This window comes from Watersipora subatra, chromosome 3, assembly GCF_963576615.1.
Source record: "Watersipora subatra chromosome 3, tzWatSuba1.1, whole genome shotgun sequence".
NCBI classification, from domain to species: domain Eukaryota; kingdom Metazoa; phylum Bryozoa; class Gymnolaemata; order Cheilostomatida; family Watersiporidae; genus Watersipora; species Watersipora subatra.
The window spans coordinates 50,614,265-50,686,137 of record NC_088710.1 but is presented as its reverse complement, the minus strand read 5'-3'; the positions used below and the strand labels follow the sequence as shown (position 1 = coordinate 50,686,137).

General features: G+C 36.1%; 6 protein-coding genes across 7 annotated transcripts in view; 4 read left to right on the top strand and 2 right to left on the bottom strand.

Annotated features, from left to right (window-relative positions):
- Positions 1-11,268, bottom strand: part of LOC137391179 (tRNA (adenine(58)-N(1))-methyltransferase non-catalytic subunit TRM6-like) — a 26,749-nt gene extending 15,481 nt beyond the window's left edge. The window contains exons 1-7 of the mRNA XM_068077560.1: positions 11,183-11,268; positions 9,696-9,826; positions 9,103-9,224; positions 7,584-7,675; positions 7,332-7,415; positions 5,283-5,407; positions 2,661-2,818 (exon numbers count right to left, since the gene is read on the bottom strand). Of these exons, the coding sequence (XP_067933661.1) occupies positions 2,661-2,818; positions 5,283-5,407; positions 7,332-7,415; positions 7,584-7,675; positions 9,103-9,224; positions 9,696-9,826; positions 11,183-11,256 (786 nt within the window). The 5' untranslated portion in view covers positions 11,257-11,268. The remainder of the gene's footprint in view (positions 1-2,660; positions 2,819-5,282; positions 5,408-7,331; positions 7,416-7,583; positions 7,676-9,102; positions 9,225-9,695; positions 9,827-11,182) is intronic.
- Positions 11,269-18,408: 7,140 nt separating this feature from the next.
- Positions 18,409-23,896, top strand: LOC137391638 (protein ARV1-like). 2 transcript variants are annotated; one of them, XM_068078154.1, is made up of 6 exons: positions 18,409-18,532; positions 19,649-19,760; positions 19,861-20,010; positions 20,821-20,884; positions 22,348-22,508; positions 23,728-23,896. In XM_068078154.1, the coding sequence occupies exons 1-6, from the start codon at positions 18,431-18,433 to the stop codon at positions 23,808-23,810; spliced, it is 672 nt and encodes a 223-aa protein (XP_067934255.1). In that variant the 5' UTR covers positions 18,409-18,430; the 3' UTR covers positions 23,811-23,896. The 2 variants fall into 2 exon arrangements, with proteins under 2 accessions (XP_067934255.1, XP_067934257.1); XM_068078156.1 differs by having other exon boundaries at positions 18,433-18,532; positions 19,653-19,760.
- Positions 23,897-26,224: 2,328 nt separating this feature from the next.
- On the top strand, positions 26,225-44,971 carry LOC137391373 (constitutive coactivator of PPAR-gamma-like protein 1 homolog). Its single transcript, XM_068077827.1, has 16 exons — positions 26,225-26,883; positions 27,194-27,439; positions 27,594-27,697; positions 27,840-28,035; positions 29,558-29,700; positions 29,825-29,926; positions 30,267-30,383; positions 33,717-33,888; positions 37,931-38,177; positions 38,869-38,980; positions 39,180-39,389; positions 40,442-40,610; positions 40,794-40,864; positions 40,949-41,116; positions 41,676-41,843; positions 43,708-44,971. The coding sequence occupies exons 1-16, from the start codon at positions 26,370-26,372 to the stop codon at positions 43,774-43,776; spliced, it is 2,808 nt and encodes a 935-aa protein (XP_067933928.1). The 5' UTR covers positions 26,225-26,369; the 3' UTR covers positions 43,777-44,971.
- A 24-nt stretch (positions 44,972-44,995) lies between these two features.
- LOC137391372 (peptidyl-prolyl cis-trans isomerase-like 1) lies at positions 44,996-50,450 on the bottom strand. Its single transcript, XM_068077826.1, has 4 exons — positions 50,301-50,450; positions 46,836-46,990; positions 46,684-46,752; positions 44,996-45,417 (listed from the first exon to the last, which is right to left on the bottom strand). The coding sequence occupies exons 1-4, from the start codon at positions 50,354-50,356 to the stop codon at positions 45,197-45,199; spliced, it is 501 nt and encodes a 166-aa protein (XP_067933927.1). The 5' UTR covers positions 50,357-50,450; the 3' UTR covers positions 44,996-45,196.
- Positions 50,451-50,595: 145 nt separating this feature from the next.
- Positions 50,596-62,886, top strand: LOC137391371 (phosducin-like protein). Its single transcript, XM_068077825.1, has 8 exons — positions 50,596-50,664; positions 53,251-53,421; positions 55,059-55,184; positions 56,165-56,287; positions 57,318-57,428; positions 59,905-60,018; positions 60,873-60,997; positions 62,335-62,886. Exons 2-8 carry the CDS (start codon positions 53,254-53,256, stop codon positions 62,384-62,386), a joined length of 819 nt encoding a protein of 272 aa, XP_067933926.1. The 5' UTR covers positions 50,596-50,664; positions 53,251-53,253; the 3' UTR covers positions 62,387-62,886.
- Positions 62,887-64,400: 1,514 nt separating this feature from the next.
- LOC137390698 (LIM/homeobox protein Awh-like) lies at positions 64,401-70,100 on the top strand. Its single transcript, XM_068077021.1, has 4 exons — positions 64,401-64,579; positions 66,443-66,642; positions 67,240-67,304; positions 69,815-70,100. The coding sequence occupies exons 1-4, from the start codon at positions 64,401-64,403 to the stop codon at positions 70,040-70,042; spliced, it is 672 nt and encodes a 223-aa protein (XP_067933122.1). The 3' UTR covers positions 70,043-70,100.
- The last annotated feature ends 1,773 nt before the right edge of the window (positions 70,101-71,873 follow it).

Genomic DNA, 71,873 nt, shown 5'->3' with positions numbered 1-71,873 from the left:
GATTCAATATGAAAAAATTAAAAACTGATTTTTTAAAAATAAGATGTTAGCTTTTTATGCAAATCATATTTTCTGACTGATAAAACATCATCAGGGATCAGTATGCTAATCACATCCGAGCAAAACCTGGCATTCAACATTGAGATGTTGTGACATATCCAAACACTATATACAAATACATGTATGTTGGCTTGGTTCTGCTAGCCTCATAAATGTACAGCACGTGTATACATTATGGCATATGAAAATGCATCTGAGTTGGCTTGTCTCTATCAGCTTCCTAAACGTATAGCGTATATATATATATATATATATATATATATAGTATATATATCTAGTATATATATATATATATATACATATACTAGATGAATGCCCTGCATTGCACGAGTAATACAAAAATTTTGGATAAAAAAGTTATTTTTAATTGGCTGAGATTCTTTACCCAATGAATTTGAGTAACTAAATCTTTACTAAGACAACCTATGAAGACAACCTTAGGAAAGAAGACTATCCTGATCTCTCACGAAATCATGACCTTCAAGCATGCTAGCTGAAGCGTATTATTTTAACAAATCGGCATTAAAGATTGGCATGTGCATAAATATGTGCATAAATGTGTGCACAATTATTCCATAGTAATGCCAGTTTGATGCTTAGTGTAATGAATAGTACGTCTGTCTTCGGCAGAACTAGAAGCTCAGAGTTCAATTCTCGTGCAAAGCAGATTTTTCGTTTCTATAAGTTTATTGCTATAACTGGACACACAAGTGACAGACCAACAAACACTAAGATTTATATAGATAAGAACACTTAACTGTCAGTCAATAACTACTAATTTCTTTCAATCATATATAGATCTGCTCTTATTTGGTGACAACTTGATAAGAGCAGATCTCGCTACATACATATACAGTCAAACATGGATAACTCGCCCACGGATAGCTCGAACACATGGTTAACCCTTTCGTAAGTGATGCGACATTAATGTCCTGCGGAGTTTTGAGCAAAGAGACATTTATGTCGTTTGGGAAATCCCAAAAGCCGTTATTCGTCAGCCATTTGTTATTGGCTCTTTTTGTTTAGTTCTTCAAATATTCTTTCAGTTTTATACTACTAAACATAATATTATTGTGTTCGCTATAATAGTCAGTCAAACCTAACAAAAGAACAGAGTTCTTATGGTCACTACGGCAATCAACTACCACCGAAACATCTTCTATCGCGAACTACTATTACGCCTAAAACTACTATCGAAACGAAACAATGGCAAGTCAAACGAACAACTGCATCGAAAAGTTGCTACTAGAACCAACTACGAGGAAGATATTGCTGATTATTATAACTGATGAATCTTGTTCCAGTGGAAGCGATATTGATGCAAATGATTTCGATGTAGAGTCAGAAACCGGTAGCGATAGTGATGAATCTGAACGTGCCGACGGTCATGATCCACGACGACGGTGGGGTTATGCAAAGGTGACTGCTTCAAGAAATATTAAATGTAGTGACTTGTATGTGTGTGAGTTCCATGTATTTTAAATTTCATGTAGTTATTCCTGTAAATAAAAAAGTTATGACGTTTTATGTATCCCTATGTACAAATTGCTAGTCGTTTTGCAAATATATTCACTCTGTACACAAAGGTTTAAATAATTAATATACTTGCGAAAGGGTTAACTCGAACGGTTTCTTTGGTCCGTTCCCACGTAATGATAAATTGCTATAGATAGCTCGACCTCAACTCTGTTAACTCGAACTGTTTTTTGCCCAACGGCTACCGAAACGGTTGTTATTGCTTTAGAAAATCACTTTATTCCAAGCCATAGAGGTAAACCTCAACTTTTCGTAATTCATAAGCGTCGTTATTACCACCGTCGACAAAATATTTTTGTCAACGACTTTTCTAAAGGTTTGGTGAAATTTGATTTTTACCAAACATCCGCTTAGCGATCGCCTTTCGGAAGCATGGAAAAGTGAGGTGACCTTCGCGTAAACTTCAAGAAAAATCGGCAAAATTGATCTCGGTTAAAACGCTCAAAGGGAAAAGATGTCTTTTCTTCTGAGCATTTCAACAACGATCAAGTTTTGCCAATTTTAATCTAAAAAACGTCCTGGCAATAACATCACCTCAAACAACAAAACAATCTCAAGTGATAGAAAAATCTCCTATACTTTTTGATAAAAAAGTTTTAAACTTTACATTAGAAGCATTTAATTTGAAACAAGCCATTTATGCTTTCGATTTCTATTATAGTTTGTGTATGTGCATGTATATACTAATAAATAAATAAATACATGGACTTGTAACAAAGCTCTGATAACTTAAACGCTCTGATAACTTGAACACTTTCGCTCGGTCCCGTGAAGTTCGAGTTATCCATGTTTGACTGTATGTAGATCACAACAGGAAACATGACAAAAATTCATTTCAAGCAAAGTCTCCTGACGTTTTAAATTTTAGTTTGTATATGTATATATGTAGCTACGTGTAGATCACTTTTAGTAGTTTCTTGATATTTAAAGGTGGACACAACTCCAACGTTGGTACATTTCCAAGCTGCAGGTGTTATGCATTAAAACCTTAAGAATATCACGGATGCAATTAGTGAAGAAATTCAGCCCACTTCCATGGCATTCTTGTTACTGTTTATACAAACCTTGGACTTGGCGAACATAGATAGTTCATGCAACTGATTCAACGGATACAGTTTCATTCTGGATCTGGCTAATTGCTTAGGAAAGCCAAAGTCATCAAACGCCGCTCGACCCTTCATAGGGTTGGGGCCAGTGAAGAACTGGGTGAGACAGCCTTTATCTACAACATTGCAGAAAAGCAAGGCTGTCGATGATCAGTTTACTCAATTGTCTGAGGGAGACTGAAGGCTACAGTAAAAACTGAAGATGTAGAACTTGCCTGTTTAACACAAACCTATCAAACCTAAAGTGGTATGTTTATCACGAACCTATCAAACCTAAAGTTGTATGCAAAATCATGGCAACCCCCAGGTTCATTGTTGAGTGAAAAGATCTTCGTATCTTATATCACATGTCAGCTCTAAATGCATAAATAAATATATATATATCATTTTAAAGCTAAAAGTGTACTCTTTTCATCTAATTAAATATAAATCTTTTGTTTTTTACTACAAAGAGTTAGAAGCTAAACTGAGCTATAATTCCAAAGCTCAGAATGAACTTGCTGATCACTGCATATCTGGACAACGTCTTGTTGTGCGACAGAGAAGGCGGATAACATCTGATTAATTTAGCAACAATGCAAAGATATCTCAAAGCAAAAACCTGGCTAGAAATTTGGGCTCAAACCACTGCGGAGGCCTTCTAAAATTTTTTGCGACGTGAGATGTTTCAAGTTTTTGTTGAATGAACCCGAAAGGGTTGAAATATATATAGTTTCTGTGTCATAGTCAACTGTTCACATACTCTAGATAAAAATTATACAAAAAGTAGCTTAATTCTGATGATTTTCAGCCCAGCAAACTTAAATGAAACAGTATCATGTCATATTTTGAGGTGGCTGCCATAATGTCACATTCTACAGTAGAACAGACATATAAGGAAGGACTGGATGAAGGTAGAGCAAATCAACCAACGCGCAAGGAGTTAGGGATAATGAGACACGAATAACCAAATTAGACCAATCTGAGACACCAACGTAATTTCATCAGACCAAACGTGCTGAGAGATGTCAACACTAATGAGACAGAGAACACCACTCACGATCCCACATGGTTCATGCCTTTAGTTAGATATGTATATCGGCTAAACAAATAATTAGATTATGACAGGCAAGGTCCACCACACGTTATAAACTTAATTATAACAATGATGGCGAAACTAAATGGCAAATTTGATTAACCCGTGTAAATTTATGTTTGTTCGGAGAAATTTTACACACGCTACCTGTATAGATAAGCTTCCTTGCATCTACATGTATTATATTACTAAGTGCAATGGTTGGTTAAGATGCAGAACTGCAAACGAAAAAGAGTAGAAAACTTCAAACAAAACAATTGGTATTGGCAATACTATTATCTAGATTTTAGAGGATGCTAGAAATATACAGAAATATACATATTTAACTTATTTTATTTGGGTGACAGTAACTTACAGTTTGACTGCCAGCTGCCGACTATCCAGGTAATTTTTATGATCTTCTGGCAAATCTTTTTAGGCAATATATATATATATATATATATATATATATATATATATATATGTATATATATATGACGATTTGAATTACCACCACAATCCACGCTGAACTTTCATTGCTTATCTTGTATCATATAAGGCCACAGAAGCTGCAGGAACGGCAAACAGCAAACTAATTTCAACAAAATTGAATTGAAGGACGCTGCGAAGGAGCTTTCAATAATAATAATATTACATTTACAAGGGGCACTGGTGAGAGTTCAACAGACTGACATAACAACATTAGTCTCGTGTGAGCAACTCGTGTGCCAATTCATGCTTATGTAACTACTGCTCATTATCATGAGTTACACTTGTTATTGTGAGAAGCTAAACCATAAAATGACAATGCTGACAGGCTAATACAGTTTGACATTGGATTGCCTTGGGTCGATATGACAGTTAGAATACCCCTGAGGAATAGATATGTGAATTATTAATGAATGCCTTTCCTACGGATAACACATGTTTATAGCAATAGAGATGTGCATTTTTTGTTAGCGTAAACCGAGAGGATGTAAGAATTAGGCCGCTGATGCTTGGAACTTAACTTTTAAGCGTTCCTGCATATATTTATAACATAAAGGATTTCATGCAATTAATAAGCAAAGTAAACCATTCCTCATCGCAAATAGCCTAAAACACAGTTGGACGGGCCCGTGTTTTAGGTCACTAACGTTCGAAAAGGGTACACACAAAAACCTTACACAAAATATGTATTTTTCAATAACCCCTGCACTCGTATATCGATCAATGACGTTACATTTTCGATGCTATTTCATTGACTTTTTTCTATTTTATTACTTTCGCAAAGAACTACTGCAATGGCATCCTTATAATTATTTGTAAAACTTCAAAACGCAAAAGGTATGGTCATCGACAATAAAATTAGACATAAATGACGGAAAAGAGCCAAACCAAGTGTCAATTCTATCAATTGTACATCAATAGTGCATGTATGTGCTAAATATAGATTTTTCGAAGTGCTGAGAAACATCAGCCTGAATAGTAATTGAGGATTTTTATAGCAACTGATTGGTTCAAGCGCAAACTCATGAATACCTTACCATTTAGCCTATCAAGGATAGCACCGGCAAGGAGGCCCTGACAAGCTTCCACCAATAAAACCTTAGACGTTGATTGAACATTGCCAATAGTCAGCACTTGGGCGAGGGTATCCATGCGAAGAAAGCTGAAAGTGGACAACTCCTAATCAGCTCCAAAGTGCAATAAACAAGACAGCAGTGTCAACATATTTTATAGAATCATCGCAATCCATTTAAATAGAGTTGTTACGTATGATTAGGAGTTACCTTCACAATCTATTTTGGGCTCAACCCCTATCTGCACAATTCGTATCAAATGATCAAAACTTTATTTATTAAAAGTAATCAGTTTGCTCCCATTTACAGTCATAATTGAATTAAATGATGTTTTGGATTCAAATTGAAGTTCAAAGCACCCCAATTAGAGGCAAAAACCCTGATATAGAAGTATATAAAAATTATATATAAAATTCTGCACTCACAAAACAAGTCATGCAAACTCTGCAGTATTTTAAAAACACATTTTGAGAAAAGACATGAGGTAAAGTCATTCGCTGAAACACTATGCATATTTAGTTTAACAAAAGCCGCTTATCTGCGCTGAAATTGATCAAACTTATCAATAAGTTGATATTAGTTTATAAAGTGAAATATGTATTCATTTCCCATGATACATTTTATTATGCTGGCAGATAAAATGTCTTGTATTGTTCTTCCAAAGTTAATCAAGCTGTACTCATTATAATTAAGATACTGCTAACTTGCGACTCAACTTCAATTATCATGAAATTTGTGATGCGACTCGCAAGAGCATCATCTTTGGGAATTGTTTCCCCTACAATAACTTCGTATTTTAGTGTTAGGAAACCTGCTATAAGCCCAGTTTATCTGCAGAAGAGCCTTGTACACTAATTTATCTTCAAGTTTAATGTTCATTATTTCACATTAAAAGATCACAATGGAGAGATAAACCACATGGAACCAGAGATATTTTAGGTAATGGACCTAATAAACAAGCTCGTTGTTTTGGGCTATACATAAACTAGTCTACTGAGAAAGACAATTCAAAGTACACCGAGTAAAATTGTTTATATTTAACTTGAAATCTTAAATAATAAAATTTTCAACAATTTTAGATTTGGTAAACAGAACAATATACATGTTAACTAATATGGTGAAACGAATGATATAAAAACAGTTGCCTTACACAGCTGTGTCTCACTTAAAGTTAGAAGCCAATAACTCCTATAGCATAACCATCAGCAAGGTTAATTTAAGCAGAATTCTACAATTTCACGTATATTGGATAATCACTCGAAGGATTCATTAAAGCGATTCCATCAGAAAGGAGGACTGACATCAGAGCAGGCAATGTATTTAACTTATTAAATACATTGTGCTGACTCTTTGTAGATGTTAAAAGAGTCATCCTCCTAAGCGGCTCAGAAAAGAAGTCTGTCCGGCAAAGGGCTTGGATAATCCTAGATACTAGCCTTATCGTTTACCAATTTGTATATTAAACATTACCAGCTGATTCTAGCCATGGGTCAACCAATTCTCTGACGACGAGCGTGTAAAACAGTGGCAGTGAGTGCTTAAAGATAAACTTACACAACCATTTTAGTAGAGTTTATCGGCAAGTATCCGTGTTTTTCTATCATTTGTGATTGTTTTTGATGTTTGAGGTGATCTGACTGCCAGGTTGTTTCAGGATTAATATTGACAAAACTTGATCGCGGTTAAAACAACCAGAAGAAACACGCACGAAATGACATCACAAGTTGTTATCGTTGCTATAGTTGATATCGGCTACTGCGTTCAAATTGCAGCGTTACCCGTCTATATTCTGCCAGTCTCCGTGCAACTATATACGCATAGTTGCACTTTCGCTTGATCAGAGCCTTTTAACCGTGATCAAGTTTTGTCGATTTTAGCCTTAAAACATTCTGGCAGTCAGACCACCTCAAACATCAAAAACAATCGAAAATGCCAAATACTTTCTGTAAAGTCTACTAACATTTTATGCAAGTTCATCTTTATCTACCGACAAGCGTAGTTCTTACTGCATACCAAATCTTTGCAGGATCCTTTTGGTAGTGCATGTCTGCTACGAGCCTCACAGACGGTCTGAGAACTGTGTAAACATTCATATGCCTGTAATATAGAAAGCCTGCCCGTGACAACATGGAGATTATTTGGTGACTGTCAGCCTAGTAGCAACTCTTGATGTTTCTGAAAAATTTTTGCAAAGTAAAACAGTCCAAAATTGCCAGCGGTCAATGATTTACAACCACATAGATGGTTCATAATTCTTAGACATACCTCTTCTTCTTTTTCTTTATCCATTTCTCTTGAGAGAATTTAGTCTTTTGCGTAAATGTGGCACTATTTTTTATTAGCTCAGTCATCACTTCCTGAACAAACCAGTGATAACAAACCAGATATAACAAACCATGAATACATTCAAGATGTAAGTAATACCAAAATGTAATGTGTACTGGATTATGAGATGTCTATAACATGTACAGTTGGCCCATCAGCAGATCAACAAATCATTAATCGGCTTTTGAATACTACTGACAATATATGCGCCTATCGAGATCATACCCATATGCTCCTACTCTTAAAACAACTTGGAAAATCCATATTGATGACCTTCTTTTCTAATACTTTCATTTTATTGCTAAATTTTTTTTATACAACACATTTTAAGAACAAACAATTAGTCTATTTCTTGCGTTTTGGAATTTTGCGGTTACTAATAACATGTAAGGTAATTCAGTTTTTTTACCGTATAAGCAAAGTTAATGTTTCTTGCCAAGTTGAACGGGGAGAATTATGTAAAAAAGTTGTTTAAGTACTCCGAACAGGACGGCCTTCACTGTCAGATGAGTCAGTGTCTGGGGAGTTATTTTATGTTTATTGATACGCTATATCAATAAAAAATATTGCATGGGCGATTCAAGGTGAGTAATAAACGAAGTCAAGTGTCATGTCATAAACAGCTTGAAGCATATTTTACTTATGGTTGAATATAGTACTCACTCATAGCGAATATGCGGCTGAAAGTTACTTTTTCTAGAACTAGCAACCCTATTGGCTGTTTCGGTTGTTTCTTAAAGCTAGACACCAATGAGAAGAGATCTACAATGCTCTTGGCCATGCGAGACTAAGCGTTAAATCATAATCCGAAGGCCAATTTAACACAGCGTGGAAATATTAAAAAATTCTTGAAAAGTTGTGCGACAAACTATTTCAAACTGTTTACAAACTGTAACGCATGCATAAGGTTCTATATAAACCACGCTGCAGGCAGACTATCTAATAATGAGTATTCATCCAAGGAGAATAACCGTCACTCTTCACCCAGTGAAAGCATATTATCTTTCAAATACCGAATCATTACCCTTCAAGCGATAGTAGCAAAATTTTAAACTTGTAAACTGATACAGGATGATTAGCCAAAGGCTACAATTTGTTCATTTCTGTTTAGAATTAATATAATAGTATTGTATGATATAAGCGTTAAAATCAGCAGATGTTTTGTACAAGCATTTTATGTCTCTGCATGATCCCATTCCTATTTACAGTGATATCAGCACATGGCTCTTTTGCGCATCTTCTCAGCTGCCTATGGTCACACTAGGTATGTGAAAATACTGCAAGTATACATTGCAATGAAGTTAAATCTTGATATCCTAGACAATGGCTACGATATATTTAAAAAATAGCAAATACTAAGCATGCTAATGAGAGAAGGGAGAGGGGGAGAAAGTACTTCATTCATAACTTCATCTACACAACAACGCTCCGTGTTCACAATACCAAATGAGAAACGTACATCTCCAGTAAGTCCGTCGTTACGTAGGGCGTGAATCTCATCTTTTCCTAGGTTTTGATTTTCTTCGTTGGCGCTAACTAAATTTCGATTGTCCAAGCCACTGCTGGTCTCTGGAAGAGCATCTAAATACAATATTCACAATCACTGTAAATGGTCAATGAAGTTAGAAGAGGCAACTACTGACTTGTAAAAAGAAAAGCGAGCTGTTGAGATTACTAATAAAATTAGTAAAACATTTATAACATATTATAAAATATATAATTATATTATATATATAGTACTTATACATAGAATTACGATTAGGTTTCTACTACATTATATTATAAGCTAATATATATATTATATAATACATATATGTACATATATATATAATATAAAATAAATCATAAAGTAACCTATACATATAAATATATGTGTAGGTTACTTTATTGCCAATAATTTCATTTCAAATAGAATTTTTAGGTTATAAGAATTTTTAAGTTATAAGAATTTTTAAGTTTTAAGAAATTCAAAGTTAGAATTTTCAAGCACCGAAATTAATAAATATCTTTATAAAGAATTATAAATGCAATGTAAACAGCAATCGTAGTCACCTGTTATAGAGAAATCATCCTCCCTGAGAACCAACTGACTAGATTTCTTATCTATTTCAAACTGTGTCCCATATGGCTTACCAAATATATTGTCTAGCCGAAACTTGGTCCTTTCAAATATAAATGGTCGGCTACAAAAAAGAAAACTCATACAAAGAAACTACAATGAGAGTTGTCTTACTTACAAACGGCAAAGACAAACAACTCCTAGTCATGATTTCAATTGAGACGTGTGATGCTTAATGATGTGTTTGATGCCATAAACTTTGTGGAAAGCAACAAAAACAATATTCTATATTTTTTTAAAATAAACTAATTTCAAAATCAAATTAATATCGTTATACCATGTATCAGCCTGAACTAAGGTGACGCGATTAGTGAACAAATACTCAAAGAAATATTGGATCTTAGCTGGTTCATATAGCCTGGGCATGACTCTCGTGGGGGATTGGGAGAGAGAGCCTGGGACACATAGCGAAAAAAAAGGTAAGATAACTTCGGCAAAACGAGCGACATATGTTACATATGACGCTCAGACTGATACTAATGAAAGCGTGTCGATCTCACGATGTATTAGATGTGGCGCGTTTAAAAGCCTATCGTCACGGTAACGTGACTTGATCTAGTGAAAGGCCCTATGTTTTTGATAGACTGGGCAGTTATGCAATACCCCGTTTAATAACAAAACGATAAGAACCATAGGTTACTATTCTCTTGCGTTTTCACGTTTGCGGTTTCATTTCATTTACTGATAAAAATGGAGCGATTCAAAATCATCTATCAAAGCTAGGCATAGTCACGTTGAGACCAAAACAGTCTCAAGCTTTACAACATATTATCGTAGGTTTTGACTAATTTATAGCTCTTATTACTGGCTTCGGAAAGAGTATTTGCTTTCAGATGGCACTGTTTTGCAGTGGTAGGTCCTAGTTGTTCATAATAACTGTCGCGAGTAATCACAATACTCGCGAGTAAAATAAAACTGAGATTACTTTTTACTAGATAAACTTTTCTTTACTAGCAGCGTGTAATTCATTTTTGTTGTTCTATTGCTATTCGTTTGTATTGTTATTGTGAAAATGTTTTATTCAATTGATTTAATTTTTGATTATAATTAAATCAAAACCTAATTAATTAAACATTTGAAATAATATAACTCCCGTGATTGATTTATTATGCAACCAACATTTCATACTTACCAACCAGCGTTTGTTTGCTGCCAATTCAGATTAAAAATAATACATCATACTCGCGGAGATCATAAAAAAGACCATCACATGATACTCCTTCGGAAATAACGATTGTGATATTAGCGACTGCAGAAGTCGACTTTTAGAGTTGTCTTCCTCGCGTGTTGCTATGTGTCCCAGGCTCTCTCTCCCAATCCCCCACGAGAGCCATGCCCAGGCTATGGTTCATACATCTGATAAAATAAATGCTTACACTATACATTAAAATAGTTAACATGAATAACATATTTTTCTTACCCATTTTTCTTGGCCTGTACAACCCGCATAGATGACTCTTTTTTCAAAATCACAAAGTCACCATCTTCGATCATATTGAAATCAGTTCTTCTACAAGATCAGTTAGCTATGTAAAAGAAAGAACTCAAAAAATAGCTAAGCGCACTCTATAGCTAAACAGATGCAAAAAAACAGCATGCTTTAATAGCTGTACTAATCACTAGTCCATTTAACCCTGACAACTTGTCATTTGGACCAAAACTATTGGCCGCTCCTTGGTTAAGCAATGAGCCTTCATGGCGCACCGATTGGGTTTTAACAATGCGTATATAACCAGCTTGTTAGTCAGTTAATTATAAAAAAGTGCCAATATTTGGGGAGTTTTGTGTAGCTTATCATAAATACGAGGGGCGATCGTAAAGTTCCAGGAATTGTCTCAGTACACAAAAACCGTTAATCGTAATCACTTAATTTAAACTGTCCCCTTCAAAGTAATCGCCTGAGCTTGCTATGCACTTGTCCCATCTGTGTTTCCACTGATCCATGCAATGCTGGAAATCACTTTCCGTGAGGCTTCGGAGTTGTCTCGTCACATTTTCTTGAATAGTTGGTATGTCGTCAAATCTTTCACCTTTCATTGTCAATTTGACTTTGGGGAATAGGTAGAAGTCACATGGTGCTAAATCAGGTGAATAAGGGGGATGGTTAAGCAGTCACCTTATTTTTTGCCAAATACTGACGTACCATCAATGAGGTGTGAGCCGGAGCATTGTCATGGTGTAGGTACCAGTCACCTGAGAGCCACAAATCTCGACGTTTCCTTCTGATACTGTCTCTAAGTCTTATCAGAATGTCTTTGTACACATGCTGATTCACAGTTTGACCATGTGGCAAAAATTCAGAGTGTACCACACCTCTAATGTCGAAAAATGTTATCAGCAGCGTTTTTACATTTGAGCGAGACATTCTAGCTTTTTTAGGCCTAGGAGAGCCAGGGGATTTCCATTGAGAACTTTGTGATTTGGTCTCTGGGTCATAACCATAGACCCAACTTTCATCCCCAGTCACAACTTTTGAAATAAAGTCAGGATCTTGTGTTAAAGCATCTTTTAGTTCGATACAACAGCTAACTCTTTTTTCTTTCTGGTCGACAGTGAGCAGTTTGGGTACCATCTTTGCAGAGATCCTTCTCATGCCTAAATCTTCAGTGAGAATAAGATGACATGTACCATAAGAAAGCCCACTTTCTGCTGATATTTCCCGTATACCCTAGGACACTTATGTATTCGCGGCATCTAACTTTCGCGTTTTCGCGGCAACAGCCTCTCGCGAAAATTTCATGAGCGAAACTAAACTATCATAACGAACGAGCGAAAACGCGAAAATAAATGGCTTTCTTCATTGATATTCACAATAAAATCGTCATATTAGAAATGCAGGCAAATTTCGTGTGTGGTTGGCTCATTGGGCAAGTTTTGCTAAACTCATTATAGCTAATACACCGACTGAGCAGCTTGGCAAAACAAATTAAGATAATAATTTTTTTTTGGAAAAGCCTAGACAAATGAAGAAGATGATGATATTAGTTTAGTCATTGAATTTGTAACTGATGAGGATGACAGTCTGGTAGGAAAAGTCATAAAATTGAATAATAATTATTGTGGTGATGAATTTTATTACCAACCAAAAGCAATAACAACCCGGTGCCATGGCCACCGCGGCACCGCGTGCTATAAATACTTGAATTTTAATATTGGTACCAATCAGTCACTGCGGCTTTGACATCATTGATAGTCTAGGAAACAAATGGCAGCAAGCGATCAAATTACATTATTGATCTAGCCTACACATTTCTACCTGCGGTTCACAAATACAAACTACCGTACTTTTCGGACAATTAGCAGCTACTTTTTTCTGATGATTTGAGCCATGCGGCTTATAGGTAGGCCTACAAGGGTGCGGCTAATCACTGTGGCTTATTCTGTGGCTTTTTCTTTCACCGCTAGGGCGCACTAACGGGAATCTCCAATTAGTGCACTTTTAGCTGTGAAAGAAAATACGAAACAATGCCTCACGGTACTGTCCCGTTAGGCACTAAGTTAAAAAGCGTCGGATAATACGAAACTGTGCCGTTCTGCACTGTTCCGTTTTAAATGGCGTTAAAAAGCACAGTCCTTAGTTCTGCGGCCTATAATAAGGTGCGGCTTATGTATTGTTTTATAATCGTTTTTGGAAAATAAAGCACATGTAGCTTATATAGAGGTGCGGTTTATAGTCCAAACAGTACGGTAGTCCCAAATTGAAAAATATTTCGTACCAGCGAACTGGACCTGAGGAATCTAATGTTTGTTCCACTGCATTTATTTTCACATCACTATATTTTCGCACTCATCAGAGCTGCGAAATTAAGTTCCAGCGAAATTTTACTCTGTATGCTACTCACGAAACTAAATACTAGCGAAATATAAGTGTCCTAGGGTAGTCAATCGCCTATCTCCCATCACCTGCTGCCTCACAAGGTCTGTGGCAGTTGTGGTCCTTGAAGTTGCCGGTCGGCCCATGCGGTCATCATCTTTAGTACTTGTTCTTCCCTCTCTAAATCTTTTGTGCCATTCATAACAGGCTGTTTTCTTAAGGGCAGAGTCTCCATAAGCTGTCCGTAACATTTGGAGCGTCTCAGCACCGGACTTTCCAAGTTTCACACAAAATTTTACACAAACGCGTTGCTCTTCTACTTCATTCATTTTCGAAAAATCCGACGAACGATAAAAAATGACCTTGACATTACCTACTATAACTTTATTGCGGGTGCTCTGACAAGCGTAAAACTTTGGCTATGGGGAAATCCCGTGCTGCTTAGCAACATGGAACAATCAAAACAACTGCACATGGTCTTATATTTGACTAGGAAAACGATTCCGGGAACTTTATGATCACCCCTCGTATGTTATAAACCAAACAGTTTTTGTGTGTTGAATAAAGATTCTGCTCAGCGAGTGAGGTGGCCTCATTAGGCTCAGTAAATATTGCACATTTATGTTATCAGGCTAACAAAGCAGATTATAAATGAGGTTTCCGCTGAATAAATAACATTTAAAATGCTACTTGAAACAATCTAAAATTTTTTAATTTGAATTCTCGTTCATAAAACTTTTGGATTTTCTGGAGATAGTCTCACTTGAATGAGCAATGTGATTAGGATCCTACCACAGAGAAAGCATGCTATGCAGGACATAAAATTAGTAAACAGGTAAAAAATACTGGTACAATTGCTTGTAAATCAAGTGGCTTCAACGTAATTTCATGGGTTTATTTCATATTTTCAGTGATGATCATTGTTTGTTGTCTTGTACAGCCATACTTCGACTTACGAGCTTAATGTGTTCTGAGACTGAGCTCGTATGTCAATTTACTCGCATATTGGTGCAATTTATTTATATATAGAACAATTAAATATATCTTGATTGGTTTCCATACTCTAAAAATGCAAATAAAATACTCAAAACAAGATATTGTAACAGAAAGAACATGTTGGTTATTGTCCTAACTTACCACATGCTTTCAAAAAGCAACAAATAAAAAATAATGCAAGGAAATGTGATTAATTGAAATGTAAAATTAAATACATACAATAGCAGCTAACGCTCGCATTTGCCAGAGAGGGAGATATAAGTTATTCTTCATTACAACAGTTGACTTTGATAAATTTGGAGTTTATCAAAGTCTTAAAAGACAAACTTAGACGCAAACCTAAAAACAAACTTTCGTTTTTAACGTAACGTAATTAAAATTTCTTCGGCGTTCATAGTTTGAAGTTTCTCACTGGTTAGCTAATTTTTCCTTTGCTTCGCTTTCACGACTAGCCGGCCGTTTTAAAATAAACCTATCTAAGGACGTTTGCCTTTGTCGCCCTTTCAGCATGTTGCGATTGGGACGAACACAGGTGTCGTCACAAAGGGTTAATGCACGATGATTAGCCAACTTGTCCGAATGTCTATTTTTATAGTTTTGATAAATAGCCCCGGCCTTTTCACATAACATCGTTTTAGTTACGCTGTTACCAGCCAATTGTTTATCTTTTATCCGATGCCTGAGCAATCTCTCCATCAGCGGTCGTGAAGATCGCTGCACCGTTTAAAAACTATGGTTAGTCCTTTTGCAAACTAAATGCCTTGAATATAATCCTTCTGTTTGATAATTGTGGATGTATTTCTGTCATATTCCTGAGCTAGCTCAACCACGCATACACATTTCGCATATTTTTCAATAGTTTTCCGTTTAATATCAATTGTTATCATTCGCTTTTTCTTTGCATTATTTTTCATTTACTGGCAAACTTTCAGTCTATGCACAATACTTTTAATTCACATAATTCTGCACTAAAAATTGCGCACAAAAAAACACGGTACAAAAGCATAACCTGAGCAGTTGAAAAATACAGAGTGATGCTGTTCTCATAAAACACCTCCGACATACTTGGCAACTGACTCACGTGCTCGTATCTCAAACAAGGCTCGTATTTTAGTGCTAAAACTTGCTTAAAAGCTGGCTTGTATCTCAAGTTTCTCGTACAATGGGGCACTCGTAAGTTGAAGTATTACTGTATATCTGCAGCCAATTAATACACATGTAACCCAACATTTGAACCTTTTATGCTATGCTGTTATTTTCATTTGCTGCTTTTTACAATGTTATATAAATTTACTGACAATAGTGCCCTTGCCACTGTAGTAGACAAAGAGTAAGATTTTTCCAAGATTAACTCCCAAAATATTTTAAAATCAGTGTTTTTTTTAAAGAAACAGATGAACTTTTTACATTTGTAAACCACGATGTGCCATTTACTTAGTTTGCAATAATACTTTGCTTTGTCCGATTAGCTGGTGGTTTTACCACTGTTGGAGACATTTTAGATGATGTTGTCAAATTTATATACAAACTACATATGTCAGTTTTTACCACTACCATAAGCTATTTTATTTTGAATATCGAGCAGGGTTGGCTCGGTTTAAACCCTGGGTCAAACTCGAGCTATGCGATTAGGACCAAGGTTTAACCAGGGTTTATGTGATTTAAACCAGCCAAAAACTCGGTTTTTATGGTTGCTTCATTATTTTTTGTGTGAAAAACATAATATTTTAAACTCCTAGTGGTTTCTGTGCGGTAGAAATGCAATTCTAAGGAATTATCAGCTGTGGAAGTTCATTTAGCACATAGTAGTAAGGTGGTAGTAGAGCTCAAGTTGCAGCTACATAAAATCCTAGCACAACAATGAATTAGTGAATTTCACCTTCAATTGCTTTTATCAAGTGATATGATGATCCCTTTACTCATGAAATATGGAACCGTGTAAAATATATCCATCATTCCAGAAATAATCCCATCAACGTCTCTAATAATGAATGAAAACTTTCCCAAGTCTGGCCAGTGAGAGAGGATTGCTTATAATAAGAAATTAAAACAATAAAATCTTTTTGGGCAAAAGCTTTAGGTTTGCCAACTAATATTTCATTTAGTGGGCGCAAGCCAAAGTAGTTGGATTGTTAGAATTCAGTTTATCAAATTTTTTGTGTTTTGAAAAGTTAAAATTGTGCCTTGAATTTCTAACATGCCTCAAAAACAGGATCCCGTTTGACAGTGTTTTACTCGAACTGTTGAAGGCAAAGGTTTTAAGGTAATAAGTATATTGTCGTAATGCAAGCTCACACAGATAGGTTTAAAGCACACGTAGCAAAATGTCAAGCTGCTTTTCACTACCACACAATTAATCACAAGGATTAAAATTCTTTCTTATACACAGAGCTGTATGTAATATATTCACTTTATGTGTTAAGATTTCTGCTCAGTATTTCTTCATTCATATTTGATTAAAGGTTTATTTTGAAAATCCATACATTTTTTCTCCTTTTTCTCATAACAACTCCCACAGTACCATCTTTAACAGATGATTTTACATATGTATGTTCAATATTTTAGCATGCAGCTATAGTAAGTTATGTTAATTAGACTTGAAACTGTAAAAAACTTGGTCAAATTATATATACCATAAAAATCATTTCAAACCACGAAAACCTGGTTTTTTCGGTTTCAAACCTCGTTTAAAAAAAAACTGGTTTATTCGGTCTTTTCATAAAAACCGTGGTTTTTCCAACCCTGATATCCAGATTTGCATTATTGGTTTTGCTCATTTATTTAAACAACATAATTGAAACTTTTCAAGCTTAGAGAGCAAAATATTTCTGGCTAGCGAGTCCTCAGTCTTTTTTTTCTTGAAAGATGCTAATGCTAAATAGCATAGGACAAGCATACAACTACGTGCGATTTCGTGAACGATACTTATGCCACAATGGGAGATTTTATGCATGTTTCTAAGCTTTTGTTTGTTTCATGCGTTCGTTTGCTGTAGAGAAAGTTATGACTCGAGTTAAATTTACAAAACTCTTCAATTTCAATAAATTTTGGTAGGATAATATGAAAATGCTTTTTCTTGTTAGTTCAACCCAGGCCTGCCAACAGACCTGCCAACCCAAAAGTGGGGCAATGCGTGAGATTTGGTTTTGGGGCAATTGATGTATCAATGATAGTATATATAAAATTGTGGAAAATGGGGCAAAAATCTCACGCGTCTCTCACGCATTTTCATTTTTTCTTTGGGGTGATTGCGTGAGTCTCACGCCCAATGCGTGAGAGTTGGCAGGTATGCCTGCCAACCCAAGAGTGGGGCAATGCTTGAGATTCGCTTTTGTGGCAATTGATGTATCAATGATATTATATATAAATTGTGGAAATTGAGGCAAAAATCTTACGCGTTTTCATTTTTTCTTTGGGGTGATTGCTTGAGTCTCACGCCCAACGCGTGAGAGTCGGCAGGTATGATTCAACCTTACCTATGTACATTTTTTAAATACATGTATAGCATATTAAGACATCTCGACTTATAAGGGCATGATAGATAGCATCACTATGACCAACCATTTCTATAGGTAACCACTCTGAAATTATAGCGTTACACCAAAAGATACTATCCACCCAATTATCAAGACTTTCACCACTAGCTTTAACGACGCGGATAAAAAAATTCCAAAAATACACGCTGGTTTTCAAACGCTTAAACCTGAAATGTAAAAAGTAGTTTGTATTGAATCGCTACTATCGCTCTTTTTTCTTTTACAGCATATTAACGGTCCCTCTACACACGCCGATAAGAATGTGTTAAGAAATTTGATAGGCGTAATCTGTAAATTGACAGATTACAAATAACTAATAATCATGGAACAGCAGAATGCTAACTATGTTTGCGTTTGCTGTGGAAAAGCAGCAGAAAATTTATTTAGACGTTACTCTCCTGAACTCATAGAGGTTTCTAAATGTGTAAGTATTACTGGTATTTTCTCAGGGCTATGAATATCCATATCATAGCACGTTGATTTAAAATATCTGCCAAAAGTTATTGCTATGTACTCACTATTCACTAAGTCTTTATCGGAAATCTTTTTAGTATTGCGTAGTTTGAAAGAACAAAATTGTTATTCATTGAATATTTGTTGGGCTGGTAGGTAGAATACATTATTGTAGATAGTATTGTTGTCTCTGCCATGTTTGACAGTCATGTTTATGTAAACACGGTAGACAATATACGATTTTAACGCTCAATCTGATATGGCTTCTTTAGCCGCTATAAATGTTGTTCTTCACATTTGTTGACTTTTATCTGACAGGGAATAGATTAAGCTACTTCCACCTTAAACTGTAGATTAGAATGCTTTGCCAGGTTTCATAGTAAGAGACTCGGAGAGTTTCAGTAAGATAGTTTGTGCAAGATTGTTGCAGTTTGTGAAAAGTTCAGCTTTTGTTCAGCTGCACCAGTGGTTTAATGACAAAAGCTTTGAGTGACTAGTCTGCGCTTCATCTTCAATATTTGCTTCACTTGTGCAGTTAACTTCCAGTGCCTGGCAGGAAATAAATAAACTTTAATTATAAGTGCAGTTAGAGACAATTGTGAACAATCATTGGTTTAAACGAAATCTTTACTGTCTTGTAATATAAGTAATGAATTGTATGCATTTATTTTTTTTAGTTTGCAAGATCTGTGGATCAATAAAAAAATGCGTTCTCTGTAACATCCAACGGAAGCTAAAGTAATGTCTTGTAGTAAATAGTCAATGTCTCAGCTCCACGCGGTCAATAGGGTCAATGGTAATAGTAGAAAATTTTTTAGCAATGAAGGTAGTACTCCCTTGATTTGTTGCATTACAAACATTACTTTTAATAAAAAATTCATGCATGTGATTACGTGAAGTGATATTAACCACAAATACAAACATGACCAAAGACACAAGGTCATATGTATATTTAACTTCAAGTAAAAATGTGGCCAGCTTTAATTTACTAAGTCGTGAAAAAAATCATTGGAGCAGCGATGGAGAAATAGACATACACGTAGATTATTCAAGATTACATATATTTTGAAGCTCATTGTTTTTGAAGGCAGACTGTGGACAAATCGCCGATGCGTACATAGAGAATGACCACATGATCACCTTAATAGATGTCATATTACTGAGGACACAGGCATTTCGCCATGTCCTATACAATACAGGTTAGTCATTTCTATGTGTTACTATGATTTGTACTTATGGAGAGCTGCTTATACATTTTTCTCCTTATTGACATCACATGTCTATGTATTTACTTTTTAGATTTCCGAGAGCATTGGACATTGAAGCTGATAGCATTCTCTTGTCTTGCTGAAGCTTATCATCATTGGGCGCTTGAACACAGTGATCAGCAAGCCATCACCGCTGCCATTGAGTTCAGTTTTTATATGAAACTAACGGCGGCAGTACTCGGTTTGTTCGTAAACCATATTATATATATATATATAATATATATATTATTACCATATATAAGTAAGCCATATTTTAGTTCGCGCTAGTCATTTATGCTACTCTTTACCAATAGCCATTTTGCATCATTCTTTTTGACACTTTCACTACAGATATCTTTACTCGCTCTAACATATTTGGAATTATTATTGTTCATGTTGAAAATCATTTGCTCGGCACTTTGGTTTTGACACACACTAGGTATTTTTGCTGTAAAGGCTAGAAATTGTGTAATATAGCTTGGATCTACATTTTTTTATTCTCAGCAGGATTTTCTGCACAAGAATCAATGTATTTGAAAGAAGCAAGCTATTTGTAATACTTTTTTGGTTTCACATAAAACGTTATCATTTTCGCTGTTTGTCCAAAACGCAGACCCCAATTCTCTAATATAAAACTATAGTTATCAGAAATATCTGAGGCCCAATTTTGGATAATTTCACTACCAGAAATGTGTTTACTGTTTTCTCTTTATCTATCCTAAACTGAGAATTAAAAAAATTGGAATCACTATATTATGTTGTAAGTTGTGAGTGAAAAGAAAACTAACAAGTTTGTGTTTGGCGACATGATAGCCCCATATCCTAAATTTATTTTACCAAGAGTTTGGGTGAATTGATTATATTTATGATCCATGATCAATGTTTGTGTATAAGTACTAAGGTGAGCCAATATAAAGGCAATCCAAAAATGAATGAATTAATCTAGATAGGCTTGTTTGCTGTTAGTCATGGTCAAGTAAAATGTGTTGGCTGTACAATGTGATCTTTCCAGGTGTGATTGGGCAAACACTCACTGCTTTGATACTGCTTGCCTTGTTCTCACCATCTATAAAAGGGTCAGTAACTTAACATACACTTCTTATTATTCTAGTTGTATTTGTTATTATTTCTGTTTTTTTAATCGGGTATTTTAGGCAGGGTAAGTTTTAGGTATTTTGAATATCTGAAATAATAAATAAATGTAAAAAAATAAAACGATTATAAAAAGGTTTAGATGTAAATGTGAAATAATTAGCAAGTAATAGCTAAATTAAGTCTGTTTTGCTACGATTACAATAACAAATGATACAATAATGATACAAATAATACAAACTGAGAAAACAAAATAAAAATAATGAATATGTAGAATTAATAATAACAATTCTTGCATAGAAGTGTGTGTATAAAAAAGGTTACTGTTCCACCAGAAGCTATCCATCAAAACTTTGGATACGACGATACTGGTAGCTCTTGATCCTGGTACAAATGTAAAAAGGAGATATCGGACTGTCTTTGTCTGACCGAATGGAGAGATAATGTCGAGGCTCTTCCCACGAAGACAATATAATTGTCCGCGTGAGAAGAATTGGCCTTGACTCCAGATATAGTAATTGAACCTTACAAAGAATATTTTTTAACAGGGGCATCGTAGCGTGTGGCCGCATTGGTAAAATAATCAGCGTATACTATAGCAACAAGCGTATTCAAACACAAACTTTGAGAAATATGTATTTTGTCAAAACTGTAGTCATACTTTTTTCCGCTTTATTCTGCTTTTTCCCATTGAAGCACCTTTTTTCCCAGGATAGTAAATACCAGTAAATACCATTGGTATTTACCACGAATAATGTGTCAACCCTGATTTTTAAGAACTCATATCTTCATGTCTCTGAGCTGAATGTGATTGGATTATTCTAGTAGATCACAATAGCAACACTACCTACCATCTTTGGTAATTTAACCATAGTTACTATCGAGGCCTTATACTTCATATATGTTTGCATAGTGCTGTCATATAGTATTATCATATAGTATTTTCATACAGTATTTTCATATAATGTTATCATATAGTATTTCTTGTATAGTATTATCATATAGTATTATCATACAGTATTATTATATAATATTATCATATAGTATTAAATCATATAATGTTATATCATATAGTATTATATCATATAGTATTATATCATATAGTATTATATCAGATAGTATTATATCATATAGCATTATATCATATACATGTAGTATTATCATGTAGTACTATCATATAGTATTATCATATGCTATTATTATTTAGTACTATTATGTAGCGCCGTCATTTAGTATTATTACATAGGGGATTTTTATTGTGGTTTTGATTATAGCCTCTTCTTTACATTCTAATGTAGATATTGTTGAATGAGTAGGCCCCAGATATATACGTATATGTAAGTAACTTTTAATAACCAAGCGATCTTTGAACTTGGCTATAAGTAGTCATTCTGTAACCACAGGAAATGTTAGATGTTGATTAGGTAAGGCTGTTTGTTTGTTGTAGATCATATGAAGAGCAGAAGATGAGGGCTCAGTGTATAGCTCTGTCTAACTATAGTGTTCTGTACCTAATTGTCATACACATCTGGAGTGCTCCCTCGGCCCTTTATGGCTACTATCTTCTTAAACTTTACAAGGCTGCTACATGCTTTGTGGCTATGAAAAGTAAGATGTCTATTTATTTTTGTCACTAAACAGGAAGTTTGATGTTGCATTGCATGTTGCCCTCGTGCATTTGCTTGGACCGTATACAGTTACAAACATCTACCCACAAGTTCTTTAAGAAACTTTGGTATGAAATTTGAGCGAGCATTTGGTTCTGCACTCAAAATAATTACGTGCAATGCTTTGAGTTGTTTTTAATTTACGTGAAAGTTAAGATGATGGTTTAATAAAAAGGATTCATGTAGTCTATGTCGGGAAAGTCTTTTAAGCTTGTCCATCGATCATATGTTAGGAAGCTACCACGCAGCTTTAAAGATGTTCACGGCAGAAACAGAAATTATTTACCTGTCATAACCTTTTTTCAAGCCGTAGGTGCTACTAAAATAAAATATTAGGTTTACTTAACAGCTCAATATAACATTCAGTTGAAAAAAGTCTGTCAACTTAGTTTTTGGAGATGTAGTTATTATGGTACTATTACTGTACTGTGTATTTATAACTCAATTATACTAGATTTCAGACTTGTTATCAAATGTTGAAGAAGATGCGCCATCCTTTAGTATTTTCTTCGCTCACTTTTGTGAAAAATTCTAGAAATTAACTCTCTATTTAGTCTTTTACATCCATATGTAAATCTCCGTGTTTGTCTGTTGGTCTGTTATAGTGATAAGGTTTTTGGAAACAAAAAATCTGTTTCGCACTGGAATTGAACTAAGAACCTTCAGGTCTGCTGGCAGACATTCCATCTACTAAGCCACACGGCTACTTATGATTCAATGGATTAACTGTTCACATAGTCATTACATCGAGTAAAATTTTAAAACACGCAAAATGAGATTGTTTGACACGTAATGTCACACTTAACGATTACCAGCTGGCTTCATGGCTCTCATTATAGTAAAGACCAGCTGAATGCCGGGTGTTGCATATGCAACAAAAACATCTTATAAACAGTGGTAGGTAATGCAGTTGTCATTGGCTAAGTTGACTAATTAGATTAGACTTGACTATAATTTGATCTTATTATAGCAAAGATTGTTGTGAGATTTTGAGTACACTAGACCTCTGCTGATAGTTTATGTTACAAATATGCAACCACTGGTGTCAATTGTGTTCGACTGCATTCGAATATGTATGTTTGGCTGCAAGCGGATATGTACCTATGTTTGACTAAATGCACATATAAATGTTTCGTCAACTATGCTGGTTTTTATTGTAGCAATGACTACAGCTCATCCACTCGCACTCGCTACAACTTCAATCTTAAGCTGTGGTATAGATCTATGGATGAACCTTCACTGACCAGAACTCACTCTGCGAACTGTTGTATTCTTTTGTTTCGTGTCACTAACTAAAGTTCTGTAAATATATATTAATGACACAAAGCTCATTATTTTTATTTGATTTATATCTGTTGTTTATTATTGCGCAGCATGTAGGTATAAATCTTTGCTATAATATAGTAAAGTTTTATACCTATTATTATGAAACATGCGTCGCAAACAGCAGTAAAAAAGTAAATTTTGAATGCAAATGTCCAGCAGGTAAATCTTTGTAGATTGAAAGTTTAAAAATGGTAGATGCAGGCTTGGGGCCACTAGCAGTGCAGTGCGCACTGCACTAGTGCAGTGCATTGTGCAGTGCAATTTAAAAATAGAAATGTCTAGTGCAATGCTAGTGCAAATTTGACATGAGTCCCTGGGTGCACTAGTGCAAGTGCAGTGCTTAGTGTGACATGGTATGTACTAGTGCAGTGCCTAGTGCGGATTAGAAAATTCCCATAAACGCACAAGTGCAGTGCACAGTGCAACATAAAATGCTCTAGTGCAATGCCTAGTGCGGATTGGAAACTTTTTCATAAATGCACTAGTGCAAGTGCAGTGCCTAGTGCGACATAGTATGCACTAGTCTAAACTAGGTCTAAACTGACTGACGCCAACTTTGAAAGGCTAATGTTCCTTCGGTCTAATAAACATCTTCTCTGAACAATATTGCTTATCAATTTTGCCATCAATATGACTTACTGTTTACATGATACTGGTTTATCCAAGGGTAGATTTTCTTGTTGTACATAGTACATTTATGTAATAAGAAGTGAATTCTTCCATTCCATGCTTGCTTAGTATATTTAGTTATTGTAATTGTAATACATTGCACTATTTGATATCTGTTGTCATCTGCACTATTTAATATTGAGCATTATTGTAAGTCTATGGTTTGTTTGAAATTTTAGGTGAGACTAGTTTATTTGACAAATACATGGCTGACATCCTTTGCACGGCTATAATTGTACTATTGCAGTGGATAGCAGTAGATATCTGTTAATTAGCAAGCAATTCTTGCAGCTGCTATAGCAAAAAAGCTCATTGGTCTAGTGCCTAGTGAAGTTTAATAGTGAAGTGCCTAGTGCATTTATGATTTTACACTGCACTAGTGCTAGTGCAATGTCTAGTGCACAAGAATTTTTGCTATTGCAGTGCCTAGTGCATTTTTGACTTCACTTTGCGATGCACTAGTGCTAGTGCAGTGCCTAGTGCACAAGAATTTCTGCTAGTGCAGTGCCTACTGCTATTTATATTATTACTATGCCATGCACTAGTGCTAGAGCAGTGCCTAGTGAATCTTACTGTCGTCTAGCCAGCAGATAGTGCAGTGCGCTCAATACTCACTAGTGGCCCCAAGCCTGGGTAGATGTTAACTTTGGCAAGTTCTTGAACAGAATCAGAAATTGACAACGCTCATTTTGTGCAAGCGTTGTTGTTTGAATCAAGTATGGTCGTCTCTCTCTTACATTTATTCTAGCATTTCCAAAAAGTATCTGTTCATTATATTCATTTATAAAGTTTTTCTGAAAACTTGCTAATATTCTCAGTGACACGGTTAAATTTTGGAGTGTTGTCCTGCTGCTTAGCATGAAATATTTTTAAGAAATTTGGTTTGTTAACAAACTCTGTTCATCAAACCACTTGTTGTTACAAATTGTTTGAGATTAAATGTTTGGCATTTTTTACACTCGTCATGCGTAGCCTTTTGCTTTGACAGTTTGATACATCTGTTTAAAATGGGGTCTCATCACACACTCTTTCAAGAAGTGTTTTTCAGTTACTTTTCAATCCAATGTTTTTTAAGCTAGTGTAGTCATTCGAAGAAATTAGCCTCAGTATATCTATGCTGCTGTCAAATTGTAAATTATAAAGCAAAGCATTCACAATGATATAGAGAAGCATCTACCAGTTGGCAAATTTTTTGTAGTTTTACTTGTAATTTAGATGAACAGTGGCATGCCTACAAGGGGCCCTGTGCCTTGGGATTCGTTAAGAGCAGCACTTCGAGGCAGTTCAATTAGAGGTTTTACGGTACATTGTATATCACTATATGACTCACGCTTTTTGAATGGATACTTATAATTGATATACAATGTACCGTAAAACCTCTAATTGAACTGCCTCGGACTACAGTAACTGCTCTTAACGAATTCCCTGTGCCTTAGCGTGATCTTGACGAGAAGGGTAACTCCTACAGCTTACCTATATGGTAGCTGATCATCTCCCCACACTGGATGGGTACGTTACAGCCGTTAGCTAGACCGAGAGCTGTCACGGTATGGCAGGAAGGGAAACTATATATGTACATAGATACTCAGCGGCACAGGCAAACATTGGAAATAATAACCTACATGCGCGTGCGCAACGTTTTGTTTCCTATCATCTGGATTTCATTGATTCCGTTGACACCTATATGATATTTTCCGTATTCTGAGTAATAACATGTTTTTATATATGTAATTCTCAAAATATTTGATCGTTGGGCTTTGTGTATAGGAGTTATGTTTAAATTGCGATAAAAAAACGTACTAATAAAATGTCTCAGCTTTCGCTGATGAACTTCCTTGGAGGGGATAAGGATTGTACCAAAGTGAATTTGTTTCTCTACCCTGAAGCAGCACCGTCATCAGAGAAGAACAAGACTATAAATACTTCTAAGCCAACGTCGCTTCAACCAAATCATAATAGTCAAGCTGATAAACATAACGCTCGTTTTTCTGTGATCGTCGACAGTGAATTTTGTTTAGATAGACTTTATGGAGGCTACTACCCTGATTGGGCAAGTGGGGGACAATGGAACCGAATGCTCAGCTACGTCGCAAACTTGTCTAAGGCATGTCGTACAAATGGAATTCAGCTAACAGTTGCTTTTCGAGCTGGTCTTGAAAAGGAATACAAAGAGAGCTTATTTAAGTGTAATCGGCAGTTCAAAGAACGTCTCAACAGTGTGATTCTTCACCTACAAAACAGAGGAACACCGCCTCCAAAAGTTTGGTGGCTTCCGCCTACTGGCTTACGAGAAGTTCTATGCTTAGCATTTTATGTTCATGGTTAGTTAATTGTGTCAACCCAGTTTGTTGGTCATTTGAAGTATTACTTATATCTCTAAGAAAGCCACTGACGCACTACAGAAACACATGTTTAGAATCGCTGCTAAATATGGTAATGATTGTTTTGGCTCTAAGTATGGCATCTACTGTGAATGTCAATGACATTTATAACATGTACATGTATTTAGTTTATTTGTTGGTGAATTTTTGTATGACTGCTATCAGATTTTTACATACACCACTCGTTAAATATGTTTAACTTTTGTAGCAAAGTTTGCTTTAAAACTACTTTGTTTCATTTTGTTGGTAGGAATTCCAGTATTCTTTTCGGACGGCGACTACTACACCGATGTTATGGAACATCTACACATGAACAAAATTGATGGAATACTCACTGATGATCCTGCCTTTGCGCTATTTAATCCTCCTCGACTCTTTGGTGCTCATGATTTTAAATTGACATATAAAGGCAGTTTGGAAACCAAAGAGTATTTTCTGGATCATGTGTTCGATGAAATGCTGATAAAACGCCTTCCGCTTTTTGCTTCTCTTTTAGGTAAGTTATCTTGAATTGAAATAATTCCTGATAACTGTAAAGCTTTCCCTATTTCATTGTTAAGCATGGGTTCACTTGATTGAACACTTTTGACTCGTTTTACCAGATCACCTGACCTCAGTTATCTTTTTAAACATGGTATGTTTATTTGTAGGCAATCACATAGTCACATCAGAGTCTCTTCAACTTTTCTACAACACTTTACGAGACACTCATATCTATAAAGCTGACGCCAGCAATGCTTCCAAACCTACTGAGGTTGGCACATGATGCTTTACTGAGAACTGTGCAAATTCTTTATGTTGTATCAAGTCAATGAAGGGGCTTTTTGTCATACTGATTTCATTGAATGCCTAGTTTCACATAGTTTCTCTATTTGCATTTTTATGTCCTGGTTTAGGACTCAGAAAATGCCATGGTGACTAGAGTCCTTACGTATGTCAAAGGGTTATCTGACCCTATAGACATTGACAGTGTGGCTGCCTTCGTTTTTGCCGCCACTGACCTCGGTGTAGAGGAGGGCACCGATCAGCTCAAGAAGAGTATCCAGTATTATGAGAGATTCAACACTAGTCAGAAATCAGTTCCACCCTCAGGTAAGAGAATCTTATCAGAATGCAAGTTTAGTATTGTCAATGTACTAGTAGGCAGTGATCTCTGGGTGATAGATCAGAATGACTTAGCTCAGACTATTAGGGATTTTATGTAATTACAGTCAAACATGGATAACTCGAACTTCACGGGACTGAGCGAAAGTATTCGAATTATCAGAGCGTTCAAGTTATCAGAGCACTGTCACAAGTCCATGTATTTACTTATTTATTAGTAGATACATGTACATATACAAACTATAACATAAATCAAAAGCACAAATGGCTTGTTTCAAATTAAATGCTTCTAATGTAAAGTTTAAAACGTTTTTATCAAAAAGTATAGAGATTTTTCTATCATTTGAGATTGGTTTGTTGTTTGAGGTGATGTTATTGCCAGGACGTTTTTTAGATTGACATTGGCAAAACTTGATCGTTATTGAAATGCTCAAAAGAAAAGACATCTTTTTCTTTTGAGCGTTTTACCCACAATCAATTTTGCCGATTTTTCTTGAAGTTTATGCAAAGATTACCTCACTTTACCTGGGATTCGTTAAGAGCAACACTCCGAGGCAGTTCAATTAGAAGTTTTACGAGGTTTTACGGTACATCGTATATCACTCACGCTTTTTGAATGGATACTTATTGAATGTACACACGTATTCTGTGTTTAGGTCAAACGAGGAATAGTTTTTTTAGCTAAGACAACGTATACGTTTATTACAACAATTTTTAAGACGTTTTAAACATTCAACATTCCGACGTTGATTCAACACGGAATCAACGTCGGAAAACTATTCATCGTTTGACCTAAACACAGAATACATGGACGTTCAATAAGTATCCATTCAAAAAGCGTGAGTGATAGAGTGATATACAATGTACCGTAAAACCTGCTCGGAGTGTTGCTCTTAACGAATACCACTTTCCTTGCTTCCGAAGGGCGATCGTTGAGTGGATGTTTGGTATAAATCAAATTTCACCGAACCTTTAGAAAAGTCGTTGACAAAAATATTTTGCCGATGGTGGTAATAACGACGCTTATGAATTACGAAAAGTTGAGGTTTACCTCTATGGCTTGAAATAAAGTGATTTTCTAAAGCGATAACAACCGTATCGGTAGTCGTTGGGCAAAAAACAGTTCGAGTTAACAGAGTTGAGTTCGAGTTATCTATAGCAATTTATCATTACGTGGGAACGGACCAAAGAAACTGTTCGAGTTAACCATGTATTCGAGCTGTCCGTGGGCGAGTTATCCATGTTTGACTGTATATTGCTAGTGGGCGTGTGGCAGGCTATGGGCATGTGTTTCACGATTCATAGTGAAATAAAGATGTTTTTTGAAAGCTTGACACTATCATTGTTTTATTGATAATCTGTCAGCATGTTTCTTGGAATGTGAACATAAATTCATCTGTAACGTAGATAGAAGACTTTGGGTAGCACATAAAATCTATCAGTATTTGGCTAGATGCTATAGATAGCTTTTTCTTCAATGGAACACTTGGGTATTAATGACTTGTTACAGTGGTCACAAGTTATTTGGAGGTCAAACAAGTGAAAAGTGATGGAAAGCATCGCAAACGAAATGCTGTAGTCAATGATGAGTTTGATGTCTATGAAGATGGAGGGCTAAACGGTGCTGATAACTTTACTACACCTCCCAACCAGGTAACCTCCTAACATAACATTCAGTAACACTACTTATTACACATGGTGTCATTTGAACATTCCTAGTTACTGTAGTGTTCAATTTTGATAAGTTTTAAGAAAGATAAATCAATTATCTTTGTAGCCCAATGGAGAAGGTAATTCAACTGAGGACGCAGATGTGAAAAATGGCCTTGATGAGATAGCATCAGATATGGAGAGCATGGCGGTTGACGAAGAGGTCTTAGTAAGTGTATAACATTGTTTTTTACGCTAACACATTATTGTGTAAATGTAGACAAATAGTTTTCAGGCCAACAGATGACTAGACAAGGATTTTGTCATTTGTAGTTTTTTTTTAAATGGCCTTTAAAACACTAAAAGTTTTCCTCCGTATTTTCACATTAGATTGTTTATCAAACTTTGTTTTTCAAGTTTTGTTAGCAACATATTTTTTTCACAGTTTTTGTCATAGCTGAAGCTAGTATTAACTTTCACATTTAGTACTGTGGCTTGGATACAACGCTGAACAAACTTGTCTAACCTGAGGTGTATTATTCAGTAGGTAAATGGTTTGTCTGCTGCAGGCGACGGCAGAACCATTAGGAGTTACGGTGACTCCCGGAGATGCTATTCTCAAGCTAGCTGTTGAGCGACACAACAAGGGCCTTATGGCTCCCTTAATTGTACAGTCTCTCGTGCAGGTAGGATAATTTATTGCGAAATACGCTTCTGCTATTGTCATCACTGGCCGCTTTCAGGTCCTGTTCAGTAAGCTCTGCTATGTGTCTGTCCATTAATGGGAGGGTTTCAAGCCTTACAAGGGCGAAAGAGCTTTATTAGCAGTTGTTTCAACTAACATTTTTAGTCAACTTTCCTTAAAGGTTGACTTACAACAAAATTCACATTAATTACAGTCATTTGGTATCAAAAGGTTCACCATTTCTTACTCTGCTATGTTGTAGGTGTAAAATATGTGGAAATGTGATTACAATCTCTTAAAAGCTCAAGAACGAACAGTTAATCACAGCCATCACGAAAATGCCATAGTTTGGAATCCCTTTATTACGATGACATACTCAACTTGACGTGGTTATTGTTTCGACACGTGCTGTTATCGCGTAAACCGAAAGGCTAATAAAAGGCTCAATATAAAACGTTTCATAGCACTAGTCTGTGACAAACACTTCGGGTTTTACCGGAAAGTCCTTGACAAATATAGACGCTCGCTACTTTACAGTTTTGTTTCAGCTTGGTCTAATCATCTAGTCTTAATTTGATCATGTGACTCATACTACCTACTAAATAGCACGAACAATCTCTGCAGCATCTTTTGACTATCACAGGTGACCAACAGGCTCCTCATGTTTATCAGAAGATGATATGCACTCCTTCGAGCTAAGGTTAAAAAATTAAATTAGTTTTTAGGCTAGGTTTTGAGATATCAGTGCTCAAAGTGACAGCATTACAATGATGATGAAATAGACCAATAAGAACAATAGACATAGTTTTATTGAATGCGTCAAGTATATTTGTGAAAATATTTCGACGAATGTGGTTGCATCAAAGTGTAAACAAAAGCACATCGTCTTCAACTACGTCCCATTTGAGCCATTTAGGAGAGGGATTCCAACCTACGGCCCTTTCATGATGGCTGCGATTAACTGTTCATTTTTGAGCTTTTAAGAGCTTGTAATCACATTTCCACCACATATTTTGCATCTACAACACAGCGGAGTAAGACATGGTGAGCCTTTTGATACCAAATAACTGTTATATGAATTTTGTTACAAATCAACCTTTAACACATACATGTAGTTGTGAGTTGCATATCCGGTAGTTGCAAACAGATGTGTCAATGGTTTCAAGATACCTGATTTGCGGCAGATGAGCTTTTCGTTGTCTCCTATACCATGTTCAGTGGCGTCGCATGGCCTCAGCTACTCTGGCTGCTGAAATTCAACCGATGCTCCTCACGCTTCAGTTGGTAAAAGCAGCCGAAGTGTGCAAGTTTGCAGTCAAATGGCTTCTCACATGCCCAGTCTGGATGGGCCATGCGGGAGTTTGGTTAGGTAACATGCTATAAGCAATGTAATATTTACAATACTTATTCACAAGCAATCGATTTCGGTAAAAAAGGAATGTAAAAAAATTTTAAAGAGGAAATCGTGTGATATTAAAACAAACTGGAACAATATTAGTTTTTCGAGTTCTTCTCTGTCTCACAGTGCCAGTCTTTACAGACTGATTAGGGTTATCTGCACTTCGGCAGCTTTGGTTAGGTTGTTGTGCAGCCACTCCTTAACTGCTCTGGCATAGAAAGGAAGGTAACCAGTCGATGAAGAAAACTTCTAATACATTGGAATGTCAAGGTACAAATTGGATTTTTAAGGTTATAATTGGTGTATGCTGGAGTAAATATACCTATAATAATACCCAAGGATTCATAAAATTCTTTCCACAACAAAAATGTATTAATTAATGCTGCTGATAATTACATATGATAAAACAAATGCATTGTATAAAATATATCTAAAAACTAAACTAATGAAGAAATAACCAATAAAAATGTTTTTATAACCACTTGAACTTCAAGGCAGACAGACAGTACGTGGGCAGAAGTGGTGACGGAGATGCGTAGCATAGCTTGTTTAGTTTACCTTTTCTATTTTGTTATATTTCAATATTATGCGTTATATACTTTTACGCATTTTTCAAAATGTCATCTATTTCACTTTTCTTGCAAAACTTCCGTGCTTTCAGAAAAGTCAACTAGGGTAGGTTAAAGATTACCTATGGTCTGGAGTTAAATACTCGCGTAGTAAATTAAGTGAAAAATACAATGCTGCCCAACAAAAAGTAAAAAGCAGAGATATGACAGCCAAACTTTAGGCTGCATGTAAATAAATTGTATTGTTTATGCTATTGTAATGTGGCTGAACGATAAACAGTTGATGCTGATGCAATGATGCAACCAACTGTAATGGCATCTTTAAAGGTTGACTTGCAACAAAATTCCCATTACAGTTATTTGATATCAAAAGATTCACCATGTCTTACTCTGTTGTGTTGTAGGTGCAAAATATGTGGGAATGTGATTACAAGCTCTTAAAAGCTTAAAAACAAACAGTTAATCTCAGCCACACGAGACCGCCGTAGTTTGGATTCTCTTTCCAAAACGGCTCAAATGTGACGTAGTTGCGGTAGATGGCTTCTGTTTACCCTTTCATGCAACCTTATTCGTCGAAATATTTTCACAAATATACTTCACGCATTCAATAAAACCATGTTTATTGTTCTTACGCCTCTGTTTTAATCATTGTAATGCTGTCACTTTTAGCAGTGATATCTTATAACTTACCGTAAAAATTCATTTAATTTTTTAACCTTACCTCGAAGGAGTACATATCATTGTCTGATAATCATGACGAGCCTGTTGGTCACCTGTGATTATCGAAAAGTTCTGCAAAAATTATTTTCGAAGTATTGGGTCACATGATCAGATTACGACTTGATGATTAGTTCAAGCCAAGACAAAACTGTAAAGTAGCGAGCATCTATATTTGATACGGGGTCTTCGGTAAAACCCGAAGTGTTTGTCATAAACTAGTGCTACGATAAGTTTATATTGAGTTTTTTATTGGCCTCTCAATTCATGTGAGAACATCACGTGACAAGACAATAACCAAACTACCATGACTGCGTCAGAGAAATAAAGAGATTCCAATCTACGGCGGGTTTTCCTTTTTGAGCTTTTTAGAGCTTGTAATCACATTCCCACATATTTTGCACCTACAACACAACAGAGTAAGACATGGTGAATCTTTTGATACCAAATAAACTGTAATGTGAATTTTGTTGCAAGTCAACCTTTAAAGATGTCTGTTTCAAGCTTTCAAACTTTTCTATATGTGTTATATTCTGTGCCATGCTGCTATTGTATGAACCTTATTTTGTCCATATATATCATAAGTAGAATAACAGTATCGAAGGAGATTATTTTGTTCTGCATTGCACTAACGATTAGTGTATTGTAGCGCGAGGTGAGGCTGCAGTGCTACATCGAGAACTGTCCAGAGGGTTCTCCATTTATCGTCGAGATCTACAGACCTATCCGTCAGTCAGTCTACGCCATTCTGCATAATCTAAACAAACACTTGTATGACACTCGCAAAATTGCAGAGGAGCATGGAAATACTGTGAATGCAGGTATGAGCGGGGACTGCGCGTTAACAATGTTGGATTGGGTGAATTTTATGGGTTGCTATAAATATGTGATATACTAGCTCTTGAATGGCTGAACAGTACTAGAGGCTAAATAAAAGGCGTTGCAAGACACTAGTACTAACCTCAGCTTTGTAACAAACATTTTGTGAAGCACGCTGGAAGAATCAGACGCGAGCAGACGTAATCTTTTGTATTACAAAAATGTTAATTATGGTGCTTGTAATTTAATTGTATATTTTTTAGCATTTGTTTTTAATAATTTTATTTGAAAATTTTTTGTTGTTTTGACTGGCTTTATAACGTTTTAGAACGAGTGTGTTTATGTTATTAAAGATCGGACTCCTTTCTTTCTGACAATCAGTTAGTCTTTATGACAAAGCGGCAGGCAAAAATAGCAAACACTTTTTGTACATGCAAATTCGATTGTGTCAGTCGTATCAATGCGGTCGTCAGTTTGCCCTTAAATTTTGTCTGACATTTCTCCAGTGTGCCTCAGCTTTATGGCTTGGTATGTATCAGAATGGAAGTGCTAGCTCATTCATGAGCATCAAAGTCTGTGCATCAGAGCATCTAAGTAGTATCAGAGATTTTCTAAAAGAAAATCTCTGATGCATCACGATATTTAAATGTATTAGGATACGCTGTTCACACAAAATCAATTTTAATCACAGAGATTGTGTTAGACTTTGGATCATCCTTGTAATGTATGACATGAAATTCTTAACTTGTAACATTTACTATGATTGAAAGCATCAAACTGATTAGGAAAGTGCTGTGATATCTTTATGAATAATTCTATATTATATATGACATTTTTTATGTTGCAAAACATATCTTTAAAAAAATATTAATTTTCCGGGAAACATTCAAGATGTAAAAAAAGTTAATACATGCATTCTCTCCATTCTTCGTCGACCACAAAGATCATCACTGAAATTTATTGGGTAACAATAATAATTATGACTTAACAGTAGGTTCCCTTGGTGCAGACTAGGGAGAGCCTTAGGCCGATGCAATCACCTCATGAGATTTTGATGGTTTGAAGGCTAGGGAGTGTAAAGTTGTTTCGCACAGAGAAAGCGTAGTGCTTGAAATGAAAGATGAAGACATTGATGAGTTGATTCAAGAGTACAGTTAAGAGATTTCGAAGTACGAGCTGGAGTAGTTAGAAGCGATGCAACACATGGCAGTCGGGGTTTATTATAGAATAGAGACGCCCGCTACTTCAATAGGCTGAGTAAAAAAACTTCTTTCAGGAAATTTCGTTACAATAACAAAAAGCAAGTTCACTAGTCAACCTACCAGTAGTGTTAGCTTTGCACATTTTCAAAACTTTGTTATAAGCTTTTAAAAGCAAACATTCTTGAATCAGCTCTTTACAAAAATGTCGGATGGAAAGTTAGCCTAAACTGAAGAAAATGAAAGGTAGTGACAGGTAGTGAAAGGTAGTGATAATACCGAAACATTTTTATTTTTCACTTCAATCTTTATAATTTAAATTTTTGTCAATTAGTTTGGTGTCTGTTTATACTTGCACATTAGTTATGGCGTGATCTAATAGACGCGTGTATATTTTGTTACAGGTTTTGATGCATTACAGCAATGTGTAATAAACTTAGTGTCCAAATTTTGAGAGAATTGAAACATTAGTACATTAATTTTATAGCCCCAAAATCTTCATTTATGAAAGTTTTTTTGTGAAACGAAGCGATTTCCACAATGAATTATTTAGGTAAAGACGCTACTGTAACTGATAACTGCGACAACTGTAAACATAAAATTCCTATAACCACATTGTTCGTATTAGTGCAAACAAACCTTGAGTTTGTACATTGAGACCTATAAAACATTGAGTTTGTACATTGAGACCTATGAAACCTTGAGTTTGTACATTGAGACCTATGAAACCTTGAGTTTGTACATTGAGACCTATGAAACCTTGAGTTTGTACATTGAGACCTATGAAACCTTGAGTTTGTACATTGAGACCTATGAAACCTTGAGTTTGTACATTGAGACCTATGAAACCTTGAGTTTGTACATTGAGACCTATGAAACCTTGAGTTTGTACATTGAGACCTATGAAACCTTGAGTTTGTACATTGAGACCTATGAAACCTTGAGTTTGTACATTGAGACCTATGAAACCTTGAGTTTGTACATTGAGACCTATGAAACCTTGAGTTTGTACATTGAGACCTATGAAACCTTGAGTTTGTACATTGAGACCTATGAAACCTTGAGTTTGTACATTGAGACCTATGAAACCTTGAGTTTGTACATTGAGACCTATGAAACCTTGAGTTTGTACATTGAGACCTATGAAACCTTGAGTTTGTACATTGAGACCTATGAAACCTTGAGTTTGTACATTGAGACCTATGAAACCTTGAGTTTGTACATTGAGACCTATAAAACCTTGAGTTTGTACATTGAGACCTATGAAACCTTGAGTTTGTACATTGAGACCTATGAAACCTTGAGTTTGTACATTGAGACCTATGAAACCTTGAGTTTGTACATTGAGACCTATGAAACCTTGAGTTTGTACATTGAGACCTATGAAACCTTGAGTTTGTACATTGAGACCTATGAAACCTTGAGTTTGTACATTGAGACCTATGGAACCTTGAGTTTGTACATTGAGACCTATGAAACCTTGAGTTTGTACATTGAGACCTATGGAACCTTGAGTTTGTACATTGAGACCTATGAAACCTTGAGTTTGTACATTGAGACCTATGAAACCTTGAGTTTGTACATTGAGACCTATGAAACCTTGAGTTTGTACATTGAGACCTATGGAACCTTGAGTTTGTACATTGAGACCTATGAAACCTTGAGTTTGTACATTGAGACCTATAAAACCTTGAGTTTGTACACTGAGACCTATGAAACCTTGAGTTTGTACATTGAGACCTATGAAACCTTGAGTTTGTACATTGAGACCTATAAAACCTTGAGTTTGTACATTGAGACCTATGAAACCTTGAGTTTGTACATTGAGACCTATGAAACCTTGAGTTTGTACATTGAGACCTATGAAACCTTGAGTTTGTACATTGAGACCTATGAAACCTTGAGTTTGTACATTGAGACCTATGAAACCTTGGGACACAAATAGTTACTTTGGATAGCTTATATATTGATTTCTTACCATGCACTGCTCTATCAGCTCATGTAGTATCCAAAAATTATTAACTCACATTCTTCTTTGTGGTAGCAGCCATTTTAACATAAATCACACAATCAAAAACAACAGTAAGCCACAGTACTTGCTCATACGATGGAGTGTGTAAAAGAAATTGAATTTTTCTCCATGTATACACATGGGAGAAGAAATATTTATGTATACATGTATATGGGACAACAGTTGGGCCAATGCCTGTTCTTTCAGATTTGATGTCAGCTGTAAAAGTTTAAGGATGTCAAACCATTTTTGTTTGTGACCTGTTGAGCTTGCCAGTGAGCCAATCAGGCCACATGTTTACAATGAGTTGGAGTGCTCATACTGACTTTCCAGCAACTCTGTATAAGCCATACTGAAGACTGGTTCGCACTATGGCGCCGTATCTCCGAGTCTATGCCACAATACTTCGGTGATCGTCGATGATAACAATGTTCACACTATCACAAACCCATCTGCGTTTATATCAGCAAATACTCCGTGAGACAGTGTTTTAATATTTTTTTTATTTTTGCGAAGAAACATCTTGGTTTTCACGTACTCAAATTGAATACTAGGCCTGCAGCAACTATCATAAACGGAAATAAATAAATCACGCTATCTATCCATGATCGCGAATTACTATCACCGAAATGATTCACATTGTACAGGCTGTCATCGATGTTCAGCGAAATATCGGGAAAGCTTGACAGCTGCAAACTTTCCCGACATATCCATGTAGCTTTGTCGATGCTATTGGCCCCCGGTGAACGCCGAAAGGAAAACGCCGACGTACGGTGATATAGTGTGAACCAGCCTTTATTTAGTAGGTAGAGAAAAATGTTGATTGTTTTACAGATGATGTGACGATCAATGTGGTGGAGCATTATCTTGGCTCACTCGGTGCTGAAGTCTCATATGATATGACAGTCAAACCAGTTCCGTGGCCAGTACCATCAGTTGAGAGCTTGTGGCTTGGTGTAAAGCCGGAAAACAAACAACGCAGAATGAAAGCGTTCCTTAGCTGCATGAATGTTGGTGCCAATCCATACATGTCTAGTCCAGACTTTCCAGAAATGTACTTGCTCATCTGCTGTGTTCTCAGGTGCGTTGTGGGTTCGCATGACCTCTACACTTGGCATCATAAATCATTGCGTTCTTAACCTAATGACCTACATATGTCTGTTACTATCGTATGAAGGTCATACATAGATATGGCAACCTGTAATTAACTGCGTAAATTTGAAAAGGTTTCTCAGGTCGCCAACCGAACTTGTGTAATACGATCATCTCCTCATACACAGACTGCCATATACTCACTTTGTTGTTCTTCTCCTCCCCCACTCTTCGTCATTCCTACTTGCCTTGCTCACATTCAGTTTCGCTTAGTTTATGCTGCCTGATTTCCATTTTATTTGCCTTTTTTTAACCTTTGTTATGTGCAGAATGTTCACTTTCCAGACAGTTTGAGTGTATTTTAAACTGATGTTTGAGTAAGCGGTTCATTGCAGGCACGTGAGTGTTAGAAACAACTGTAATATCCCAAACTACTTTCAAGCGAACCATGCAACATCTGCTAGTTTTCATTAGTCCTGCAAGTGTTTTTTTTCAGCAGAACTAAATTTCTAACATTCTATTGCTCTCTCCATCTTATTCAATCCATTCAAACACTCAGCATCTGATACATTGACATATACTGTCTCAGAATCAGGCTGAGTATGACAAACCCACTTTCATTCATTTTGGTAGCCTCTGGTCATATCAGTGTCCCCTTAAATTCGTAACTATTATTATAGATACTTGCTCAAGTGTGATCCTATGGCACTGAGTCTTGATGAAGTGGATGCAGTGCTGTCAATGACTACTTCTGCTATTCTCTATGATGTACAGACCATGCAGGACATGCAGGTAATAATAATTTACAAAGCTAGTAAGCATGAAACAAATCATCTTTGTTGAAAACAATTCTTTCCCTAAATGCCTCATGATCAGAATATCTATGTGAAACATTTCCATTCTCAAATATGGTGTATTAATATTCGTATTAAAAGCATGAACCAACATGTACTATTGGCTGCTATTGACATAGTATGTTTTATGGTTTTAGTTGCCTGTCATCACTACACGAGGTGTACATATCGCCAGTCTTGTTATGGCTGGAATTCAACACGCTATGCTCGTTAACGATACGTGTGGAGCGCCCATTCGGAGAAGGAGCACCTTCCCGTGGTTGTATTTCGACGGCAAGCTTTTGCAGTACAAGCTACTGAGGAATGGTTCAACCAGTATGCAACGAATTGACCTATGCGATGGCAATGTAAGTTGGTTTTGGAGCTACGCCTGTTTGTTTATTTTTTAAATCAGCTATCGGTGTATTTTGTGATCACGGAAGCATGGGTTGAGTTTAATTGTTACCCTTACACAGTAATCCTTCACTACTTCGCGGTTCATCTTTCATGGTTTCAGTACTTCACGCTTGAACATTAATTTAAAAAATAACAAAATAAAAGAAAATTTATTTAAAAAAGATTTAAAAAAATTGAAATGCATAAAATACATACATAAAATATATTTACCAACATGACTTTTTTCTTACAACGAGCCCAGTTAATCACAAGTACAAACATTCGAGCCAGATGAAGTGCAAATTACATCCGTACTATGTACATGTAAGTGCATTCGCTGGCTTAAACTGCTGAGCCTGGTGTTAAAATATAAACTGAAAGTTGATCTAGATAGCTTCAATTTACTTATTGTATAGCAAATAAATACAATATGTTTAGAAAGCGGTTCAAGTGTTCTGGTGTTAAAATTTGGCTCATACATATATTTTAAAAAGGCAGTCTCTATTTTGCAGATTTTCAGTTATCGTGGGGGACGCCAATCCCCATCAACCGCGAAAAGTGATGGATTACTGTACAGCATTAATAGGTCTGAGTGCCATTTATTGCTGTACTATTCACACCTTTGCTGCAATGCGAATTCTGTCAACTATTATGTCTCTTAGCCTTGCAAGTTGCTAACACTAATTGATTGATTTGTATAGAAAGTCAATAAATGCTGTGACTGTCGCAGTTAGGCATGTATTGATCTTCTTTTCTTTTGCTACTGACTTCGCAATTAAATCTTCTTTTTTGGTTTTTTGATGATTAGGAAATATAATTGTTTTTTATTCACGTAGGTATATTTCAGTTGTTTTATTTTTCTGGAGTTTAATTATTAGAGTTTACATAGCAGTGTAGGGCTGTAATCAATCCAAATTATTGCAATATCTAGACGGAAGTTGATGATAGATCGCACGACCAGTCATTCCATAACTGTAGTCTATGCTAAATGGCAATGCTTGGAAATTCTCTTGGTCGGTTTTAGATGGAGCAAGTGGTGCTGATGGAGAAACTGCGGTATGCTGTTCTCTTCGGTATGGAGAATAAGCTAGGAGAGCAGCCAATTCGAGTACCATTTAACCTAACTAATGCCTTCGCCTCCGGTCGTATGTTTGCCCCTGCCTTCTTCCGTCCTCTTTTCCCTGATGGACGAGGTGAGCCTTCAGCCCAAACTCTAATTTGGTTTCGTAGGATTTAAATAAGTTTAATTGTGAAAATGTGTCTGCTTTTTTGGCTGCATGCCAATATATGTAGATATGAGCATGTCTCTATATATCAATAGGTTTCTTGTTTTTTCATAATTCCCGACGTCTATTGAATTTTTGCTGTTTTTGCAGGTAAAGGCAGTCTGATGGGTGACTTTACACCTGTCAATGCCAGACTAGATGGTAGAGGTGGAAAACTACAGGTAACTATTACACCCTTGCACCCCATTTGAAATTCGGACTACATTATATTCATAAGCTTAGCTTATGGCCTCCTCTTGTGACAGGTTGCTGGTCAGGTGGTGGCTACTTGGGGTCCTCGCCCTGGCAGCAATCGTGATAGTATTGGACTGGCTGAGCTTAATTTTCGTCCTAATGGATATCGCGGTGCTTCTCAGCCCAGCAGTCAACAGAAGTTTTCCAGGAGAAGATCGGGCTACTCCCAGAATCGTCCCGTAAGAATTACTGATTGTCTCTGTTGTAGCCTGCAAAATACTTATTGCTTCCACTAAAGACTAGTCAATGAACGCACAAGAAGCAGAGGTGCAAAATGTTTCAATAAATTTGACATCGATTCTATATCTAGTAATATAACCCCTATCACAGTTTTTATTTTCTGTAGCCTTTCAGCGTTTGTTATAAAGATACTGGTTTTTAATTGTGACCCAAGTGAATCTTCATTTTTGATTTTAAAAGTTCTGTTATTAATATTTGTCATTGTAATGTGTTTTTTTCAATAGCACTCAGACATGGCTGTAGATTGAGAAATTTAAATGAACCATTAGCTTTTCCGTAAGAAGTTATATTTGTTTGGTACCAACACGGCGTCCGTGTCATGTAAAAATTATAAAGTTTTATACTACTTGTATTTTCTTAAAAATCTGCTGTAGGCTCAAAGTCAATGGTCCTTACATTGGCTGCAATATTCAGAGATACAATTTTCAATATCTTTGAATAGGTTTCATTCTACCCACTTGATGAGCGCAGCTATTTTCTTTTTTGTCAATCTGTTAGAATCAAGGTGAACTAAAAAACCGAAAGCAAAATACCGGTGAAAACAGTGCTGAAGTAGAGGATGAAAAAACAAAAACAGAAGAAAAATCTGTCATCATAGTAACAAAGGATGAGAGAGATGACCAGACTCGGGAAATGGATATACCGCAATCTCATGCTGATGATTCAGTAAGTAACTCTGTTTATATTTGATTTAACCTGTTTAGACATAAAATACAAATAAATTACCTGACATGAGCATGTTCTTTTTACACCAGCAATCAAAATATCTAGCTAATTGTTTCTGCTGCTAGAACTAGTATGGACAGCATCTCCCCATCCGTTTCATTAACAGTAAATTGGTGCTATTTACTTTCATAGCATTCAAGTAATAAAATGATTTTAACCATTTAAAAAACTATATCGAAATATATTTAAATAAACCGACGAAACATGTTTTTGTTATCAAAACATCACTTCTCCAATAAAACACTTTTTTCCAAGGGTATGTATATAATAATAAAAGTCAAGTTAAGCACAAACTTTTAATAAACTTAGATTTTTAGGAATTTGTAACACAAATTTTAGCATCTTCTTTGTGTTAAAAAATAATAAAAGTACATTGTACTCTGAGCATTTTCAAGTGGGTTTTAAATACCAAAATTTCTTTGTCACGTATTCTATTCTTTAGCATTTCAATGAAGTTGTGCCTTTTGCTGTTTGATGTATATAGGCTATAAATGTGCAGGCTATTATAACATTTGGTACATTTCATATGAACTGTCACACGTAGTGATAGTGAGATCATGTTACTTGTTCAAAAGTAGAAAAATAACTTTGCACGCCTTCATTTCATGTTTCAAAGGTTCTCTGTATTAGTGCATAGTGCACAATTAGTGCATAGTGCACAATTAGTTCATAGTGTATAATTAATCTATAGTGCATAATTAGTGCATACTGTACACTTAGTGCATAGTGCACAATTAGTTCATTGTGTATAATTATTCTATAGTGTATAATTAGTGCATTGTGCATAATTAGTGCATGGTGCATAATTAGTCTATGTGCATAATTAGTGCATAGTGCATAATTAGTCTATAGTGCATAATTAGTCTATAGTGCATAATTAGTGCATAGTCAGTTAAAGGTTAGAGAAAAAGACTCATGATTGAATTAAAAAAGTGATCTCATTGTCATTTTTTGTAACATTTTGTTCCAACAACAAAAATTGGAACAAAATTCGCTTGAAAAGCGACACCGTGAAATAGATTCGTGGTGAAAAATTTTAAATTTGACATTCCAGATAAGTTTATACTTTATATACGTAAATGGGAAAATAGTTTCAAAGGACTTTCATAGTCAATACATAGCTAGCTCCCTATCAGAAGCAGCCCCTTGGAATTCTTAAGCTTTTAAAGGCTGTCTCTTTCGATGGAATAAGTCAGGTGTTTTTTGATAATGAAAAATGAAGAACAAAATAGGCACGAATCTGTTGCGTTGAACCTCTCAGTCCAAGTAATGATAAATGATTACATCCATTTTAATAGTAAGAGGCATAGAGGACGCTAATGTGCTAAAGAATTCCCATAAAAATTAATTAAATTCCTAACTATATAAAATCAACTAATGCCTTGGTAAAATTGTCAAGGAATGATATAAATTATATATAATTTATGTATATCCACAAACCCTCTCGTTTATACGCTTGCAGAACTTCTGTCACCTAGCTCATTTTGTGATGTCTCTTTGTATTAGAAAATGTATTATGTATAACCATTTGTGCTCTTTGGATTTAACAACATGTGGACGTTGTTAAGCATATTTTTTATTAACTCTATCTTTGTGGTTTCATGCCCTCAGTGGTCAACCTAAAAACATTGATTTTATTTTCTAAATTTGCGAAGGAAAATTCTGGAAGTTGATATTGAATGACTGATCTAACATCACAAATAGCTAGGGTTCTTTTAGTGCAATTCCTTACATTTGTGATTACCTTGTTGCCAGATACTGTCGTTAGTCTTGTCAGATACAATCATGCTAATCTGGATTGTAGGTTAGCCAAGCAGAGGTGTCTTGCATTGGTCAGGTAAATGGAGAGGAGACAGGTTTGAAGCTACTATAAAAAAGACGATCACACCATAACTTTTTACTCTCACCTTTTCCCAGTATTTCTACACTTATGTTACTCACCAACTCAGCATTATCTTCTACCATATAATTACACATTTATTAATCATCCTTATTATTACTGATATTATTCTTTTGTTCTAAAAGTTTATAACTGTCATCTTTTGCTGCCGACATATTATCAGTTAACAGCGGTGTGGCTGTCGTTCCTTCAGACCACATGTTTCTTTTTTCTACACCTTGGTCAGAGTTTGGCCAAACCCAATCAACTAATCTACTGCATACACACACCATCTGTGTATCTCGGCTGCTGTCCCATGCACACCTACATAACAGGAACAAAACGCTCTGTCCGACTTTTGTACTATCTTTACAAGCCTGCAGTGGCACCAGCTCTTCTACACGTATATAGCCTCTATACTATCTTGTATTTTTATATCTGGTGCCCGCACGTCGTATAGACTTGCTCATTTTGTTATGCGCTGTGTACCTTTTGTACCGTAAATTATTGAAATGTTGTTTCGTTTGATTGTTGACTCTGTTGTTAGGTTAGCGCACTCGATGCTGGTAACTCTAGCTGGTCGCTTGGCTGCCATGGTTTATATTTTCTTGCTCTCCATAGGACTAGTGTATCACTCCAGCCATCTCATAGAATTGCCACTCGACGAGACAATCATGCACTCGAATACCACTCGCTCTCAGGTGTCATGACAAAGCATTGTAGATCTGCCTCTTGAATTAATGATATATTCAGACTGCACACGAGTTTTGGAAGTAAGCTTGTAGGCAGGTGTCACAACCATACAGCAAACCTTGTAATCGCTCTTCTTTTGTGACTATAAATATTGACTAATAACTTGGGTATGCAGTAGAATTAATGGATATAATGTAGTTGTTTTCAGTGTTGTTCCCCGTTTGCCAACCAGGTAATTAGGATCGTACCTGGTCATTTTTAATTTAGAACAAATGTTTGTTTTCAATTTTTAGCTACATACTGTTTTATCTCTTAGTGTTTCTTTTCTTTATGCTTGGTGAGGCAATCTATATGCAATGTTACTATTATGTGTGGATTGACTTCCAACTGACCAATGCCTGTGTATCAAGTTTGCACCAGTTAAAATACTAATGTCATCAGTGCAATGCAAATTAGTTTTTTGTTGAACGAATAAAGGAGTTGTCTCCACCTAAATCCACAAAACCGACTAGTAGTTCTTTATAGATTAGTATTATGATATAAATTATTAGGTACACAAATGATGACCGAAAGGAATAACGAGTCATCAACTATTCAATATGTTAGTAAAGATTCAATTTTTAATATGTGAATGTAACAATTGAGCACCCTACAACATTTTTACAAAAGTTCAGCAGAACATTTTACAAATATACAAGGGCCATCTGACTAACTAACTTTATCAAGGTATAATTTGACATTTTAGAATTTTTACTTCCACAGTTGGCCTGTCATCTTTGTCTGTTTCCACCATGCCCATCATTTTTACAACTGTCATTCCTTGGCTCACTCTGCCAAATATTGCATGCTTGCCGTCCAACCATTGCGTGGGTGCAAGTGTGATGAAAAATTGGCTGCCGTTTGTATTTGGACCACTATTAGCCATGGATAATATTCCTGCGCCTAAAAATGACAACAGCAGTAGTAAAACCTAATAGATACGCTGCTCTTGTCATGTTGCCTTTCACATAGATGGCAGAGTCGATAGAAAGGCATGTAAAGCTAATACCACAGCAGCATGAGATCTATTCATTGAAAATGCTGACATAGTTGAACTTCCTTTGCTCTCATTGTCTAACATAAAGATGCTCAACAGGCTATCAAGAGTAAATACTAAGATGTGTGATAAGTATTAAGCAGTATTACCAACCTAAGTAGTATTATTTAATTAATGGCTATGCTAATGTATGTAAACTTGGTATGAACTAGTTAAGTAAACGAAATGTAGTAGAACAACTCCTTCACAGCGTGGTCAACCTTGTGATGTTTCACAGATCATAGGAGAAATCATGTGATCTTTTGAATTTCATCTCTAAGGCATACGCTTACAGAGGCGAGCTGCCATCAGACAGTTTCAATTACCTTTAACCAGATAAAATTGGAGCCAGAAATTATTAAAGACAGAGAAAGATGCAAATTTGGTGAAGTCATGATATTTCGGATATAACAAGTTCCACACAGGTTCCAGGCTCGGTTAGATTCTGGTTGCTGACCCTTAAAAGCAGTAACTTTGGCTCACTAGAGCCTAAACAGATGGCATCTGCATGTCAGAGTCTCCCGAGACTGCTGCTACTAATGCACACAAATTTAACTAGCAAAAAAGAGATGTCACACTGTTTGATATCACCAAGCCGAAAAACTATACTTATATATTGAAAGAGGATAAAGGCGTTAAGAGATATTTCTTAGGACGTTTCTTTATTTGTATTTATTAATGCTTTGACAATTTGAACACTGGAAGACACTTTTATTAAATATTTAATAAATATTATTAATAATAATATATTAGTAAATATTCAGCTACTTTCCAACTTGCACTTAATTAGCGCTTCCTTTTCCAACCAGAGACTCTGAGACAGTTATTTATATCGTTATCGGTTGTTAAAACTATGTTTTATACATCTGGCACTGCTACCATTAAATATTGTAATTCTTGCTCCACACGGTAATAAATATGATATTGTTATTACAAAAGTAGGGCTCGGGATATAATTATAAACATGTGTATCAAACTATGAATTCTCCCTCTTCGATACCACGCATCACAGCTTACACACAAAAAATTACAAGCAACGATCGCAGTTTTCTTCTACTATCAATGATGCATGAGCTTTAACAAGTGCAACATGCAAACATTTCTGGTCAGTGAACACTCTCAATGTAACTCACCACTGTGCTTCAAGTCATCATGAATTTCATCATCAAACTCTTTACCATATATTGAAGCTCCCCCTCTTCCTAAAATGTATTCATATAACGTTTAATCATAGAAAAAAGTAAAAGCCCATTTTCTAACAAAAAATGCATACATAATTAGTTACCAGTGCCAGTAGGATCGCCACCCTGAATCATGAAGTTGGAAATGATTCTGTGAAAGACAACGCCATTGTAGTATCCACGTTTGGCTAGCTCCGCAAAGTTCCGACAAGTATTTGGGCAATGTTTCCAATAAAGCTCAACTTCAATATCACCCATCCTACAAATCATATATACCAAAGTACCCAGCTTTAGTGTAACTTTTAAAATAACAATAAATTGTTTGGAAGGATTAATAAAGAATATATAGAATATACAATTACAGAAATAATTCACAAGTTAAAGATGATACAGTATAATTACTAGAGTATACTGAAGGCATGAATATATGGCGCCTTACAGTGCCTCGCGTTGCGCGTTCACAACTCGAGTTGTGAACGCGCAACGCGACTTTTCAAAAGTAAGGTGCAATATATCGGTATTACGGTAGCATAACCGTAGATCTGGTTATATTAACAATGGTACATCAATAGGCACCCGTTAGCTAATAGAAATTAAACTGTATGTACTGTAAAACTAGAGCTAATAGCGAATTATACTGCGCCGAGTTGTACAACTCGAGTTATATTTACCAACTCGAGTTTGTAAATATAACTCGAGTTGTACAACTCGAGTTACACAACTCGAGTTCATCAAAAATCCAGGCCGAGTTCTTTTAACAGCAACTCGAGTTCAACAACTCAACTTGAGAACATCTCATCATTTCATTTTCTCTAGCTATATTTTCTATATATGGAATTTATTTTGGTGCATCATTAAACGCCGTTGAAATAATTTCTATGTTCATTTTCGGTGTTCATTCAGTTTCTTGTCAGGTTCTAGAGAGATAACTCTTTTTTCATTTTAAAAAGAAGTGTCCTACCTCCCATATAGATTGTTTTTTAGTTTGCTTTTTATATTCTACAATTGTTTTTGTCTCGTTATATTTATAGAAATAAATATGCGCAAAATCGCCAATATAATTATATAGTTTAAATGTGTATATATATTTAAATTATTAGTGTTAAATTTCTGTAAATGTTCTGTAAATGAGACACCCCAATTACTCACTTTGCTTTTTTTTACAAACCCGTGTTAGTTTTGCGTATAACACAACTCGAGTTAATCATAAACCCAGGCCGAGTTGTGCAATTCGGCAACTCGAGTTGGACAACACGGCAACTCGAGTTGTGAACGCGCAACGCGAGGCACTGTAAGGCGCCATATGAATAGGCAAATGTAATAACATAGGTATTTACTACTGTATGCATTTAAAAAAGTAAACATCTATTTTAAAACAGTGTCTGAAGAGACAGTGATAACTTGGCTAAAACAAAGGTATTTGGTTCATGACCTCAACCAGTAGATCTCTCCATGACTCTGCAACCATGGCTGTTATTCATTGGTAGAAATAGTGTTTTTACTTAATTAAAAAAGAATGTGTATCTTCAGCTAAACAATGAGAAGCATAGGTTGTTATAATGTCAAACCAAATGGTAAATAGGTACTTTGACATTCCCAGATGAAAAAAAAACTAGCATATCCAGATACTATGTGTGTTCATGTTTACATTACACGACTCTAATGAGGTACTACATTAAATGTGTGTGCATAAATGAGTAGCTTGAATATTTAATTTTCAGTATGAATGTAATAATTCCAAACTAATGCATGTCATATGTTCAATAGGTCATAGCTAGTAGTATAGGCAAGCAGTTCAGTCACTATATGGAGCACCCTTTAAAGTAATGAAAAGGTGAACCTTTATATAAGACAAATCATCACATCATTACATATGACGAGTGGTTGAATGTCATAGTGATGCAGATGCTAATGTTAAATGTCATGTGCCACGCTTCAGTCTACTTTGCTAATAATAATAATGAAAATAATTTGAAAGGTGAAATGACTGTAAATATAGTTCAGTTAATAATATAATATTGCCAGTTCTGAGTCAAGACAACGAAGGCAAAACTCTGCAAAGGTAAATGACAGTTTCTTTAGTTTTTATTCATTACGCCGGTTTAGGCTACGTTAACACACAAAAGCATTGATGAATATAAACAAAATCCTTTAGTATTACTTTGTACTTACCATGTATTAGTAAAATTCACCATATATACTAACATTTAAAGCAATACAGAGCTGTATTTGGCTAAATAATTTTTACAATAAGTGTTTTGGCAGCAGCATAAAGTTAGATTAGGAATATCCTACAAGTTGCATGTACTCTCACATTATAGAGGTTTTTATGAAGTGACTAGACGAATGCCCGGCGTTGCACGCTTAAAAGAATAATTGCCTAATGAACTTAAATACTCTTATCAGAAGTAAATGAGAGATAGGTATACAAGGAAATGGAGGTAGTTTTCAAATAGACCATAATTTATAGCTGTTTTCGGTAAGCTGGATAATTCCGGCACTGCTTGAGAAAAGCATGCAAGAACTACTGAGCAAAACAGGTAAAGCACTAACTACAGAGGAATTGTCTGTCTTCAGCAGACCTGCCAACCCTGGAGTGGGGAAAGGAGTGAGAGACTACTTTGGGGGCAATGAAAACGCGAGGATTTGATAAGTGGGGTAAATTTACGTGGCGGATAAAAACACCACGGCGAAAGATAGGTAGCATAACTTCATATGGAAACCACATGTCGTGGAAGTTATTGATAGATGAAATGCCACAAATATTTTTATACATAGTTGTTTATTAGTAGTAAGTATATGATTACTACTTTAAGATTGGGGCAAAAAACAGGTTTGCTTGGGTAAAAGGGGCAATTGCGTGACACGGGCATGAGGCATGGCCCAATGCGTGAGTCTCACGCCCAATGCGTGAGTCTCACGCCCAATGCGTGAGTCTTGGCAGGTATGGTCTTTAGAATGAGGAGCAGATAACAGAGGCTTTCCAGCGTTGGGAACATACCTGCCAACCCTCACGCGTTGAGCGTGAGACTCACGCAATTACCCCAAAGAAAAAATGAAAATGCGTGAGATTTTTGCCCTAATTTCCACAATTTTATATATACTATCATTGATACATCAATTGTCCCAAAACCAAATCTCAAGCATTGCCCCATACTCAGACCTGCCAACCCAAGAGTGGGGCAATGCGTGAGATTTGGTTTTGGGGCAATTGATGTATCAATGATAGTATATATAAAATTGTGGAAATTGGGGCAAAAATCTCACGCCTTTTCATTTTTTCTGTGGGGTGATTGCGTGAGTCTCACGCCCAATGCGTGAGAATTGGCAGGTATGCCCATACTTGGGTTGGCAGGCCTGGTTGGGAAGGACTTTCATAGTCGCGTAGTCACGCATTATACTCACGCACAACTACAGTACTACTCTTGAATCATGGTGGATTATATTTTTAAAATCAAGCCCAAGACTAAATTTACGCAATAAAGTTACTCAAGTATTCTATAGATTGCTTAAAAACTGAAACAACAAAAATACAAGGATGGCGACTAAACTCAAAAACTAACACGTACGTTGTTTGAACCAATACCCTTGGCGGCTGCCAGCTTTTAGATGGAATGCCAGACATCTTGTAGAATAAAAAATATGTCTCTTTTCAAATGGCTTCTGCAATTACTGTTCTAAAGTGTAGATCGGTCGTCCGACGGGATTTGAACTCGCACAGAAAGAACAAACAAAGAGTTTTTATTTGAGTCGCGAGACACAGCTTAAAATCATATTAAATATAAAATGTTCGATGGTCAAATAAGATATTCGTAAAAATCTACGAGTGTAAAGAGCTTGGGTTATACGGTCGATAAATGCTAATAGTAAAGCAATTTACAGAGATTCATTATTGAGAAACTATTTCGTTTTAATATATATATATAACCAACGGTAACTCTAATTTCAGTACAAATTTGTTCATGCCACATTGAAAATGTAAATTTTTTTGTGTGAAAAGCAAACAAATTGGGAATGGACTCATTTTACCTGACCAGATAGTTCTTTATATTTGGTGCAAATAGCTTTTCTTCTTCAGTGATCAAGTTGTGATTTAAATTTTTAAATACTATTTTAAAAACAATTTTAAATATTTAGTATTAATAGCTCTTAATAGTAATAGTAGTAATAGTATTCAACTGAATAAAATGATGAAAGCTTGTAGGAAGTGCTGTAAACAGGCATTGTAATGATTATAGAATTACAAGTAAAATAGTCTGAAGCAAAATAAAATGTTAAAAAATATTACTGATCTTATATCAACAATAATGATTTTAATCTTATTAATCAGGAATCAGCAATCCTCTGTGTATGTAAAAACTCACTTTAAATCAATGATATACAGCCCCCCAGTGGGGGCTGATATACAGCCCCCCAATGGGGGCTGTATATCAGTGATATACAGCCTATATAAGGCTTATGTTATTCAAATATGAGTGAGGATTTAAACCGTGATATAATATCACGGTTTAAATTCTCACTCATATTTGAATAACATAAGCCTTGTGAATCCTAGTTTTTTAACTACCAATTTCATTTTCAGCACCAAATCTTTGACAATCCAACCTAAACCGAACTGCAAAAACATAAAAATCAAGTTGAAAGAAGTGTGATGAAGCAACTGTAAGCTGAACAAACAGTTATTTCACACGCTCTGTACAAGCAACAAGACAAGTGAGCTTGTCTGTGAATCAGCTGAATAATGTCACCACTTGTGCAGACAAACCGCCATCCGTGTTTGGTTCTAGTTTATTATTGATCTCAAAATAATCCCAGAGATTAATCTGAATGTCATGTCAAATTTTGCTGGTTTGCTAATTGGTCAGTATTTTTCAAAACACACTGTCGCAGGTCTACCTTTGATTAATAGCTATTGTGAAGATGAGTTAACTGATCACAAAGTTATTATGCTGTTTATAACCATGGTAATAATGATACGCGTCTGACATTTGCTGATTGGTACATAGACTACCTTGACTCGCAGTGTTACTATCCTAGTATTAATGTTAACATGGTCATATTTATCCAGCATGTTTCATTTGGAAAAGTATTTAGGTAATAGGTTTTTGCACAAAATAAGGATCTGTTTCTGTTTTATGAAAATGGCCAAATGCAAGTTGCATTATATACCATTGTGTTTGTACACATTGTAAAAGTGGTGATCACAATAGATTGTTCACTAGTAAGACACAGTCACAGTTAAAGATGATAAGTAAGATCAGTCGCATATATAAATTGGTACATAGGAGAATGTCCATCCTAGTGCCTAGACTAGAGTGTCTAGATCCTTATTTATTCGTTAAACCATAACTGCCACGAACAGCTTTCATTGTTTGTTCACCGGTAAATCAGACACGCTAGTTCCGATTTTGTACTCAAAATAAAAATTGGTCCATTAATTTTCCAAGTCATTTTTGTTTTTGAAGGCTTTTTTACAGCGATTCAATATCGTTGTCGCAATCGACACAACAAGTCTCTCCCATAAGTATGTGATGTAACCTAGCTTTTTAGGGACAGAGGTTGGTGATGTTTAGTTCGATCTAGAACTATAGAGATGGGTGTCTTAAAACCCATTATTCTCTAAATTCAGCATTCAAAATAATCTCAGTCTTTTCTGAAAGGTAGATAAGCTATTTAACATTGCTTGTAGCTTGTTACAGGATGTTTAATAGGCTGAACCCAATTTTATCACAAGCTAGCATTGTTATTGCGCTTTTCCGAGCTCATTTTTCTTGATGTTCAGCCTATTAAACATCTTGTAAAAAGCTACAAGCAATGTTAAATTGCTTATCTATCTTTCAGAAAAGACTGAGATTATTTTGTAGGCTGAGTTTAGAGAATAATGGGTTTTAAGACACCCATCTCTATAGTTCTAGATCGGACTAAACATCCCCAACTTCTGTCCCTAAAAGCTAGGATACATCACATATATATAGGTGGGGCTTGTTGTGTCGATTGTGACACCGATATTGAATGTTGTAAAAAGCCTTCAAAAACAAAAATGACTTTAAAAGTTAGTGGACCAATCTTTGTTTTGAGTACAAAATCGGAATCAGCGTGTCTGATTGACCTATGGACAAACAATAAAAGCTGTTCGTGGCAGTTATGGTTTAACAAAAAGAAAAAGTAAAGAAGCGAGAATCATTGTCTATGAGTCATCTCAAAGAAATAGATGCAAAAAGCAAATTTTTATAAGTACAAATGACGTTGTGTTTGATACAAACTCTAGTAATAAAATTTTCTATAGGCTAGAATAAACAGAACATGGGTTAACTGGGCAAAACAAAAAGGAATGTTAGAGCATTACAGTTGCATAATATTATTTTTTGTAGTGGATAAGTAATGTCATACCCACATTTAGCTGTTTGTGCTGGTTTTAAAATATTACATGTTTGAAATTGTAAATACTGATCTCTGTGCATGTTGTTAGCACATATTTAGTAGACATATTTGTAGTGATTCCTATTAGCTGTTTTACAGAGGATGGCAGGAACACTAAGCACAGATGATGTGCTGCTGGGAGAAAAAATGCACTACTATTGCAGCAGCAGTGAAGATGAGTATGAAGATGCCGAAGAGGGTGATTTTGTGGATGAGTCAGTCTCAGTGCCTGTTCCTCCTCAACATTCAATATCTGGCACATCCCGAAATGTTTGTATTGTTTTATTTTCATATTGAAAATAACAAGCTGTTTCAATATGTAAACATCAGTATTGGAAGATTGGGATCCTTTTGTAGTTTTCAATGAAAAATATTTTCCAGAAATTATTTGAAGTTTGGCAATTTATTCAAATGACAGAGCTAGTATTTATATCTAATGACTGTAAACCAGATAGCTCAAGGATAGATAGCAGCTAGCCGAATGCCTGGGGTTGCATAGGTGTTAAAAAACAGCTTATACACTTTGGCAGGCAATGTAGAAGCCTGTCTTGACAAACTGTTGTTTTTGTGGAGTTGTCCCCCGTCGCGCGGGCGAGCGACACAACAGCTTGTCACAAGACGTACTGCACCTGATGCATCAGCTGCACTTATAGGGAGTTGTTCTCTTTCTTCTATGCGGCTTGGTTGCGATGTTATGTTGGTCGCTCCGTTGGTAATCATAACGGTTTTGCGCAAAAATTTATGTAGAAAAAAAGATTACAACGTTTAACTAGCGACCGGTCTCTGCGGTAAACTTTAGTAGAACTTGAGAACTTGGGCAACAACAGCGACTAAACATGTTTTATTTGTGCGCTCAGTCAGTTTAATTTATATTTTAATTTCTATTTTGTATCAGTCAGTTTTATTTGTTCTTATGGATTTTATTTTCCATTTATTTTATTCTTAAGTTTTACTAAAGTTTACAACAGAGTTGCAAACAACCAACAGTCTTTGGTTAAACGTTGTAATCTTATTTTTTTCTACATAAATTTTTGCGCGAACTCAGTTATGATTACCAATGGAGCGACCGATATAACATCGCAACTAAGCCGCATAGACGGAAGAGAACAACTCCCTATAAGTGCAACTGATGCATCAGGTGCAGTACGTCTTGTGACAAGCTGTTGTGTTGCTCGCCCGCTCGACGGGTGACAACTCCGCAAAAACAACAGTTTGTCAAGACAGGCTAGCAATGTAGTTGCCATTGGCTAATTTGAGTAAGCTGGTATCCGTATTACTAAACTTACTAAGAAGGCCGTGAGAGCAAGCTTTAGTAACGTTACGCATAACGCAAAGTGGCTATGCGTATTTCAACCCAGATAGTGCCTGATCCAGCTATAGCTGGACAGAGAAATGACAAACTTGGAGATTTATGTACCGAACTTTTCGGACTATTAGCTGCTACTTTTTTCTGATGATTTTAGTCATGCGGCTTATATAAGGGTGCGGCTATTCTGTGGCTTTTTCTTTCATTGCTAGGGCGCATTAACCAGAATCTCCGGTTAGTGCGCCTCTAGCGGTGAAAGAAAAAGCGAAACAATGCCTAACGGTACTGTTCCATTAGACTCTAGGTTAAAAAGCATCAGTTAATACGAAACAGAGCCGTTAAGCACTGTTCCGTTTTAAACTGGAAAGTTGCTGCCGTGTTAAAAAGCACCGTCTTGAGTTCTGCGGCCTATACAAAGGTGCGGCTTATGTATTGTTTTAATATCATTTTTTTGGAAAATAAAGCAGATGCGGCTTATATAGGGGTGCGGTTTATAGTCCGAAAAGTATGGTATATAGATTAGAGTTGAAAAATGAAACTAATTAAAATTTTAATATCATTGCTGTGTACACTAATAATGGTTGTTTACTTGATTTTTCAGACTGGCCCTAAGGGAGTCATATCTGACTGGCAGAGACTGAAGCAGTTGGAGGCAGAGAAGAGACTAGAACAGGAACAGGAACTTCTAGCTCTTCAAAAGAAACTCTCCATAACTTGTCGCTCACATGTGAGTTTACTTCTGTCTCTTTTCATGCTAGCCTTCGATTATCTGTTCATATGTGAGTCCGCTACTGCCATGTGCACCTACTTCTATCCGTTCTATACATCTCACCTATACTTGCTCGCTATTCTTTCTTTGCACATTGGTCTATTGTGTCTATTCAATGGATATTCGCTAGTATCTCTTCACAGGCTAGTATTCTATTATCTGCTTATATGTTTGCTTACCATTATATTTTGGTGTGTTACTTCACTATTGTCTCTTCACACGTTGGTTTACTACTAACTCTTTACACGTGTTTTCTACTACCATCTCTTTGCTAGTCCATTACTATCTGCTTCTGAGTCTACCATCATATGCTGCAATGGTTAGCTTACTGCTCTCTGGTCACGCGTGAATCTACTAATTCTTTTTCACAAGTGACTTCACTATTTTCTGTTCACATATAAATTTACTTTATTTGTTTACATGTGAGTTGATTGTTATTGTTTGCTTGTGATTCTATAATTTTCTGTTATGTGAGTATTCGCTACGACCTTCTTATATCAGTTTACTATCAATTGTTTACATTTGATCTTATTCACATCTGTCTGTGCGTGTGTCTGTACTATTGCTCGCACTCAAGCCAGTTAGATCTAGTCACATGTTAGTTTACTTCTACTACCTGTTCACACCTCAGTTTCCTTGAACTTGTTCATGTTTGAGTAGACTTCATATTAGTTTCATCTAAGTATGGCATTAGCTGTTCTTGGGTGCTTTGAAGCTATCTGGTTATCTGAGGAATTTAAGGTTATCGTTCTGTACCAGGACAGTATTACGAAAAGGACATTGCGTGGTACAAGCGCAATATGAGTCATGTGTGATCAAAAAAATTTCAGTTTAATTTCATAGTCTTTGAGTGATTGTGTTTCGGTTTATCAACAGTAAGGTGAGGTTAGTAAGGTTCTTAGCATCAGGATTGGCAGTACTGAACATTTTTATCACAGCTCGATGACCAAAAAGCTGAGGAAGAAGATGAGGAACTGCTCAAGCAACTTGAGTCCATGGACGACGAGTTTACAAAGGAGTATCAGAGGAAGCGTATGGAGGAGATAAGGAGCCTCATTGCTGTAAGTACTGACTGCATCTTTAGTCCCACAGATGACTTCGTCCCACAAGTGACTCAGTCCCACAAGTGACTCAGTCACACAGGTGACTCATTCCCACATGTGACTCAGCCCCACAGGTGACTCAGTCCCACAGGTGACTCAGTCCCACAGATGACTCAGCCCCACAGATGGACTCAGTCCCACAGGGGACTCAGCCCCACAGATGACTCAGTCCCACAGATGGATTCAATCCCACAGGTGACTCAGTTCCACATGTGTCTCATTCCCATATATGACTTGGCCCCGCAGATGACTCTGTACTACCCTCGGTCTCACTAGTGACTGCTCTAGCTTATCTCTTTGTGCCATCCTATATTTTGCTGCTACTGAAGCCCACAACTTATGTTAATCTCTGTCAGTCAGAGAATAGATTCAGGACTTGCTTCTCTAAACTGAAATTCTGTCCAATTGTGTATAAAGAGGATATTGGTGTATTTTCATGGTGCTTCACTTCTCATACAAGCATTTTATTAGATAGATATACAAATCAGCCTATCAGACAGAGACAGACTATCAAATGCCACTATTTCCACAAATGCGACTTCATAAGCAGCTATAGAATGCAATATAGACGCATGATTGTCTGTCTATCATAATTTCTTGGACTGTGTTGACTTCTATTAATAGCTATTATAATGTGTCAGGTTTGACTCGCATGCATGTTCAACTGTCTGGTTGACGCTTGTCAAAGCTAATAAATCAAACATTTATGATGATTGCAAAGTACAGAATTCCCATATTCTGTATCAATCAGGTATATAAACTACAAACGTTATTGTTTGTGAGTATCAATTACACAGTCATTCTGTCCTATTTATACTCACCATAGCTGTACTAGTGCTCCTTTTTATTGTAGTGACTGTAATCAGCTGCCGTTCTAGTTCTCCTTATCTGCCGAAGATCAAACTCGAACTATGTTCAGAGTTGTAGTAGTAAATAGTTGATATTAGTTGATATACATTGTATGTTTCTAGATTATTTTATCGTTTAGGGAGTTCCGCGGTTTGGAACTATTCAAGATTTGGAGACTGCAGTTGAGTTTCATGATGTAACAGAAGATGCTCATCCACTCACCACAGTCATAATCTATGTCTATGAAGAGGTTTGTGCTCAATTATATATGCCATCATCCTTTGCATAACCGCGTGTCAATGTCTATGGCATAGTATTTACTCTAGGTTAAATTTTTGTGAAAAGTTATTTGACTTAGTAATTCGCTTTTTGGGAAACATTGCATTTTGAATGCGTTTATATTTTAAGATGTCATGTAGGGAAGTTTATCATGAGCCTGTGTGTGCTAGAGTGAATATTAATACGGTTTGGTATTCCTTTTTAAAGATAAGTTGGTTTCTGCTCACTTTGCTTAGAAATAGGACGTATTTATTTTTACTCGAGTTCATGTCATTGCAGGTATCATATTCTCATTAACTGAGCAACTTACAGAGATATAATATTTTTTGTTTGATTGTAAACTTTGTTAATTGTCTTTGGGATTGTTTGGGTTTTAAGTACATCGGTTGTCTACAAACATGGTTCACATATGAGCAAGTAGTGAGAGGCCTCCCAGAGTTGTTGTTAGTATCTTGGTTGGTCTGAAATAGGTACTGCTTTGTACTTTGGTCATCGGTAGTCAGCATAGACCTATTAACTATACTAGACTGGGCAATCCAATGCATCACGGCTCAGCATTGTGTCCTACTTAAATAGCCACATTCTTCACGACGTAACGTCAACGCTTTGTTCACTCGCAGCTGGTCAGGCAAGCGAGTCATCATTGTTTACATTAAAAGAATGGCAGAGACAGCTTTGTTGCTACATGTAATTTGACATAACTACTAAAGTACACAAGATATTGGTTTAAAATTTTAGATGCAAAGCTTATACACTATGCATTTCCTGCCCTGAAAATTTGTAAACATAAAGTTGAATATTTCATATGTAAAGTGCGAGTAAAAATGTATATTGATCTATTCAAAAAGTATTGCAAAATTATCAATGTTGCCCTATGCTATGGGCTAACATGTCAGATAACTAGGTGTACAAACTGATTTCAAATGCATACACACTGGTAAATGGTACACTGATCGCAGTCTGCCATGAATATAAATGTTGGCTTTTAGGTGTCATGCAAACAGCATCAGAAAATATGTTTATGTTCACTTTGTTGCTTTGTTCACTTTGCCTAGTCCAGGCCATAGTTTTAAGTAGGAAGCCATTGAGAGTGGAGCAACTACCAGCACTGGAAATGATTCGACGGTAAATTTTACTCCAATTGTTGTCAAGTGTGGTTGTGAGAGGTACCTAGATATGAAGAGCAAGAAATCTTGCGGATTTTTCTGAGATATGCATACAAATAATAGTTTTTTTCAAAAATTTTTCTTAGAGTTCATTGCTGGCGCTAATATTTGAAAAGTTGCTTCGCACAAAGAGGTATCAACCCCGGAGTAGACGAAGTGCTGCCCATTTCATGAAGTTTTTCATCACCATGGCAGGTGGACATAGGCTAGTAAATGAGTATGGTGATGGCTGTGCTATATTTAGAAGTGTAGCTAAACCTAACGAAAAGATTTTTACTTTATGATGGTTGCATAAGAATGCAATTATTTACTGATTATTTTGCAGGACAAGAATAACAATTTTTGCGCAGCGTTATTTAAAACTATCACATCCAGATATGTCAGAATTAGGATTTACCATGAGGCTACAAAGGTAGCAGCTAACAAAAGTAATCTTAGATCAAAGCTCAGCCGACTGGTCGTCCTTAGTCATGTGTAGCCTGTCACAATATGTCTAGAAAATTGCACCATTTGTAATTTGTTTTCTACGATTTTTCTGATACTGTTTGCATAACACCTAAGACCCAACATTTATGTTCATGGCAGACTGCGATCAGTGTGCCATTTACCAGTGTGTATGCATTTGAAATCAGTTTGTACACCTAGCTATCTGACATGTTAGCCCATAGCATAGGGCAACATTGATAATTTTGCAATACTTTTTGAATAGATCAATATACATTTTCACTCGTACTTTACATATGAAATATTCAACTTTATGTTTACAAATTTTCAGGGCAGGAAATGCATAGTGTATAAGCTTTGCATCTAAAATTTTAAACCAATATCTTGTGTACTTTAGTAGTTATGTCAAATTACATGTAGCAACAAAGCTGTCTCTGCCATTCTTTTAATGTAAACAATGATGACTCGCTCGCCTGACCAGCTGCGAGTGAACAAAGCGTTGACGTTACGTCGTGAAGAATGTGGCTATTTATGTAGGACAACGTGGCTTGGCATTGCCCAGTCTAGTATAGTTAATAGGTCTATGGTAGTCAGTGATAGCTTGTTATGTGTAATCAATTGAGTTGAAGAAATCCACCAGATATCACTCATTGCAAAATTTGCAAAAGTAAACAATAACGTTTCTAGGTAAACAATATGTTTGTATACTTGACTAGATTTAACTAAAACAGAAATATAGGGACTATTGGTTTTTTTCTGTCTGCAGTTTCTTTAGAAGTCTTATATTATTTTTTGTAATCCTAAGTTTAAATACGCTTTTCTTTCTTTTGCTTGCAGAATAGTTTAGCCTGTGTGGCTATGGAGGGTTGTCTTCAATACATGTGTAAGCAGCATCTCTCCATCAAGTTTTGTAGAATCCTGGCCCATAAAGCATCACTGAGTACTAAATTTGTAAGTTCAGTAACCACATGATACACTCATGTTATGATTGCACTTGGTGACTATTGTGTTTCAAGCAGTGTATTGTTGTTGCACATGTCTTATAGAACCTGCCATTACTCTCATGACAGTTGTCTTTTATCTCATGCCTGTCACCCTTTAATATGCCTCATTACACATGCTTGTTTCTGTCAGAGATAGTTGAGTCTTCCATCTCATGCCTGTCACCCTTTAATATGCCTCATTACATGTGCTTGTTTCTGTTACAGATAGTTAAGTCTTCCATCTCATGTCTGTCACCCTTTAATATGCCTCATTACATGTGCTTGTTTCTGTCACAGATAGTTGAGTCTTCCATCTCATGCCTGTCACCCTTTAATATACCTCATTACATGTGCTTGTTTCTGTCACAGATAGTTAAGTCTTCCATCTCATGCCTGTCACCCTTTAATATGCCTCATTACATGTGCTCGTTTCTGTCACAGATAGTTAAGTCTTCCATCTCATGCCTGTCACCCTTTAATATGCCTCATTAAATGTGCTTGTTTCTGTTACAGATAGTTAAGTCGTCCATCTCATGCCTGTCACCCTTTAATATGCCTCATTACATGTGCTTGTTTCTGTTACAGATAGTTAAGTCTTTCATCTCATGGCTGTCACCCTTTAATATGCCTCATTACATGTGCTTGTTTCTGTCACAGATAGTTAAGTCTTCCATCTCATGGCTGTCACCCTTTAATATGCCTCATTACATGTGCTTGTTTCTGTCACAGATAGTTAAGTCTTCCATCTCATGGCTGTCACCCTTTAATATGCCTCATTACATGTGCTTGTTTCTGTCACAGATAGTTTTGTCTACTTGACAGTCTGAAGAAGGAGTTCCTGCGTTGCTAGTCTACCAGAAGGGTGTGTTAGTTAGGAATCTAGTGGCTCTACATACAGTACTAGGAGATGACTTCTTTGTTGGAGATGTAGAAAGTCTTTTGAAAATGTAAGACTTTTTGTCAATGTCTCGTAGTATCAGATGTTCCGGACATCACTCTGTATGTGATACATACTACACACATAGCTCTTACTATGTATGTGATACATACTACACACATAGCCCTGTACTCTGTATGTGATACATACTACACACATAGTTTTGTGCTCTGTATGTGATAAATACTACACACATAGCTCTGTACTCTGTATATGTGATACACACTACACACATAGCTCTGTGCTCTGTATGTGATACATACTACACACATTGCTCTATACTCTGTATGTGATACATACTACACACATAGCTCTGTACTCTGTATGTGATACATACTACACACATAGCTCTGTACTCTGTATGTGATACATACTACACACATAGCTCTGTACTCTGTATTTGTGATACATACTACACACATAGCTCTGTACTCTGTATGTGATACATACTACACACATAGCTCTGTACTCTGTATTTGTGATACATACTACACACATAGCTCTGTACTCTGTATGTGATACATACTACACACATAGCTCTGTACTCTGGATGTGAATTTCTTGAAATGGTTTAAATATCATAAAACATGTAGAGAACTCAAAGGCCAAGGTAACGAATGAATAAGCTTTGCGTCCAACAGGCGTTTGTCACAAATATATAGTTTGAGATTGCTATAAACTCGATTACTATGTATTTGTAAAAATATAATATGTCTGTATTAAATCAAAACATATCCATGGTACCATCAAGCAAGGCTTTTACAAACTTGTACTTTTCCATTCCCTCTTTTCTTCCTTCATAACACAAGGGTACCTATTCAGAATACCTTTACTCAGAATGGTAACCACTGCTTTCTTGGAGACCAATCCAATATGTATACTAATACTCTGTGTACCAACAAAGGTTAAAATCCCAAATTACAGAACTAGAAAATGTGAGTAAAAGTTTCTTTGCAGCTGCATCATGGCCTCTATCAGCATCTAAGTTATATAATACAAGCATATATGAACTAGATCTCTACTTCACCTCTATCTTTATCTAAGTTATATAGTACGTACTAAAATATGTAAACTAGTAACAAATCTGGACTCATGAACAAAACAGTAATATGTATCAATTCATGTCAGTATTCGTTATTTAGTTTTGAGCTGATCGATAGCCAGCTTATCTTATCTCAAGTAATATCTTATCACTTTTTACCATGTTTACCGCCTTTCATATTTTTAGCATTTAGCAAGCTCTTTTTTCATTTTTACATGCAAATGCTAGACATGTTCCGTATAACTATAGGATTCTAGCGGTGTTATAAACACCATGTTTGAGGAAATACTACTTATTCATTGCAGATCAGAGCTGGTGCATCCTGAACTGGATTCTCCAGGACTTGTGCAGTCGTGATGCACTATTAGTAGATGATTTGCTATGTTAAAGTATTCATTGTCTACTCTGCATTATCTATCTACAGCAGGTATATATACAAAGATACTGTGAATATGCTTTCATGCATATTTTTTCAAAGATTAACGAGATGAGGCAGGCAACTTTATCATGCTTGTACCAATAGTATAATGAAGTTATGCCGCCATTTATTCCCTACAATAAAACAGAGTTTTGTGAAGATTTTCTGTATGTAAAATTTTTGCTTATTGTTTTTGAGTTACGATTATTGACATTAAAAAATTTTTTCCAAACCACTAGTCATTATTTTCATTCTTATTTATGCTTCAACACTCTTATGATTTCTTTTCTTCCAACTGTTCTGTACAGCAGATATGAAACCTACGAACTGGCAACTCAACTGCAGCCATTGCCCGGTGCCGAAGGAGGAACGTACCCATGCATGCTTGTAGTCTCTGTATTTCATGTCACTTGAGCATAAAATTCAATAAAATGCCTTTATCTGAAAATTAAATTTGCCATTATTTCCATACATTGCACTTTTATTAATGATATTAATTACATTGATTATTATTATATGTTATAAGATTTTAATATAATATTATCGTAAAGTGTTTAACAACCAAGAACAAAAGTGATTATAATAAGATTGTAGTGCTGTGTCGTGAGTTACCCATATTTATCATTGAGTTTTATTGAGCCGTCGTCTAACCATACCCTCGCTGCCAGCCGATACTACATATTATCATTGACACAATGTCTTGGTAATTAGATGAAGCTAATGTCTAGTTTCTGCTGCCATCTCATTCATGGCAGCAGCCCACACTCACACCTGCTCTTCAAAAGGTATGTTCCTTAACAATCTTTGACTGAATAATTTCTGTCATATTAAACGTCTTTTGAAATATAATAGAAGAGGTGGAAGACTAGGAAGTGATGGACCACAATGCATTTCATGAGTTGTTCATTGAACGCATGTAAATATATTTTTATCATGCAATTACTGCTGGATGAGGATAACTACTGTTGTCTGCTATAAGATTCATTCAGTGAAATATGTAAGTACACCACTATTAGTCACTTATTTTATAGTTGCTGACTATGTTTTTAATGGGCAGAGCCATTAAAAACATTGTTTTTGGCATTATGTTGCTCAACATCACTCTTGCCATAAAGCTTTTACTGACAATAGCCAATTATTGCAGACTGCTTCTTAAGTTACATGTTCTTAATGCGTGTTATTATGCTCATAGCGAGCTAAAAGTAAAGCATCAGAGATTTTAAGCCTCATAGTCTTTTTAAAGTGTGAGCAACAAATGGTTATTTGTATTCAATAAAAAATACCAAAAATTGAAAATAGTGCTCAAAAATTACATAACTGTACAGACACATGTTCATAGAAGTTTATGTTAATCAAACCGTTAACTGATACAGAAATAAGATCACACATTGCAAAGGTGTCTACTTCTAGGTGTGCAGCCATGTGAGTAATTCCTCGAAGATCGAGTATGGTGTCTGCTTAGCTTATTGCAGCGCTTCCCTATTCGATTTTATCGTCGAACTCTCTATGACTGACGACAGCAATAGTGCAGCCCACTTTTTAACTTAAACATAAACAGCTCAAAACAATTAAAAACTAGTCATAATGTAAATAAATGAAAATAATATGTTATTGGAAAGACATTCTAAGAAGAATCTAACGTTTTCACACAGCTTCACATTAAAAACAACCCGTTTTATGATCTTTGGCTTTCTTTCTGCCTTTTCTCTGCTATTTTTTTATTGAAATGTAGTTCTTGTCGGTGAGCCAAATGCGCAGATCATTTGCAGGATCGATGGCGTGATGATATTTATTTTTTTGTATAAAAAAGATGAAAGTCGATTTTTGCACCCGACCGATTTACGCTTGAAACTAGCAACTATTCTAAGTAAGTTCTCTATTTGACCAGGTGGTTTCAGCATGGTTCACCATCTACTCATCAGTGTGTTGCACTTTGTATTGCAGCATTTAAAGATGATGTACGTATGTTCACATTGCTCCATCTACATCGGTGAATCTAACATTCTCGAGGTAGATGGCAGAAGATTTCACGCTGAATGTCTGAGCTGTCGAGTTTGTCATTGTGCTCTAGATCAAGAAGAAAAGTGCTATGTCAAGGATGAACTCATATACTGCAAAACTCATTACTATGAGTAAGTCAGCAAATTACCTCTCAAACCAATGAATGATGAAATTCGAAAAAAAGTCAACTAAGCACTTCAATACATAACTACTTTTTTACTAAAAGCGATACCGCTAGTGTTGTCTTTTGTTTTTAGAGAACATGAGCTGAAGTACTTAGTATTACTGACGAATCAGAAGGAAATGGTATAATTGTAAAATTAATATTTTCTCAAATAAAAATTTTTATAATCTGTTTACAACAATTTATTTCTGCTCAAGACAAAAATCAAAACAACTGCATTTATCAATACAAAAAAGCAAAACTTATTGCTTACAAAAATATGTAAAAAATATGTTTTGTTTTTCTTTAAGGAGCCAAAACAAACAGGTTTTTGTCGACTGCAAATTCTAGAGCAGCCAACATGAAGGAGTTCATGTGCAAAGCAAGATTCTCCCAAGTAGTCTTGCTACTTCCAATATTTGTATTCAGGACTTATTTGTGGACATGTGTCTGTAGAGATCTTTGTAAAGAAACCAACCAAGTTCTCCTACTTGCTCCACAATGAGCCAGACTACTGGAGTGCAGGGCAACGAATATATATTTCTCAGTAAACATATATGTATAAAAGTACAGTTCAAGATACAATGAACATGTAAACTGCACGATGAGAGACTTCTAGGTGCGATTTTTGTCATGTCTTTTATTGCTCATGCGGGTGGCTTGGCTCTACCCTTTGGTCCCCAGTCGTGGTGCTGGTTGCGTCGGCTCTCCTCCCTTTCTAGCACAGCCTTGGTCTTGGTAATCAGCTACCACATTTTCATCTGACCACGCCCATTCAGTGTCATACTTAGTGATTGCCGTTGCTATAATACCATGAGCTAGGAGCTTCTTTGTCACTAGTCTTTCCCATTACCAATTGACGGCGCATCCAAATTTTGAAGCAACAGAACGCAAACTCTTACCTGAACGGCGAAGTGATGTGGAGGCAGCCTATCTGAAGGGCGAGATGATGTGGAGTCAGCCTATCTAGCTGAAAAGAGTTTAGAAACTTGTAAACTCTCTTTAGGGTGGTGTCTCCATATCACCTCACACTGTAAGTAGGAGTTCCTATTTTGTTACATCAAAATTTGGACGCACCGTCAATTGGTAACAGGAAAAGATTAGTGACTAGTTTAAATACAGTATTCTCAGCTAAGTAAGACTTTCAGTCTCAGAACAGTCAAGGTAATCTTCTATTTTCTGCATCTACTAAGTTCTATTAGGTCTACAGCTGTTGATGATATGTTCTGATGCTGATTACATCGTAGCATAGATTATTAATTTTATGGCAAACAAAAACATAACATATTTTTTCAATTGTATTGATAAAATGCTCTCAGTGAGTTTGAGGGGTGTATATATACCAGTATATGTTGTGGGTGAGTTTGAGGGGTGTATATATTCCAGTATTTTTTGTGGGTAATTTTAAGTTTAAGATGATGATTGTATACTCGTGCTTCAAAATTCTATCGTATCAAGCTTGCAAAAACTTAATTGATTATAAAAGTAATCATTTCTTTTAAATATCATTATAATATTTTTATTTTATTCATACTAGTACTCTGATAGTCCGGTGAGCTGTGAGAGATCATCAGGTGTAATAAGTATCTGCACAACTATTCCTAAATGTGGCAAGGCAATTGAGGGGTGCAGTTGGAAGTGCGCCTGGCTGCTACGACGAATATCTGAGTTCAATACCTGTGCAATGCAATTTTTCCTTGCTTTGAACCAATGAACAAATGGATATGGCACTCAAGGTAAAGATTTACAAAATGAGAAAAATTACCTTTTTTATGATACAAACCTGTATTTTTAGTTTTTGATTCTGTAGAATGAACAATGCGTGTCACAGATGCAATGGTTGCGCAAAACCTGTCTTTCCTGGACACTGGATGCGTCAAGTATCAGCAGAAATTATATACCATCTCACCTGCTTCTGCTGTCTCTCATGCAAGAGACAGCTTTCGACAGGAGAGCAGTATGGTCTCTTATCAGGAGCTGTCTATTGTCTTTTGCATTACGAGGAGCTGCTCACAGACCCTCAAGATAGATGTAAGGAGAATATTTTGAATTTAAAACTGTCTTCATTTTCTGCTACTATATGAAAACGAGATTGTGAGTTAAGATAGCTCAGCCTGGAGTTTGTAAGTCAGAGGCTTTGAGGCTGCCGATGAAAACTGTATAGTAATGTATCGTATTTTAGAGAAAGAAAATTGTAAGGGAATTTTAGGGAAATGTAAGTATTTTAGAGGAGTTTTGCTGTTGAATGCTCAAAAACACATAATTTTGCAACGAAATACATGTAGCAACTTGGACAGAAATTTTAGACAGTTTTGTGACAAATGGGAATACTGGCACTATGGATTCCGTTGTACTATTATAATTATCATATGATACTATTTATATTGTACTATTTATATAAACTGCAAACATTGCAATGATAAAGCAAACTGCAGATAGGCATCTAACATCCTTTTAACAGCAGCTTCAAATTGTTAAACAGCTGGATTCACCTAAAAGTAACCCAGTGTTGAGCCAACTTCATAATAACTGGTAGTTGTCTGTTCTTGTGATACTCTGGCCATTGCCATAGCTTCTTAGCATACTACGCAAGTAGATTAACTACTGAGCCTGTTTGGTTGTTTGTAGCAGCGATCAGCAAAAGAGGAAAATCCAAAAGAATTCGAACTATATTTAGCGAGCGCCAAGTTGAAGTAAGTACATCGAGAACATAGACAGCTTGCCTGCTAGCATTACAATAATAACAGGCTGCTAGTTATAGACAGTTTGTAGTAAATAGTAGAGAGTGGTTCATCATTTGGTCGGTTACATATATGGTAGCTATGGCACTTCTAACTAAAGCTTGTCAAGAGAGACAGAGTAAAAAAAAGGACTATCTCTGCGTTCAAGCAATTATTATCTTAATGGCTAGATGAAGACTTGCTAGTAAAAGGTTCTATGTTCAAGTCCTTTTGTAGTCAATCTGTTGGTGAGCCCTTCACACTTACAGCTACTTTCTCATATACGTCATACTTTCAAGATATGTTAAACAGAATTGCTCTGAAGATATCAAATCAAAACAAATTAATAGTAAACTTTGTGAGTCAATAATACAAAACTGCAATTCGAACTACTGTTTCATATTATCGAACACTATGCTTCTTAAACTTTTAGTGGCGTATATCATTCAGTGTTGTCCGATATCTTGAAAAAAACTTTTGGTTCCATTGTTATCTTGACTATTGCTTATTTCCTATAGCATTGTGTTTCACGGTGGTGAGATTCGGGTGTGTCTCATCAATCTGACAGGTATTTATAGAGACTATAAAGTAAGTTCTTATAGCGGATTTTTTGAGTGTGTTGGTTGCTTCTGGCTTGCAACTATGATTAATGGCTATCTTAAGCTACAGGAATAATTAACAGTAGAGATTCTTAGGCGCCTAAGCTTGCAGCTCAAACTACTAGTTACAATACTAGAATAACCTGAAATTTAGAGCAGTGACTAACAGTTAAGTGTGTTGGTCTCTCTAGACTTGTAGCAGTGACTAACAGTTGAGTGTGTTGGTCTCTCTAGACTTGTAGCAGTGACTAACAGTAGAGTGTGTTGGTCTCTTTAGACTTGTAGCAACGACTAACAGTAGAGTGTGTTGGTCTCTCTAGACTTGTAGCAATGACTAACCATTGAGTGTGTTGGTCTCTCTAGACTTGTAGCAGTGACTAACAGTTGAGTGTGTTGGTCTCTTTAGACTTGTAGCAGTGACTAACGGTAGAGTGTGTTGGTCTCTCTAGACTTGTAGCAACGACTAACAGTTGATTGTGTTGGTCTCTCTAGACTTGTAGCAGTGACTAACAGTAGAGTGTGTTGGTCTCTCTAGACTTGTAGCAATGACTAACCATTGAGTGTGTTGGTCTCTCTAGACTTGTAGCAGTGACTAACAGTTGAGTGTGTTGGTCTCTTTAGACTTGTAGCAGTGACTAACGGTAGAGTGTGTTGGTCTCTCTAGACTTGTAGCAACGACTAACAGTTGATTGTGTTGGTCTCTCTAGACTTGTAGCAGTGACTAACAGTAGAGTGTGTTGGTCTCTCTAGACTTGTAGCAGTGACTAACAGTAGAGTGTGTTGGTCTCTCTAGACTTGTAGCAGTGACTAACAGTAGAGTGTGTTGGTCTCTTTAGACTTGTAGCAGTGACTAACAGTAGAGTGTGTTGGTCTCTCTAGACTTGTAGCAACGACTAACAGTTGATTGTGTTGGTCTCTCTAGACTTGTAGCAGTGACTAACAGTAGAGTGTGTTGGTCTCTCTAGACTTGTAGCAGTGACTAACTGTTAGGTTTAGTTGAGCCTTTAGTTGCATTATTAAAATGACCCAAACTTGTAGCAATAACTATGGTGGTTTTTTGAGTTTTTAGGCTTGAAACAGTCATTATTGACGAAAAGGTTTGTTTTCTTTTTCTTCTATAATCCCTCATTTCTTCGCATCAAACCACTCACTCTGTAAGGCTGTATGGGTGATGGGACTTGTTGACTATTAAGGATGTGACCAGCCTTGACCCCTGCTGCAGCCTATTTAAAGTATAGTGGTACAAATATTTTTGAAGTGTGACAGTTTAGAGGATAAAAGGCTACAGAACAATTCCCACACTCTATTTCATACTTTGTCAATTCCTAAACCTTCTAGTAAAATTCTTAGATCATTTATGTTATTTATAAAATTTGAATATTAAGTTAATTGACAGAAACTTTATTAGCTGCAGTCATCTTGACAGCTTGGAACAAAAAGAAAACTTTATATGAAAAATCTATGGGTACTGATAAGCAACAAGCTTTCAAAAAGCACAATGAGGAAGCACTATTAAAACCATGAAACTGCTATTATTGCAATTATCTACACCTTGCACATTATAAAACTAACTGATTAATATTAAACTCACTTAATATTAACACTCATCATTTGACAAATTTGATGGAATATTCTAGCACACAAAAATTGCATGTGGTGCTTGCAGTTAACTATAATAGATAATTAGCTACATGTCAATAGAATATTCATAGTAGGTTATGATAAGCCTAAACATGTCATTCTTTTTTAATGTATTGAATTCAAAACTGAACACTGAGACTTAGCTTAAATGACATCCATGCATGCTGTTAGTGCGAAAAGTATTAGTTAGGTAGTATTTACATGCAGATATAACACAAACATTGCTTATGTATCTATTGGTAGATGTTACATAAGACGTTCAGCATAGATGCAAATCCGGATGCAGCTGAGCTAGAACGACTTTCTGACATTACCTCTTTAAGCAAGAGAGTTATTCAAGTCTGGTTTCAAAATACAAGAGCAAGACATAAAAAGTTGCTATCAGCAAATGTGTCTTCACTGGACAATGGAGTTCCGGGCTCATCAACAGATGAGAGTGTCTGCAGCCATCATCCGGCCTTTGTGTCCTGAAACTGGAAATGTTTATCAGTACTATAATTCACATACGCAATAGATCAATCCTCCTTACTTGTTGATACTGTCATTGTAAAAATATATGGCTGATTAGCTATTACATGTATTTAGCTGTTTTTAAAAGTGTTACTTGTTTCAATAAAGCAACAAATTGGCATCATTCAACTCATTCAACATTTTGAATTGTTTATTGAATGTAACAGAAATCGACTGCAAGATCTTTACAAATATTAAAATTAAGTTTTTTGCTGTATTTTACATGATATGTACAGTAGGTAAAAGGCCGCTTACGTCGAAATAAATCGCTAATATAGGTAAAAACAAGCACGTTAAAAAGTTAGGTTAAAATAAATAACTGGCATGCTTTACGTACTTCCTGTTGCTCTGGTGCAATGATAGAGCTAAAGTACTGCACTGCTCATGCCACCCATACCTTAATATTCATGTTTTCATCATTATTAACGACTCAAATTCAAGCCCCCCCCCCCCAGTTCAGTGGTACCACTGATGTAGAGCTATTCATTCTACAATTCAATGAAGTAGCAAAAGCTAACTCTTGGAATGACAACGAAACCACTTTACACCTCCCAGCCTGTTTGGATGGACCAGCAACCAAATCTGAAAGAGGGCAACAGAGATTTATGACAGCTTACGGGGCAATATGGCATGACAGCCCACCAAGCCAGAGACCAGCTAGATCAAATCAAACGCACTCCCAAGCATAACCTGCAATACCTAGCTACGGAGCTGACATCGATAGACCATTCAACATTACATACCCTGAAATGGATGAAACTGTTCGAACTCATACCGAGTGGAGAAATTCAAAAAAGGACTAAACCACACCAGGCTACAACAATACCTACTCGCCATCACTCACCACACTGCAACAGATACAGTACAGATAGCAGATGAATTCCTGCAGTTAGAAACCTAAACTGGTGTGAACACAGTAGTCAAACCAGAGCCACAAGTCGAACAAGTCCAAGCGAATTCACCGCACAAACTAGACATGATCCTGAAAACCTTGGAAACCCAAATTGCCAGCTAAGCTAATCTGATAAGACAGGTCAACAAGCTCACTGAGAAGGTCACTCACACGGTTGGAGCATGTTTCCATTGAGAAAAAACTGGACATTAAAGAAAGTCTGCCAAAAACAAAAGGCAGAATGAGTACAGACCGGCAAGCAGCCATCTGGAAAAGCTACCTGTCCAGCTTAGTAAATGGTTTTATTTCGCCTGGACTAGTGAAGACCGCTCGAACCAGACCTACTCAACATGAGGCTCAACATACCTGGACAGAGGACGCACCTATACCAGAGCCAAAGACCAGAAGCTTAGCCCATGGAAGCTGTCTATATGTGCCCAGCATCGAAAGTGGAAAATCTGTCCACTATCTACTCGATGCCAGAGCTAATGACAACATCTTATCGAAGAGAGCTTTTGACCGCCTACCCTCCAGAACAAAGGACAGACTTGATGCAGAGAGAATCATGGCTTCAATGGCAGATGGCAGTGGCCTCCTGCTCTACGGAACAATCACACTACAATGCAAAATACGCAGCAAACCAGCAGAAGTTTTCTTCCGAGCTGCAAACATAGCGGAAGATGCGATGCGCGGTATGAAGTTTTTCAAAGATGTCCTATGTCAGCTATTAATAAATAAAGGCATGCTCAAGTTAAAGGAATACTTCCTCACTTGTACAACTAAGCATATGAACCAGTTTGCTCAAAGATTCAAATAACACAGCTTAAAAGTATCCCAGCTAACTCTGAACTCTACCTTGAGTGTTCATTAATCACTAAAAGAGTTACATCAACTGAAATA

Bases quoted from the DNA above. Each gene is read 5' to 3' on its own strand.
- LOC137391371 (XM_068077825.1), top strand. From the start codon at position 53,254: ATGGCAGGAACACTAAGCACAGATGATGTGCTGCTGGGAGAAAAAATG. The intron at 55,185-56,164 runs GTGAGTTTACTT...TTTTTATCACAG, and splicing joins CCATAACTTGTCGCTCACAT to CTCGATGACCAAAAAGCTGA. The intron at 57,429-59,904 runs GTTTGTGCTCAA...TTTTGCTTGCAG, and splicing joins TAATCTATGTCTATGAAGAG to AATAGTTTAGCCTGTGTGGC.
- LOC137391638 (XM_068078154.1), top strand. From the start codon at position 18,431: ATGGAACAGCAGAATGCTAACTATGTTTGCGTTTGCTGTGGAAAAGCA. The intron at 19,761-19,860 runs GTTAGTCATTTC...TTTACTTTTTAG, and splicing joins CCATGTCCTATACAATACAG to ATTTCCGAGAGCATTGGACA. The intron at 20,885-22,347 runs GTCAGTAACTTA...TGTTTGTTGTAG, and splicing joins TTCTCACCATCTATAAAAGG to ATCATATGAAGAGCAGAAGA.
- LOC137391372 (XM_068077826.1), bottom strand. From the start codon at position 50,356: ATGTCTGGCATTCCATCTAAAAGCTGGCAGCCGCCAAGGGTATTGGTT. The intron at 46,753-46,835 runs GTAACTAATTAT...AATACATTTTAG, and splicing joins TGGCGATCCTACTGGCACTG to GAAGAGGGGGAGCTTCAATA. The intron at 45,418-46,683 runs GTGAGTTACATT...TGTCATTTTTAG, and splicing joins TGATGACTTGAAGCACAGTG to GCGCAGGAATATTATCCATG.
- LOC137391373 (XM_068077827.1), top strand. From the start codon at position 26,370: ATGTCTCAGCTTTCGCTGATGAACTTCCTTGGAGGGGATAAGGATTGT. The intron at 39,390-40,441 runs GTAAGTTGGTTT...GGTCGGTTTTAG, and splicing joins TTGACCTATGCGATGGCAAT to ATGGAGCAAGTGGTGCTGAT. The intron at 41,117-41,675 runs GTAAGAATTACT...TCAATCTGTTAG, and splicing joins GCTACTCCCAGAATCGTCCC to AATCAAGGTGAACTAAAAAA.
- LOC137390698 (XM_068077021.1), top strand. From the start codon at position 64,401: ATGATGTACGTATGTTCACATTGCTCCATCTACATCGGTGAATCTAAC. The intron at 64,580-66,442 runs GTAAGTCAGCAA...TGCGTGTCACAG, and splicing joins TGCAAAACTCATTACTATGA to ATGCAATGGTTGCGCAAAAC. The intron at 67,305-69,814 runs GTAAGTACATCG...ATCTATTGGTAG, and splicing joins TTAGCGAGCGCCAAGTTGAA to ATGTTACATAAGACGTTCAG.